General features: G+C 43.4%; 1 protein-coding gene across 1 annotated transcript; it reads left to right on the forward strand.

Moving 5' to 3' along the window:
- The first annotated feature begins 2,525 nt into the window (after positions 1 to 2,525).
- Positions 2,526 to 28,840, forward strand: SLC16A5 (solute carrier family 16 member 5). The gene is made up of 5 exons (XM_063425419.1): positions 2,526 to 2,956; positions 13,233 to 13,450; positions 15,287 to 15,430; positions 17,353 to 18,165; positions 26,828 to 28,840. Exons 2-5 carry the CDS (start codon positions 13,264 to 13,266, stop codon positions 27,037 to 27,039), a joined length of 1,356 nt encoding a protein of 451 aa, XP_063281489.1. The 5' UTR covers positions 2,526 to 2,956; positions 13,233 to 13,263; the 3' UTR covers positions 27,040 to 28,840.
- Positions 28,841 to 72,089: the final 43,249 nt, after the last annotated feature.

The raw sequence follows: 72,089 nt of genomic DNA on the forward strand, positions 1-72,089 counted from the left end.
AACTACTTAAGCCGTGCGTCTCCCTGAAAATAATGCACACCTTAGAACGTTCGTCAACCAATCAGATTGAAGCATTCAACGTCCCTGTAGTATAAATGGATATAATATTAATAGGTGTATTTAACATTTCACAAGTTACAGCTGGAAGGGATACAATGATTGCAGAGGTTTTGTAGACATTAGAGAATGTAAAACATGTCTTTATTTGAGGATACTCCTGCCTTTTAGAGTTTTCGATCTGAGTGTGAATTTGAGGTATACACCCTCAGCAAGGAATGGAAAGCACACAGGTTTTCACAGGTATTATACTTATAAACTAATCTGGAGAAAAACATGGTTTAAATGATTTAAGATCATGCAAACCAATTAGCAAGGTGAGGCAGCTGGTGAGGCAGAAATGATTTAGGTATGAGGAAGATGCTGTAAGCAGCATCCAGGCTTTAAAAAACAAACAAAAAAACAACACTCTAAGAACAATAACGACTACAGTGTAGTAGTTATGGTACCAGTAGTGTCCTGGTGCCTCCCTCTCCCATTTAGAAACAGTTTCACTTAATACCTGAGGCCCATCTGATGCTGCTCCCTGCCTCCTCACAGACTCCAGGACAGCCAGAAGCTCCTGCTTGGAGCTTCCGTTAGCTCTTCTGGCTAAGCCCTGTGGTGCAGGGCCAGCTTATTCACTGATAGCATCAACTGATCACACTCAGACGATGAGTTAAATTCTGCATCACCAGGTTGAGTTTAGCTAGAGCTTCTGGCTCTCTTGGATGGCACGAATGGGTGCCTGGTGAAACCCGGGTAAGAAATCAAACTGTTCTAAAACAGTTTCATTACGTACTTTGGCTGCGCACCAGGGCACTTCTGATTGGAGTGTTCTTTTACAGTTTTGGCACCATAACAACTTCATTAGAATGAAGTTGTTATTGTGCCAGGAGATCCCTGACGCTGGCTTACTTTACGGGGTTAAAGCATTTGAGAACAGTTTAACCCCAAAGTCGAATCTCCCAGCCTCTCTTCCCTTTCCATTTTCTAAAAATCTCTAAACCAAAAGGCATCCAGACGGACAGCGAATGTTAACCCTTCATATTTCGGGGGAGACACCTCTAACTGATATACCTTTACCTTTCGTGAGTGCAATTTTGATGCGGGTTATAGTGGTTAAAATTATATTACACTATTGCATATTTCTCTTCTGTTTATAGTTGTCTCCCCATACTACTGGTTTATATATAGCATTTAAAGGAAACTACTGGGAGGTTTCCTGGAGAAGCTATTTAGACACAAAAAGTACAAGTTAAGGTTATGTGTGTGACACTATATTTGTGTACATATGTATTAAAGGGAAACTATAGGGCCAGGAAAAAAAAAGTTGTCAGCCGGAGGGGAAGACCTAATGTGCATACGCAGCAATGGCCGCACTCTCATTATATTTCCCCAATAGGAAAGCATGTATAATGTTTTCCTATGGGGCTTACATGACTCTGGATGTCCTCTTGCACAGCGTGAGGATATCCTCAGTTAGGCGACCAAAATTCGCCGAACCACACGCAAGTCCCTCTAGTTGCTGTCTGGTAGATAGCCACCTGAGGGGGAGTTAACCCTCAAAAGTAATTATTGCAGTTTCGGAAAAAACTGCAATAATTACAATTGCAGGGTTAAAGGACCTGAGACTATGCACCCAGACAACTTCAATGAGTGTCCCTTTAGGCTTTAGCTGACCAGGAAGATATGTTAAATGAAAACTTCAAGCACCATAACCACTACAGATTGCTGTAGTGGTTATGGTGCCAGGATTGTCTGGCGTCCGCTCATTGTAAGGAGGCAAAACATTTTTGAATGGTTTGACTTCTTACCTGGGTTGCGACGGCGCTGCTCCTTGGCTCCACTACTATAAACCCTACGATGCTGAGTGCGATCAGGGCGTAGCTCGGGAAATAAAACAGAAGTTCCTGATTAGGAAGTGTCAATGGTATTAGAGTTGGGTAGAGTAGAGTAGAGTAGAGGTAAGAAATCAAACTGTAAAAAAAAGGGCTTGACTTCTTTATTTTTTTTTGTCTTGTATGACTCACAACAGCCTTTAAAGGAGGAAGCAGCGAGAGATTTGATAGTAATTTTCACTGACTGCTGCATGGTGTGTTAATTCAGTAAGAAAGGTCGATGCAAGTGATATTTAACCAGTGACAGTGCCCTAAGCTGTGTAGTAATGAATCAGCACTTCTTGTAGTTTCCACAGATAGCAAGTTCCCAGATAAGGGCATCATTATTATTAGGCTTGCTGTTGGTGTGGCTTCACTTGCATAACTGCTCTGTAATGTTTGTTTGGGTTAACATGACACAATCACTATGAGACTCCTGCCACTAGCAGGATGGTATGTGCAAGATGAAATACAGTCTCTCACTAGCTCCTGCCATGCATATTTTGTTTCCACTTCCCTAAATCTGCCCTGACCACATCCAGTGTTAGTTTTTCTTCATTGAGATCTGCTCAGAACCCTGTATTCATCCCCAAGAGTTCCATTGAATATTATGACACCTATGTAACATTAATTTGGGTAATCACAGGCAAAAACAAACTACTAGATGATCTCTGGAAGTCATCACCTGCGTGTACCAGCAGAGAGATAAAATCCACGTTGCGACAGTATCTAGAGATGCTCTCTCCAAAAGGAAGATTGGGTGAAAGGTCTCATGACCTGTTAGTACAGCCATATCTGATGCCATTCACTCCATCCCCTGGCATGGAGTGTTGCTGTGTCACTGTTACCCAGATCAAGGCATAATGCAGGTGAAAGGGGAGGGATTGGTTGAACACCTGCAGGCGTGTCCTGGGGAGGGTGGAGAAGACTTTCCACTACACAGGCAGGTAGACCGAGAGAGGAAACAGCCAGCAGTATCTGCCCAGCTCTGTGCCCAGGAGATGCAACGACGACAAGGAAACGAATTAGTATAACAATTGGTAAGTACTTGGGAGGGAGAGTGGGACAGACTGTTACGGAGTGATTGCACTCCTGACGCTAGGTGATCATTAACTGTTTTAGAAGATTATGTTTCTGGGATTAAATATGCGATCTATACCTATCAGAAGGTAGCCAGAGACTTGTTATGACTCTGCCTTGGGGATTATTCACTAAACATCGAGTTGTGAGTGAATGGAAAACTTTATCCACACTATTTGGTTTTAAATAGCTACAAAAATGTCTGTGATATCATTTTTTAAGTGTGACTTGCAGTGTGAGTAATATAACAATAGTCATGTTTTCTGGCATAATATGTCTGACAACATACATCTATACCTATGTGCACACACAAACACATACCATGATAATTTAATGTTAGATAATGGGATCTATTGTTTCATATATTATTTTAGAGTGAACACTGTGTCTGTCTAAATGTGTATTCCTCATACAAAGTATAAAATGTAATGATCAATAATCAATGAAGTGCACCTGATAATAAATTCTGTTTATATTTTGCCATGCTTATCTGTAACTCCTGATGAAGCTCATTTAGAGCTGAAACATTGGATGTAGAATTAACGTATTTGTTTTGTTGTTGTTGTTATTGACCACTTCTTCATTGGATTGTGTCTGTTGGTCACATTTGTTCCGTTCCATGACAAATAAAGGAAGGAGGGTTACAAGGATAAAAGCCTGGGGATTAGGTGAGGAGGAGGGAGAAAACAGAAAAGATTTTGTGACAAGGGAATTAAGAGGAGGGAGAGAGGAGAAGAAAGGTGTAAAAAGAAGGCAGTGTTAAAAGAAATTGTGAGAAAAGGCGAAAGATTGAGATGGAAAGAACAAGAGACAAGGACACAAATAAAGGACTGCTGGGGAACAGTGTGAAGTGTGGGGGGGATGTCATTGAGAACAGGAATCAGAGGGGAGTTAAAGAGACCAAGGTTTCACTTAGGGAATGTGTCAGAGTGCAAAGTTATTGGGCCACAGAGACCAAGTGACAGAGGGTGAGGGAATGTTTTGAAATATCCTTCTTATGATAGTAATAATGAATGAATGATTTGGGAATGAAAGGATTGTCCAGAAGAGAAAATAACAGAATTTTGTACTAGAGCTGTCAGGAATTCAAAGTGAATATCAAATGTGTGTGTTGTCTCTGTATTGTGTATATGTGCTATTTAGGGTATGATGCGTGTATGTGGGCTGCCTGTGATGTTAAGTGTGTGTATGTGGGTTGTTTGTAGTATTGGGTGTGTGGTAGAGTCTGTGATGCTTTGTGTGTGGGAGAATGTTTGTGGAGTTGTGTGTGTAAATATTTGGGATGTCTGTGGGGTTGTGTATGAGAGCTGTCTGTAGTGTCTATATGTTTATTGTGTGTGTGTGTGTGTGGGGGGGGGGGTGTTTGCAGGGGCGTTGTTGGGTTGGGGCTCTTTACTAAAATAAACTTTTTAGAAACATATTTTTGGACATGGAGTGGGACAGGAATACTTATTAATCCTTTGTGGTTTGGTGGTGGAACTCACAATCTTCAGTTCACTATTGATGGGTGCCGACCACTTCTGGCTCTCACTCTGATTTGGCGCTTTGCAAGTGAGTCAGAGCGTTGCCATGGTATCCAGGCATGCTATAGGTTGCCAAACTTTATTAAATATTTATACATATATATACAGTAGGGATCGACCAATATTGATTTTTTTTTTTAGGTCCAATACCGATATTCGGTGACCTTTCAGGCCGATAACCGATAACTGTTACCAATATTCTTCCCCCCTCTCTGCCTTTTACCTGTGGCCACGGAGGGGGACATTACACTCCCTGTTGGTCCAGTGGATTTTTATTCCCCCTTCCTGCCTTTTACCTGTGGCCAGGGAGGGATACGCTACACTCCCTGGTGGTCCAGTTTTTTTTTTAATCCACTCTCCCTGCCCTATACTTGTGGCCAGGGAGGGATATTCAATGCTCCCTGGTGGAAACAAAAGATAGTGTGCACAGGGTCCCGGCCGCCGCAGGCATTATCGGCAATATTGGTATCATTATAGGCCCATCTACAATGTGAGTACTACACAATTAACTAATAATACAGACAGGGCAGCATACACACATCCACTGGATAGGCTGTGTGTACGCTGCCCTGTCTGTAATATTAGTTAATTGTGTAGTACTCACATTGTAGATGGGCCTATAATGATACCAATATTGCCAATAATGCCTGCGGCAGCCGGGACCCTGTGCACACTATCTTTTGTTTCCATCAGGACTTCTCTCCAACTCTCAAAAGCCTGGTGTGCAACTCTTGAGAGTAGGAGAGAGGAGCTGAAGAAGCATGCACCAAATATCGCCAAATATCAGTATCATTATCGGCAGTTACCGATATTGCTTAAAATGGTGAATATTGCCCGATAATATTGTCCAGACCAGTAATCTGTCGATCCCTAATATACAGTGCTGGAGTCGCGATTGTAGCTGCATTAGTCCAGTGATTCAGATGTAAAATAACAGTTGAAATTAGTATCTCATAATACCCTTTGTATTGGACTAACAGCATTTGAGAATGACAGGATATTTTTCGAGAGATCCTCAATTTCTCAAGTACGTCTGCGCAAAAATAACACAAAGAACTAAAGGTTAAGTTGTGGTACAGGGCGTAAAGCCTCATGAGTGCAGATAACACCAGTCTGATAGAAAAAAACAAACAACCCCCCTCTCCCTCCTCCCCTCCAAAAAAAAAAAAACGTTCCGGAGATAGTACTAGAATGGTGAGAGTTTTAAAAAAAAAATTATACAGATTAAGAATGCATGTACTCACATTCAAGAATCCAGAATATGCATGAAGGTATATGTAAAACCTGCACATACATATACAAACAAACAAACAAACAAACATATATTCATCCCTACATACATATACATATGCACGCATATATTCATACATACTCATATACACACATATATATACACGCACATTTGGGCATACACCCATACATAAACACCTATACATATACATTGCAGAGAGATAATTGTAGGACAAAACATGAAAAATATTATTTTGTGAAAATATTCAATAATATGAATACATTTATAATTGTAATAATATTAAAAATCTTAATTAATTTTAATATGGATATTAATGTGGCAATATTGGTTATAGAAACATGCATACATTTTTTATATAAAGAGATACCTTCTATTTTGTCTCTGATCCTAAATTCTTGTAGTTCTATCTAATTTTTAATTCAATACAATATAACGTACAATAACTATATTATTTAAAATATAATTTATTGTGACAACAACAATCTATACGATAGTAACATAATCAGTGATCATACAATGCTTAACAAAGAAAATTGCTTCAAGGATGCTAGAATATAATTTCCAGAGTAGAAAATGAAATTTGGATAATGGGCAATTTAGTTACTGGCTCAAAGAATGTATCACCAACCAATGCAATAACTCAATATAATATGTTGCATTAACATTTATTATTCTTGACCATGAACTGAAATGGTATAACATTACAATATCTCATGCAATAAAGAAGCATAAATCACATTTGCTGCTTCTACAAAATATAATTGACTTGTTTAGACAATCTCTAATAACCAACTATTTCCACAAATGTATGCAAACCAAATTAACTGGGCAACTAAACTACTAAACTTTATAGTTTGCCAGCATCAACAAAATCTGTTTGTTTACCGTCTTAGTTAAAGTGGTCGAAGTGTTTCGAAGTTGTAAATTGAATTTGGCCATTATCTAATAAGGCATTTGGGTGTCAATGAACAATTTGTCTTCTCAACTTTTCTCAATGTCAGATTTTTTTCCCCCACTGTTTGGTTTTAAATAGCTACAAAAATGTCTGTGATATAATTTTTGTAATTGTGACCTGCAGTGTGAGTAATAGAACGATATTCATATTTTCTGGCATAATGTGTCTGACAACATACTATACCTATGTGCACATACAAACACATATGCTTACATATAAATATGCTCACGTATATACATATATATATATATATATACATGTACAGTAAGGGTGGTGGGGTAGGGGTTTTTGCTTTAACCAAACTGCCCCTTCAAACCTCTAGCCACCCCATCGCTTTCTTTCTCTTCATTTGAAGTTCACTCGATTCACCTTTTGGACCCCACCTTTGCATACAGTGGTGCATTGTCACCACTCCCTTAAACATACTACTGTCGCACCCATCCTTAAAAAGCCACCTCTTGACCCGTCTTTACTTTCTAACTACCATTCCATTTCTATACTCGTAATCCTTTCTCCTCAAAAGCTTCTAGAACGACTTGTCTTCAAACGTTTAACATGCATTCTCAACCTCAACGCTTTCCCTGACCCCTTCAAATTTTGCTTCTGCCCTCCTCATCTACGGAGACTACTCTGATTAAATTACCTAATAATTTAACTAATGAGGCTAAATTCTCAATACTAATTTGTCTAGACTTCTGCTCTCCTGTCTGTTGATTATGCTCTCCTTCTGCAAATTCTACACTCCCTCGATCTCTGTGACACTGTCCTTTCGTGGTTCCTGTCCTATCTCTCCCTTTTGGTTTCTCTTGACACTGCTTTTCTTGGAAAACGTATTAATTCCTTTGGATTCTGCTACCACCTGTATGCCGATGAACCCAAGTTATATTTGTTCTCCCCTGCTGGTCTAGAATGTGTCACCAGTTGCATCTGTGATTGGATGCCCTCACACTTTCTAAAACTCAATCTCTCTAACACTGAGCCTCTTATCTTTTCTCCTCATAATACTGCTACTCCTTTTTGACTCTCTCCTCAAGTTGATGGTATGTGCTGTGGCAATGGCTTAGACATGAATGGCTGAGTGTTATTTTGAGGAGACCGCAAATTTGCACTGTTATACAGGCTGTACACTTACTACTTTACATTGTAGCAGAGTGTCATTTCTTCAGTGTTGTCACATGAAAAGATATAATAAAATATTTAGAAAAATGTGAGGTGTGTACTCACTTTTGTGAGATACTGTATATATTCAACTTTGAATTCGTTGTGTCGTCTTTGCTCAGAAATGCTTTAGACTTGAGAAAGGGAGCTTCCCCTGAAAGCTTGTCATTCCAAAATTCTGTTAGTCCAGTAAAAAAGGTATTAAAAGACAACAATTTTATTTGTTTTTTGCATCTGCATCACTGGACTAATACGGCTACAATCTCTACATATATATATATATATATATATATATATATATATATATATATATATATATATATATTACTGGTATTTATATAGCGCCAGCATAGTCTGCAGCGCTTTACAATATTATCAAAGGGGGAGATTTAACAATAAATGAGACAATTACAAAAACTTACAGGAACAATAGGTTGAAGAGGGCCCTGCTCAAATGAGCTTACAGTCTATAGGATATATATATATATATATATATACCTACATAAACATATACCTACATATATAGATAGGGCCACACACACAGAGGCCTGCACGCATTTGAGTATGTCTATACATTACTATATTTGCACTCTGTGATCCTACACAGAATATTTATGACCCACTGTAAGAATGGTATCTGTTTTCTATCAGATATGTGTATTATCTGCACTCGCTTTAAGCCCATATAATAACTCAACTATGAGATCTATGTGCTGTTTTTGCTCAGAAATGCTCTTCTAAAAGCATGGCCACGGGGCAGAGGATAGAGTAAATCTGTTCCTGTATGTGTATATATACATATAATCTATACACACACACATACTTTTAGATTTAGAGTCAGCATTAACTTTTGTACATTTATTTAACTTGTAACCTGTCAGTAAATGCTTCAGGGACATTATTCTGTAATGAAGGAAGACAGAGCAGTCACCAACTGTTGACAGCTCCACTTTAACAAGACAGACACCTGCATTTATAGGCAAGCATGAGAGAAAGCTGTTACACGGCAGGTGCATTATTGTTAGCGTTGGAAATGTATAATGGTTTTACGTCTGTTTGTAATCTAGTTTGAAAAAAGACTTGCACAAACATTCACACCTCTCTTTTCCAGCTATTGAAGTCAAAACAACGTATTTCTCGATAATCCTGGAAACTGTAAAATTCTAATATTTAGGTGTATTCATATAAAAAAAACTTTCCCATCTATATGAAGTAAACATCTTTGCTCTTTTAGTCAATTTATCAAGACGTTGACTGTTGGAATATTTCCTCTGTCATTCATAGTTGGACACATCCATATAAATTTATCCGATTTCCTAAACTCTTGTATACCCTGAAGATTTAGTTTTTTTGTTTTGTTTTATTTTGTTATCAATGTTTGATGAAAAAACTTTCCAAAAACTTATGTTCACCTCAGCCTGACTAAACTTTTCCAAAGTAAGCATCTATGGTTCTAAATATACTTGATGTTATGGACTACAATGAAGCAGCCGAAACAACTGACTGGGCCACGTCATGATGCACTGCCTACACTACTGTTTGGTTGTTAGTCATTACTGGAGACTGCCAATAAGCTCTTACTTCCCTTCTCCATAACAGCCCATCAATTGCCCAGCCTAAGACTTGGAGCCCCAAGATTATCATAGAGGACCATTGGGAACATACTGAACATGAGCAACAATTGCCATGGTCATCCAATCGCATACTGCTCATAGAGAAACAATCAACCCAACACTGTAGTGACTTTAATTTATTTAAAGACTTCATAAGGCACTGCCTGTGGTGGCTATCTGATTGACAGACACCAAAGGCTGACAAACCGGGTCTAAGCACCAAAGCTAGAACAATTAAGATGCAGTGGTTTTGGCTTTAAAACTCTTCCACTGGAATCCCTGAAAGGACCAGACATAAACAACAGTTCCAAAGAAACTTTGAGTTAAATTCTTTATTTTTTTTAACAGTAACTAGCCTATAAGAGCTTTGTATTTATAGAAAACAACACAAGAAAATATAACTGTCACAAGAAAAAAGAGTTAGAGGAACAAAGATTAAAAAAAAGCAAAGTACCATTACCACAATATGCAAATATACCTCCATTACCACAATATGCAAATATAACCACTTCTCACAGCGCACATAATTGTGAAATGAAACATTCCGTCGACAGATAACTCCTCTCTTACGACCTCAGGTGTAGGTTAATGAGGGAGTTTCTCAGTTATTCCCAATAACATAAAAGAAGAGGTGAATTTATAAAAGTGCTGATTTCTGCAACTTCACAAAAGAAACCTGCAGAGACATGCAGTTAACCTCTAAAGCGGGGTTCTCCAAACCCTGCCTCTCCTCCAGAAGTTGCTGAACTACAACTTCCATTATTCTTTGAATGAAATAGATAGCAGAGAATCATGGGAGTTGTAGTTCAGCAACGTCTGGCTGACCAGAGTTTGGAGAACCCTGCTCTACACTGTACATATACCTCTGCCTACACTGCTCCTCATGTCGCATACAAGAAAATGGCCTGTAAAAGCTCTGCATTATTCGTTTTACTCACCAATAACCATTCTTATTAGCCATATGTTTTTATTAAGCGTTCCAAACCCACTTTGCTTTAGCAGGCTGAAATGTCCCTTTAATGAGGGAGGGCACCACTGAGCAGTGGCCAGGAAGGCTGTTTGTTTTTATCTTGGAGCCCTGCAGCAAGTTAGCAGCAAGGTTGCCTTGGTGTGGTGATTAGAGCTGGCAACATGAGGTTTGCACCTCTGGTGGGTGCAGACCTCATTAATGGCTCTCTTGTTGTCCGGTACTCTCTATAAGTCAGAGCGCAGATGCTGGATGTTTCAAACTTGTGCTCTGACTTGCTGAGGGAGTGATTACTAAAGTGTCCATCTGCTGCTTCATCATGGACTCGCTAGTCCAACAAGCAAAGCTAGTCCCTGCTGGATCGCCACGGAGTATTTCACACCTAATACATTGAATGAAATCTGCCATTTGAGTGCCCAGTCCTCCAATATATCTAATCCCTCTGCTGTGAGTAATGGCCTGCTCACAGTATGTTACTTTTCTGTGTTTTGTGTCATCTGCAAACACTGAAACATGGCTTTTAATTCCTATTTCAAGATCATATATAAATATGTTAAACAGAAGCGGTCCCAGAACAAAACCCAGAGGGACACTACTTACCACTTTTGTCCAGCTTGAAAATGTACCATTAATGACAACTCTCTGTAGCCAATGTTCCACCCAAGAACAAGAATTTTAATCTAGACCAATTTCTTTTAGTTTGAACTAAATCCAAGTAGATCACTTCTACTTCAACACTCTATACTTCTACTTACATCTTTGCATTTAAGTTTGCTTGACATGTCCTATGTTTCATAAAACCTTGCTAAATTTTTGCTAATAACATTGCTCTCACCAATAATATCCCTTCAAGTATTTTCCCAGCCACAGATGTTAAGCTCACAGGTCTATAAGTTTGAAACCTTTTTGAACATAGAAACCACAGCTGCCTTCATTCAATCCTTTATCAGAAACCACATCTAGATTCATCACTTATTTCCACACTTAGCTTATTAAGCACTCATGGGTGAATACCGTCAGGCCCTGGAGTTTGTTTACATTAGCTTTTTTTATTTGCTTTTTTTTTTAGCTTTTTTTATTTGCACCTTGTCTAAAAGATGGGTGCAAATGTATGAAGAGTGAGGGGTGCAATTTCAGTGCTTACCATAAGAGCTATTTTCAGTACATATACCTCTGCCTACACTGCTCCTCATGTCGCATACAAGAAAATGGCCTGTAAAAGCTCTGCATTATTCGTTTTACTCACCAATAACCATTCTTATTAGCCATATGTTTTTATTAAGCGTTCCAAACCCACTTTGCCGTTTTAAACAAGTAGGTACAAGCCCTGGTGGATCATGCAGTATGTGATGCAAGAAAAGTCAAAAATAAATGAAAAAAAGAGGCTATAAATATGCCAGTGTTGTAGTACAGGTTTAAAGAAAATAGAACTGAGTATGTGGGTAATAAACAAAAGATAAAAATAAATCGGCAGCAACCCACACTGAGTAATACAAAACCAAGGTAGTAACTGCAAAAAGGGTGCGCCAAATTACTCACAATAATATCAGGCTGTATTGTAAAACTATATTCTAACTTTTAATTATAACTCTCATTAATATGACACGAAATACAGTTGTGCGTTTGCTTTTATTAATGAGAATTGCCCTTTTATGTGTGTCATATTAATGAGTTATAATTAAACGTTTGGATATATTTTCACAGTACAGCTTAATATTTTTGTGAGCAATTTGGCACACCCTTTTTTTTTAGCTACTCCCTTGGTATTTTAAAGAAAACAGACCTTAAAACATAGCAAATTACATTTCTATCTGTAATAATCTGGTGTGTTTTCTCTATCAAGCACAATAAAGTTATCTATAAAACTAAATTAAGACAAGGGTTATGCTACAAAAGATCTTATGACAGGCAGTCTTCTTCAGTCATTATAGCAGTTGAAAGACAGTCTGAGTCCCTTAAAAAAGTTGCCAGAGTCAACTATCATGGAGAAAGTGCCTATAAACTGAACTGTAATGGAACCACCTAGGAACTGCTTTTCATAAATCTTGGGCTTTCAGAATTTTCATTTTCACAGCCATATACTGCCTCTCCAAGAGCACCTCAAAAGATTAGTCTTAAAAAATAGAATTCAGAGAAAGTCACTCCACAGGCTGCCACAATAGGAGGGTGCTTCTAAGTGGAGGTTTGTTCTTGCGCTGTTGGGGTAAACCAGAATATTTTTTCAGATACTCCTCGTATTAGCATGTCACAGCATCTGTGTTGAGACTACAAGGAATGAACAGACAGAGTCAGCCATTTTCCCTGTACTTGTAATGTTGTCGTAGGATGTCACCATGGTTATGGAGCAAAATTGCTCCTTTTACATAGATTTAGTAAAACATGAAATTCTGTTTTAACCACTACTTTTAATACATGATAACAATAGACTAGTCATTGTAGCTGCAGACTGACATTGTACACTGTTGACAAGTCCATTGTCTATAAGTATATCTGGATCTTTCTAATTTAATGATTTTTCTTACAAAATTACATTATATATAGATTTGCCCGTTTATTTTCTTCCCAAAAGTATCAAGATTTGATCTATATCTAAACACATCCGTCACTTGTTTGAGCAGTCTTACAGATTACCCTACCTATTTTTTTTTTGTCAAATCCAAACTAATGTAGTTACTAATGTCCCCTGCAAGATTATTAATTAATAAATTAAAGAGAAGGTAAAGTCATGATCTGTTTAATTAACCTTAACATATCTACTTCCTGTGCAGGGTATAAACTAGATCAATAAAAGCTGGAACTATGGAAACTGCTGATGGGAAGTGGTCATGGGTGGTGCTTGCTGCTGTTATGATGACGCATGGGATGACACTGGGATTTCCTTCCTGCATCGGAGTGTACTATACGGACCTCCAGACCTCCTTCCAGGCCTCGAACACAGAGACTTCCTGGTTCCCATCCATTATTATGGCCGTTCTACATGCAGGAGGTTAGTATCTTCTTCGTTTGTCTTGCACTCGGTGTAACCTGGCCCCATTACCAATGGGCATTATATTTAAATGAAAATCAGTCATTAGTTTTGTTAAAGGGACACTCCAAATGCCATAACCACTACAGCACTATGCTGTAGTGGTTATGGTGCCAGAAATGCCCAGCCTTCCTGCACCCCAAATGTAAGCAGCCAAACCTTCCAGTAACATTTTGAGCTTAGCTGATTGGTTGAGAGTGATCAGCTAATGTGCTAAACCAATTAGATTACACAGCATGACAGGAGAGCTAAAACAAGCTCCTAGCAGGAGTTTCCGGCTCTCCCAGAGAGGAGGTGGGGAGTGGCGACTGATGGACCCTAGGTTAAACGTTAGACAGTTACTAAACCTTTGACTATTTACATTTGGCGCAGGAATGTAGTGGGTATGGTGCTGAGAGTGTCCTTTATTAAAAATATAATGAGTATTTTTTTTTTTAATATTGTTGTAATCTATATATAGTTTCACTTTAGATCTCAGGCCTATTACTTCTGTATCGTGTTTTTCATAATAGCAAGTGAATTTAACCTGATTTGCTTAACTTTGTATTTAAAATGGTCTACTGTACTGTCATAGCCAATGCTAGCCCACATTTTACATATTAATAAAAATAATTTTTAAAAACCACACAGATTAGCTGTGTACTAAAGCTTGCCCATTTTCTAAAACTTAGGCAAAAAAATCAGCCAAAGAGGTTTGCCCTCATATACACGTAATGCATTTTATGGTCAGATTATAGCTACTCGATGTTTAATTAGCTTTTATGTAAATATTTCCTTATTTTTGAATTCACTTCTATCCTTTACTAAAGCTATATTGTACATAGTTCTTAGAGGTCTGTTAGAACAGTAGAGATTTACACTGAACAAAATTATAAACGCAACACTTTTGTTTTTGCCCACATTTTTCATGAGCTGAACTCAAAGATCTAAGACTTTTTTCTATGTACACAAAAGGCCTATTTCTCTTAAATATTGTTAACAAATCTGTCTAAACCTGTGTTAGTGAGCACTTCTCCTTTGCCGAGATAATCCATCCACCTCACAGGTGTGGCATATCAAGATGCTGATTAGACAGCATGATTATTGCAATGGGGTGCCTTAGGCTGGCCACAATAAAAGGCCACTCTAAAATGTGCAATTATACTGTATCGGGGGGTCTGAAAACCAGTCAGTATCTGGTGTGACCACCATTTGCCTCATGCAGTGCAACACATCTCCTTCGCATAGAGTTGATCAGGTTGTTGATTGTGGCCTGTGGAATGTGGGTCCAGTCCTCTTCAATAGCTGTACGAAGTTGCTGGATATTGGCAGGACCTGGAACACGCTGTCGTATACGCCGATCCAGAGCTTCCCAAACATGCTCAATGGGTGACATGTCCGGTGAGTATGCTGGCCATGCAAGAATTGGGATGTTTTCAGCTTCCAGGAATTGTGTACAGATCCTTGCAACATGGGGCCGTTCATTATCATGCTGCAACATGAGGTGATGGTCTTGGATGGATTATCTCAACAAAGGAGAAGTGCTCACTAACACAGATTTAGACAGATTTGTGAACAATATTTGAGAGATATAGGCCTTTTGTGTACATAGAAAAAGTCTTGGATCTTTTGAGTTCAGCTCATGAAAAATGTGGGCAAAAACAAAAGTGTTGCGTTTATAATTTTGTTCAGTGTATGAGTAAACGTTTATATTAATTGTAGATGTCTTCTTTTCTACCCTACCACCCATTTCAACCAACATTTAGTAGTTATCTATCTTATTACAGTAATACACGTATTTCTTGTCTCCCTCTGCAGGTCCACTGTGCAGTGTAATGGTGGAAAGATTAGGATGCAGAATAACAGTGATGATTGGGGGTCTCTTGTGTGGATTAGGAATGGTTGCTAGTTCCTTCTCACAGACCATAATTCATCTCTACTTGAGTGCTGGACTTGTGGGAGGTGAGTGTCCACGTTTTGAGATCTAGACTTAAAGGATTACTCCGTGCACCATGACCACTTCAAGTGTTTTGAAGTGGTCATGGTGCAATACTCTGTATGTGCAGTGTTTTAGTATGAAACGATATTTTTATGAGATATTTTGTATTTCTGCCCGAGACTGGCTTATGTTAATTCTGTGCATGTTAAATGGACAGAGATTAATTCATTGGCTGAGAACATTGGGCTGATCCTTCCAGCTAATGAATGAACGGCTGTATCAGTATACGATCAGCTCTGCAGAAGCCAGGTGCCAGTCAACCAGCATTGCAGGTAAGAGGCAAACCGTTGAAGTACTATGACAAACACTACAACAGATAATACCTTCAAAACGGATATCTGAACATATACACACTGCAGCTCTGCATGCAATATTTGTCACTGCTTTGTGAGTCATTGTCATTTAGGCTGTACTGTTATACTGGCTGTTACGCTGAGACAGGTTTTCAGTCTTCTTAAATATTTAGGTATAATTTTTTCCAGTTATGGTAATATTGGTAACAAAACCTACATGTCTAATTCCTTTTACGCATGGTGAATAGTTCACAACTTTTATGCATTCCTCTTTCGACACAACACAAACTTCAGTAACATACCATTTTTTCATAGTAACTCCCATCACACACAATCACCCCCATCTGGGACAGCTGGCTGTCAGGGTTAATCATTAAAGTATGAATAATGCAAAGTGAATTTTAATATTTTAGCTCACAAATTGCCAAAATAAACCTTAGCTGACTTATTTAAGTGAGACTTCAAGGTGAATTTACACGTTATTCTAAATTTAAGTCCAGAGTAGCCAAACTGAAAGCACAGCTCACTTGGAGAATTTTTCCAGTTTGGCTATTTTGACTTTAAATCTGAAATTCATTTTCAAATCACCTTGAATTCTCTCTTTAGTGAGTAGCCCTTTTAAAGTTGTTTTCTAATCCAGTCTAAAATTCTAAATTTGTTTTCAATTCACTTTGACTTCTTGATAGTTCACACTATAGAGAATATCCCTCTGTGTGCGATATACTGTGCATTTTCTTTATCATGCATAGATAAGTAGTAATAAAGGGAATGCTATCAATATTGAACAATATCTAGTAAGAAGTTGTGCCTCCAAAAAGCCTTTCGGCTCAAATTTAAGATTTTCACAAAGTTTACTTTTTTGAGCCAAAAATTTAGTTAGGGTTTGCATGATACAATACTTGTAAAAAATATATAACACACAAAAATAATTCTATGCTACATTTAAAAATAACTGTGTTATAGTGGATTGTGACATTGTGTGTTGTGTAAATAACATTCACATTATTGTGTCTGTGATCTCTCTTAGCCCCCAAGACTCACGTAATTGGTGCACACAAATTTAGCTACAGGGGTTTTGTTACTGGATGTGCTGAACTGTGAGGTCAATGTACTCTGAAGACAACATCGTTGTCCATTTTAGAGAGTCATAATTCACAAACACTGGCGTTATAATTTTAGATTCCTCACTTTGCTTGGAGAGATGTCAAATGTTAGCAATATGATACAGAGCTCTTGTAAGTGCGGTTTGTTAGTAGTGAAAATAATAATAATGCCAAGTGTTAAATAGACATGGCAAATTAAATATGCTCAATTATTAAATAAGTAAAGTCCATGAGAGAGTACATTAGCCGAAAAGCATTCTGAATTGTAAATGTATTCTCATGTCATGTTTAGGCAGTTTGCACTAATATAAAATGCTTGAAGTTAGTTCATTGAAGTAATCGGTTTAATGACAATTGCTTTCGGTATTGTGAGAAACTGCAGTACTTACCCAATCATTGACTCATATAATTGATTAATATGATGTAATACTAAAATAGTTATTCATTGTAGACTGTGTTATTCACTGTTCTTTCTCAATTTGCAATTAGGTCTGGGGCTCTGCTTCTGTTTCCAGGCAGGTGTTACAGTACTGGGTTACTACTTCATCAAACGCCGGACTTTGGCCAATGCTCTGGCTTCCACAGGGGCCTCTATTGGAATGGCTCTATGGCCGTTGGCTTCTCAACACCTGCTGGAGTCACTAGGATGGAGGGGTTCCTTCCTTATCTTTGGTGGAGTTTTGCTTAATTGCTGTGTGTGTGGAGCCATTATGAGACCAGTAAGATCACCAAACCCAATATCGAAGAAGGATGCTCTTCTAAACTCACCCAATGGTAAATCCAATGAAAGCGAGGAGATGGAACGTGGTAAAGGAATTCAGAGGTATATGGCTTTTGACCTTCTGCTTCGGCATCGCCGTTACCAGATCTTCACTATTGGTGTCACGTGGATGGTTCTTGGTTTTGTTTTACCACTCTTCTACTTGGTTCCTTATGCTACCAGCAAAGGGGTGGAGGAATCAACAGCTGCTTTACTATTGTCCCTCATTGGATTTATCAATATCTTTGTACGACCAATAGCTGGCCTTATATCTCAGCAGAAGATATTCTCTGGTCGACTGATGTACCTATTTAGTTTCGCAGTGACTTTGAATGGCCTCAGTAATCTTGTATGTGCGTCCTGGGTTTCCTTCACAGCTTTTGTAATTTATTGCATTTTATACAGTGTCTCCATGAGCTTCATTGGAGCGTTAGTTTTCCAAGTGCTGATGGACACTGTTGGGATGAAGAGGTTTCCCGGAGCATTTGGACTTTTCACCATTCTGGAAAGCATCACTATTTTGGTTGGACCACCATTAGCAGGTTTGTGAAAAGGAGAAATGACATGCCTATTCAATAAATTATGCTACATAGTAAGGGGAAAATACAACAATATTAATACACTGGTTGCAAATTGTATTTCTAAATTTATAAGCTAGAACAGTTATGTAACGGACCGTTTCAGCATATGAGGGGTTAAATCCGTTTAGGCGATAATCCCCTTTTCTAGAGACAGGCACAGCTACTGCAGAACACCAAACTCCCGATCTGGATACGAAATAACACTCCGAACTGGAACAGCTGAACAAGAAAAGCATACAATCCGCTTACACTCTTGGCAGTCAGCTTACAATCCAATTCCCCCCAAGAACGAGACGACACTTCATTTTGAGGGTTAAGCAGGAACTCTAGACTGGGACACCCAGTCTGGCTTTTATTTCCAACTCACACATACAGGCCACACCCAGGGGGAGGCATAAAAGAACCAATGACATAGATGTTACCTCCCACACATCCCCTCCCCTTAGTGTGACACATAATCCCATTATGCATACAGTGTAAAATATACTTTTACACAACTTTCATAACTTTAAAACCATACATCACATTCACATAAAAATACATATCCACAATCAATCCATTCAGGGGAACAACATATTAAAAAATGGCATGAATCCGACCAGGGGTTTAAAAGTTACTAAAAGTATATTTTGTTCCTTTCTGGCTGGCAGAAAAACATCCCCACAATGCACCCTGGTTTCCTCCCTTCTGCCCTGGAGTTAATTGGAGAAGTAATCCAATTACCCAGGACTAAAGGCAGACTCCATTAACCACATGGTTGCAAAACAACATAAAACACTTTAAAATACATAAAGTCACATTTACACATAACACACAGACATTTCACCTATCCCCAGATAGCTGGGATCTGCACGCACAAAACTACCGAATAGCGCGCAGATCCTACTCACACAGTACAATTGCCATGGAGCTAAAGTCTTTCCCATAGTCTTTCATTATATGAATAGGCTCCATGGTATGGCTATCTGGGGTATCACATTCCCATAAAGTCTGGTCCATAGTCCAAAGGCAAGAGGCGGGCAATCAGCCCCCTCCAAGGACACGTGGCGAGGTCGGTTTCGCCACACTTCTCCCCTTTACCCCCCAGACTAACAGGGTACTTGACCTCCTGCCGGTCAGTGCCCTTGTTAGTCCAGCAGCCCACCCACAAGACAGAAACAGCAGAGCAGCGCACCCACAATAAACAGTTACTACACCTGGGTGAGGGAGAATCTTGTCCAGGTTCAGGTGCCTCACCACGGCTGTGTGGGGGGCTGATAGGCTGCCTTGGTGGGTTGCTGAGGGGGCAGAGACCAGCGGTACTCTGTCCTGTTGCCAGCACTACCACGGGGTTAGTCCGGTTGGAGCCTGGTTGCTGGAGACCGATTGTCTCCCCTTTGGATATATCGCTCTGTGGCTGGGGAACAGGACCGACCGTCCCTACCCCTGGTGCTGTAAGTGCAGGGACTACGGTCCCATCTGCACAGCTGTGGGGCTTAACATCTCCCCTTGGTGGGTTAGGCTGCCGCTGGAGAGAGGGTGTAACAAGCTCCTCTCTCTGGATGGTAAACTGCCGCTGGGGAGAGGGGTTAGCAGGCTCCTCTCCCTGGCACTCTCTCTGCTGGTGGAAAGGGGAACCCGCTGTCTCCCCTTTCATTCTCTTGTCCGGCTGCTGGGGTGCGAGACTGACTGTCTCTGCTCCCTGCAGGACACACTGCCGCTGGGGAGGATGTACGACACCATCAGCTCCCTGGGGTACACACTGCCGCTGGGGAGGGAGGACGCTGCTCTCCTCTCCCTTCACTTCACACTGCCTTCTTGGCATATCACTTTGCTGCTGGGGGGCAGGAACAACTACCTCTGTCCCCTGTAACTCAGCCTGCCGCTGGGGAGAAAGGACTGCACCTTCGGCTCCCTGGGACACACACGGCCGCTGGGGAGGATGGACGACACCATCAGCTCCCTGGGGTACACACTGCCGCTGGGGAGGGAGGACGCTGCTCTCCTCTCCCTTCAGTTCACACTGCCTTCTTGGCATATCACTTGGCTGCTGGGGGGCAGGAACAACTACCTCTGCCCCCTGTAACTCAGCCTGCCGCTGGGGAGGAAGGACTGCACCTTCGGCTCCCTGGGACACACACACGGCCGCTGGGGAGGATGGACGACACCATCAGCTCCCTGGGGTACACACTGCCGCTGGGGAGGGAGGACGCTGCTCTCCTCTCCCTTCACTTCACACTGCCTTCCTGGCATATCACTTTGCTGCTGGGGGGCAGGAACAACAACCTCTGCCCCCTGTAACTCAGCCTGCTGCTGGGGAGGAAGGACTGCACCTTCGGCTCCCTGGGACACACACGGCCGCTGGGGAGGGAGGACTGCACCTTCTGCTCCCTGGGGCACACACTGCCGCTGGGGAGGATGGACGACACCATCAGCTCCCTGGGGTACACACTGCCGCTGGGGAGGATGGATGACACCATCAGCTCCCTGGGGTACACACTGCCGCTGGGGATCTGGGCCGGAATTTAATAGTTCTACATAGTCCATCTCCAGCCCTTGTTCCATGGCAGCGAAACGGCGGAGGTCTTGTCCCAGTTCAATAGATCTCGGGCCCTGTAACATCTCAGTCCGGTAATGCATGATAGCCCAGTACCGTGACTCTGCTGGACTGCCGAAGTCGACGTCTTCTGTTAGGGCCTTCCACAACAGGCCAGGGCTAGTGTAGTGATCCCCCTCCGGCTGGATGCCCTCTGCCCTCCACGTCTCTGGCTGGACAGTGCACCACCACAGTGCCCGGTATGAGACGTCCAGGCTCAGTTCCCTTTCCACGAGGTACTCAAGTTGTCTTACCCGCTCCCCTCCGGGTTGGTCCCCCAGAAGCGGCATCCGCCAGGCCATTTGTTCCTCCAACAGGTATGCGGTACCAGGAAAGCGCTGCTGCCGTTGATACTGGACTTCTTCCCGGGCATCATACCATAATCTTATCCGGACATTATCTCTCCATTCTAATTCACTCTCTTCCTCAGGTGTGTGTGTTGCCCAGGTGTGCGTGTTGCCCATTTTCCCGAAATCCTTCGTAGATAGGGGCGCTGTACGGGTACTGGCGTTGCCCTCACTTTGTAATCCAGGAATGGATGTTGTCTGTAGCTGTCCCTCTGGTTGTAGGAACGATCCCGCCGCTTGCCACCAATTGTAACGGACCGTTTCAGCATATGAGGGGTTAAATCCGTTTAGGCGATAATCCCCTTTTCTAGAGACAGGCACAGCTACTGCAGAACACCAAACTCCCGATCTGGATACGAAATAACACTCCGAACTGGAACAGCTGAACAAGAAAAGCATACAATCCGCTTACACTCTTGGCAGTCAGCTTACAATCCAATTCCCCCCAAGAACGAGACGACACTTCATTTTGAGGGTTAAGCAGGAACTCTAGACTGGGACACCCAGTCTGGCTTTTATTTCCAACTCACACATACAGGCCACACCCAGGGGGAGGCATAAAAGAACCAATGACATAGATGTTACCTCCCACACATCCCCTCCCCTTAGTGTGACACATAATCCCATTATGCATACAGTGTAAAATATACTTTTACACAACTTTCATAACTTTAAAACCATACATCACATTCACATAAAAATACATATCCACAATCAATCCATTCAGGGGAACAACATATTAAAAAATGGCATGAATCCGACCAGGGGTTTAAAAGTTACTAAAAGTATATTTTGTTCCTTTCTGGCTGGCAGAAAAACATCCCCACAATGCACCCTGGTTTCCTCCCTTCTGCCCTGGAGTTAATTGGAGAAGTAATCCAATTACCCAGGACTAAAGGCAGACTCCATTAACCACATGGTTGCAAAACAACATAAAACACTTTAAAATACATAAAGTCACATTTACACATAACACACAGACATTTCACCTATCCCCAGATAGCTGGGATCTGCACGCACAAAACTACCGAATAGCGCGCAGATCCTACTCACACAGTACAATTGCCATGGAGCTAAAGTCTTTCCCATAGTCTTTCATTATATGAATAGGCTCCATGGTATGGCTATCTGGGGTATCACATTCCCATAAAGTCTGGTCCATAGTCCAAAGGCAAGAGGCGGGCAATCAGCCCCCTCCAAGGACACGTGGCGAGGTCGGTTTCGCCATACTTCTCCCCTTTACCCCCCAGACTAACAGGGTACTTGACCTCCTGCCGGTCAGTGCCCTTGTTAGTCCAGCAGCCCACCCACAAGACAGAAACAGCAGAGCAGCCCACCCACAATAAACAGTTACTACACCTGGGTGAGGGAGAATCTTGTCCAGGTTCAGGTGCCTCACCACGGCTGTGTGGGGGGCTGATAGGCTGCCTTGGTGGGTTGCTGAGGGGGCAGAGACCAGCGGTACTCTGTCCTGTTGCCAGCACTACCACGGGGTTAGTCCGGTTGGAGCCTGGTTGCTGGAGACCGATTGTCTCCCCTTTGGATATATCGCTCTGTGGCTGGGGAACAGGACCGACCGTCCCTACCCCTGGTGCTGTAAGTGCAGGGACTACGGTCCCATCTGCACAGCTGTGGGGCTTAACATCTCCCCTTGGTGGGTTAGGCTGCCGCTGGAGAGAGGGTGTAACAAGCTCCTCTCTCTGGATGGTAAACTGCCGCTGGGGAGAGGGGTTAGCAGGCTCCTCTCCCTGGCACTCTCTCTGCTGGTGGAAAGGGGAACCCGCTGTCTCCCCTTTCATTCTCTTGTCCGGCTGCTGGGGTGCGAGACTGACTGTCTCTGCTCCCTGCAGGACACACTGCCGCTGGGGAGGATGTACGACACCATCAGCTCCCTGGGGTACACACTGCCGCTGGGGAGGGAGGACGCTGCTCTCCTCTCCCTTCACACTGCCTTCTTGGCATATCACTTTGCTGCTGGGGGGCAGGAACAACTACCTCTGTCCCCTGTAACTCAGCCTGCCGCTGGGGAGAAAGGACTGCACCTTCGGCTCCCTGGGACACACACGGCCGCTGGGGAGGATGGACGACACCATCAGCTCCCTGGGGTACACACTGCCGCTGGGGAGGGAGGACGCTGCTCTCCTCTCCCTTCAGTTCACACTGCCTTCTTGGCATATCACTTGGCTGCTGGGGGGCAGGAACAACTACCTCTGCCCCCTGTAACTCAGCCTGCCGCTGGGGAGGAAGGACTGCACCTTCGGCTCCCTGGGACACACACACGGCCGCTGGGGAGGATGGACGACACCATCAGCTCCCTGGGGTACACACTGCCGCTGGGGAGGGAGGACGCTGCTCTCCTCTCCCTTCACTTCACACTGCCTTCCTGGCATATCACTTTGCTGCTGGGGGGCAGGAACAACAACCTATGCCCCCTGTAACTCAGCCTGCTGCTGGGGAGGAAGGACTGCACCTTCGGCTCCCTGGGACACACACGGCCGCTGGGGAGGGAGGACTGCACCTTCTGCTCCCTGGGGCACACACTGCCGCTGGGGAGGATGGACGACACCATCAGCTCCCTGGGGTACACACTGCCGCTGGGGAGGATGGATGACACCATCAGCTCCCTGGGGTACACACTGCCGCTGGGGATCTGGGCCGGAATTTAATAGTTCTACATAGTCCATCTCCAGCCCTTGTTCCATGGCAGCGAAACGGCGGAGGTCTTGTCCCAGTCCAATAGATCTCGGGCCCTGTAACATCTCACTCCGGTAATGCATGATAGCCCAGTACCGTGACTCTGCTGGACTGCCGAAGTCGACGTCTTCTGTTAGGGCCTTCCACAACAGGCCAGGGCTAGTGTAGTGATCCCCCTCCGGCTGGATGCCCTCTGCCCTCCACGTCTCTGGCTGGACAGTGCACCACCACAGTGCCCGGTATGAGACGTCCAGGCTCAGTTCCCTTTCCACGAGGTACTCAAGTTGTCTTACCCGCTCCCCTCCGGGTTGGTCCCCCAGAAGCGGCATCCGCCAGGCCATTTGTTCCTCCAACAGGTATGCGGTACCAGGAAAGCGCTGCTGCCGTTGATACTGGACTTCTTCCCGGGCATCATACCATAATCTTATCCGGACATTATCTCTCCATTCTAATTCACTCTCTTCCTCAGGTGTGTGTGTTGCCCAGGTGTGCGTGTTGCCCATTTTCCCAAAATCCTTCGTAGATAGGGGCGCTGTACGGGTACTGGCGTTGCCCTCACTTTGTAATCCAGGAATGGATGTTGTCTGTAGCTGTCCCTCTGGTTGTAGGAACGATCCCGCCGCTTGCCACCAATTGTAACGGACCGTTTCAGCATATGAGGGGTTAAATCCGTTTAGGCGATAATCCCCTTTTCTAGAGACAGGCACAGCTACTGCAGAACACCAAACTCCCGATCTGGATACGAAATAACACTCCGAACTGGAACAGCTGAACAAGAAAAGCATACAATCCGCTTACACTCTTGGCAGTCAGCTTACAATCCAATTCCCCCCAAGAACGAGACGACACTTCATTTTGAGGGTTAAGCAGGAACTCTAGACTGGGACACCCAGTCTGGCTTTTATTTCCAACTCACACATACAGGCCACACCCAGGGGGAGGCATAAAAGAACCAATGACATAGATGTTACCTCCCACACATCCCCTCCCCTTAGTGTGACACATAATCCCATTATGCATACAGTGTAAAATATACTTTTACACAACTTTCATAACTTTAAAACCATACATCACATTCACATAAAAATACATATCCACAATCAATCCATTCAGGGGAACAACATATTAAAAAATGGCATGAATCCGACCAGGGGTTTAAAAGTTACTAAAAGTATATTTTGTTCCTTTCTGGCTGGCAGAAAAACATCCCCACAATGCACCCTGGTTTCCTCCCTTCTGCCCTGGAGTTAATTGGAGAAGTAATCCAATTACCCAGGACTAAAGGCAGACTCCATTAACCACATGGTTGCAAAACAACATAAAACACTTTAAAATACATAAAGTCACATTTACACATAACACACAGACATTTCACCTATCCCCAGATAGCTGGGATCTGCACGCACAAAACTACCGAATAGCGCGCAGATCCTACTCACACAGTACAATTGCCATGGAGCTAAAGTCTTTCCCATAGTCTTTCATTATATGAATAGGCTCCATGGTATGGCTATCTGGGGTATCACATTCCCATAAAGTCTGGTCCATAGTCCAAAGGCAAGAGGCGGGCAATCAGCCCCCTCCAAGGACACGTGGCGAGGTCGGTTTCGCCACAAGTTACTTCATTATTACCTATTTTCATGACTTTGTGTAAAACTTTAGTCTCACGAGTACATATTTATAGGCAAAGGGGAAAAAAATTTCTACGTGGGAACGTTGACACTGGTCAGATGTAATAGACTGATATAGACTAAGAAAAATGCACTGCATGCCTATAAAAATGCATTACACATGCTGCACTGTGATCATGAAAAAAAGTCTTATAAAATGCTTTGCCTATGCAAATAAATTATTCACAATGTTGTACACGTAAACTTTTATCAAATGCACTGAGCTGAAAGAGTGCAAAAGGTGACCACATTTTTTTATTCTGCTGAAACAGACTGATCATATTTTGCATATGTTTGAACACTTGTTACATTTCACACACAATGACGTATGAAAAAAATGACTATTTGGCATATTCTACGGGGATAGAAAGAATTCAGACGTAGAAATGCCCACAATAAATATAAGAACAGAGCACATATTGTACTCTGCATAGATTAATATACGTAATCAAAAGTATTTTTATATGAATAAGCTCATTGGAAACATACAATTCTGTAAGTGACTTTAAGCAGAATGGAAATACAGTGATCTGCACAAACACACCAACTGATTATATAACATTTTGTCGTTGAATGTTTGATTCCTGACCATATGCTGTGCCCCGAATGAATATAAAATGTATCCCATACAGTACTTTCCTCGAATATCAAATTCTATTTTATAAAATACTTGCATAAAATTTTAACTTGCATGAAAACAGAGGCAGATCTAAAAAAAGACTCATTACATACAATTCTGTGTGTTATTGCAGAGACCACATAGGTGTTGTGCACAAATGTAAAACCAGTTGGTTTACAAGGATCTAGATTAATATAGGCTACTTTTGCAAAATCTAGAAATAGTTGAAATTCAGTGTTCTATAGGAATGTAATTATCCAGTTGTCCCTTCCATCACTGTCAGACTTCCTTCTCCATAGTCCATCTATTTCTTCCATCCCGTGCTTCCTCCTCTTGAGACTTATTCTCTTTCTTACCCACCCTACTTACCTATCCATCCAAAACTGTATCCTTTATTACCTCTCTTCCTTCTACACCAGGGGTTCTCAACCCAGTCCTCAAGGACCCCCTACCAGTCCAGGATTTAGGGATTACCTGGGTGTGTCTAAGGTGTTTTTTTTTTTTTTTTTTAAACACCTTTGACACACCCAGGTAATCCCTAAATCCTGGACTGGTAGGGGGTCCTTGAGGACTGGGTTGAGAACCCATGTTCTACACCTTCTCTTACCTATTAGCCAATTTCTCCCCGACCATCCCCTTTCCTTCTTCATCTCATGTTATCCCCTTCCATCAAGCTTTCAGATGTTTTAGTCAAGCCTTCTGTTTTCTTTTATTTCAGGTTTACTGGTGGATTATACTGATCAATACGGCTTGATTTTCTATGCCACCTGTATTGCTGTGACCTCATCTGGAATCTTCATGGGATTGGCCTCATACATAGTTAACCGAAATGATGCAAAAAGGAAACAGAAACAAACCACAACAGATGCCACATGGAATAATGAGACTCTAGACATCAAACCGTCTTCTGCACACCAAGATGTGCTTTAAATGACTATCCTAGGAATCAATATTATTCAACTCTACACTTGCGGACCTTTTCTGGGCATTATCAAGGCTATACTTCCTTATCCTTTAAGGATTTGTGGAAGTACAATTTATTCCCATCTCTGCTTGAAAAAAAACAAAAACAACACAGCTCAGTGGGTGATGTATGTGATTAGAAGGGAGAATTCTCTCTGGATGTTAACATCAGTTTCTTTGTGAGGATGAGAGATCTCTGCAGAATTAAAAATACAACACCAAGGTGGTGCGCCGTGCGAGATTCCTATGGGCAAACCTTTGTAAATGAGTGTATCTGTGACAGGAAAAAATGATGCACGCCAGCTCTTCCTGAGCTGTCGAGGAAGGGCTACCAGGTTTATGTCTTTCTTAATAGATGTCTGAAGGAGAACACCATCTCAACTTAAAAAGAAAAAGAAAAAAAGGTCCAAAAGTTAGAATATATTGTAGTTAATTTATTCAAAATAAAATATTTGAAGACACAGTACAGTCCATTGAGAAGTAAGGCATGTATACATTACAAACTAAATTATTAGTAATATATATATATATCACACCTTAGAAAATTGTGCCTAAATGTATGTTCCATTACCCTCTTTAAAAAGGGTGAACTCCCTAGACGAAAGACTCTTGGGACTTCAGGGATACCCAGGACATCCAAACTCATTAATGCATTTCTTACAATAGTAGTGATGATGACAACTACTTGTTACATTTCAAACAGTTGTTGATCTGTTTATTGATAGCTTTTTTTTTTTTTTTTTTTTTAACTCTGACAGAATAAATATTAATACTTTGAGAGAGCCATCCATAGTTTTCAGGAAGAAAGGTAAAATGTGTTCAATGTTTAACACTTTCTTTTCATATCTCAGGGAACTGTTGAAGGAAACTACCTCTCTGGTCATTTGCACAAAATGGACTTAGCTTTTTTTAAGATAGGAACTCTTATATGAAATATCACACTTAGGTCTTGCTATGCAATATTTATTATAGTATATTAATGTGCCTTTTTTTTTCCTGACAGTGCAAATATATATTCTATTCGCTGCACAGAACTGCAATAATTTTCATTTGCAGGTTTTACTCAGAGAAGCATTAAGAACCCACGTCTAGGCGACCATTTTGGGGCCTCCCTCTTTTTTTAAACATAGCGGTGGTTAATGGGGCCAAGCAAATTCATGATTTTGGAGCCCCTGTCTAATCCCTGGGACCTAGTCGGACACTTAGGGTTTCCTTATGGTTAATCCTGCTCAGGTTAAATGAAATTATGAGGACAGACCAAATATCCTCTAGAATGTAAGCTCATTGAGCAGGGCCCTCCACCTCTCTGCTCCTGTACGTCCAGTTGTCTGGTTCCAATTACATGTCTGTTAGTCCACCCATTGTACAGCGCTACGGAATTTGATGGCGCTATATAAAAAATTAAATAATAAAAATAATAACTAGAGAGAACACAGACTTTTCAATAGAGCAAGGAAATGCGTGAAGAGGGAGCTAAATTGAAATGAGCTGAACTATATAAAGGTAAAATAAAAAGATAAATTAAAAAAGAATTATATCAGCAGAGGAGGAAAAATAGACTGATTGCACGACCGTTCGCTCAGAGCAACTTGGGGCAATAATGCCGCCAACACAAGGGCTTGTTGCGGAGGTTCCCACTTCCCCCATCACCCCTCATTAAAGAATCAATAGTATTTGCGAAGTAAGAGGATTGAGAAACTGTCACTTTTAGAAGAACTGCCAGTTCCTTTTTTACGAACAATTGAGAATTTATTATGAAATAATGGAACCTGACAATATTTTTACACAAAACTGAATTTTGTTGTTGTTTTACATAGATGATAGAGACTTGGTGTCTTGCCTAGATACCAAATCTGGTATGTTACAAAAGGTATCACACTGTTGGGTACAAAGAAAGGAAATATTGGAGTAAATACACAAATATTTTTTTACAAAGCCTTTTAAACACAAAACCAAAGAATAATGTACTGTGTTTCACTCTCAGTTTTCACCTCTTACTATATCTACCCAACCATTATTTAGGAAATACGCAAAATAGTAGTTCGTTTTATTACTAGTGTTGTTAAAAAAAACGCTGTTCACTCTATGTAATGTGTAAATATTTAATATTATTTATTTCTATAGTTTTGTAATTTCGAAACAGCATTGAATCCATCAAACTGATTTTTCATACTTCTATGTATGTTTATTTGAAAGAAAAAAAAAAAGTACATTCTTGACTCCCAAATAACATATACAATTCTCTCTGGAGCAAGATGCAGTTACTATTAATTATTTTTATAATTATTTTGTATTAATTATCATATCGTATTTGCTTTAAAAATGGATTTTCTTTACTACCATAATTTAAAAAAAAAAGTGTGTTATTTATAATGGTCTTTCTTCTTCTTCTTTTTTTTTTTTTTTTACACATCTTAAATATCAAATGAACCTTTGACCTTTCTACGATCCTGGTTATGATCAGGTTCAAAAACCTTTTTTTTTTTTGCATTTACCCCTTATATTTCTGTATAATGCTATCAGACATTCATATGCCATTTCTCCGGGATGAATAAATTCCAATATTCTAGCCTTTCTTCTAAGATCTAATTATTCATTCATTCATTCATTCAGCTAACTTTGTAACTTCCTCCATTCTTTTTCTAGTTACAGAACATATTTCTCTAGAGAACTTGTGTCTGAAATTCCACTCTCTTGCCATTGAGTCATACAGTAGCAATCCGATCTTATAAGAGACAGTGTCACTTCTTATACAATTTAAAATGTTACACATTTAATAAAATATAAAACAATGCCACCTTGTTTTCTGAGTGAAGTCGAGACTTATTTGTTTGTATTCCAAAATGCATAACTTTGAATTTATCTATGTTAACTGTCATATGGCACCGGCCCACCGGCAAAATTCTTTGCAAAACTGATAACAACTTTGTATCCCTTTCAAGACCTTAGATATAGCTTTCATCAAGGTTAACCCTGGACGAGGTCTAGAATGTTCTGCTTGCCATATATCAACACTTTAGAATTTTACATAAAAAAAAAAATCTCTGCATATGACATTTTTGCCATTTTCATATGAAGGTGTTTTATTTACTAAATATGTTAGAGGTGTTCAAATGTGGTCTCCCAAAAATAAACACTAACAGGGTTATTCGCTAAAGTAAGAATTCAAAGTGAATTCAAATAGAATTTCAAATTTAAAGGATTACTATAGCAGTGTTTCCCAACCCAGTCCTCAAGGCACACCTACCAGTCCAGGATTTAGGGGTGACCCAGTTGTGTCTAAGGGTAATCCTTAAATCCTGGACTGGTAGGTGTGCCTTGAGGACTGGGTTGGGAACTACTGTACTATAGTGTCAGGAAAACAAACTTGAGCGTTGCAGAAGCGCCTCTAGCAGCTGTCAGAAAGACAGTTACTAGAGACTGGATTAACCCTGCAATGTAAGCATAGCAGTTTCCCTGAAACTGCTATGTTTACATCTGAAGGGTTAAAACCTGGGGGACATGGCACCCAGACCACTTCATTGAGCTGAAGTGGTCTGGGTGACTATAGTGGTCCTTTAAGGTCATAATAGCCGAAATTGAAAAAGTCAACTGTGCTTTCAGTTCGGCTACTCTGGCCTTAAATTTGAAATTCTCTTTGCAGAATTATTCACTGAAGTGAGAATTTAAATATTTCACATCATATTTATTGATGGCATATTCATGACAGGTGTATAGTCGCCATTTTGGGCAGTCGGAATCCAGGACAAACCAAACCCATATCCTAACCCAATAACACACAGACACTAATGAATATGGGGAAATTTGTCCACAGCTTTATTAACCAATAATAATAATAATATTAATAATAATAATAATAATAACGATAATAAATTAACAGATAAACATGGGTCATTGCCCCCCATACTCCGCCCCCTCGCATCCTGTTCCTTCGGCTACCATACAAAAGGCAATGACCCCCATATAATAACACATATACATATTTATAACATACACCAACATTATTCCAATCCACCAATTGTAAAAGTGCCAACCATCCATTAACCACGGCAGGGGTATACCCGGATACCCCTGCCCCACCAGGTTCTGAGCCACCTCCAGGACTCGAAACCTCTCAACCACTGATGACCACAATTTGTTTATTCCACCTCACGTTCATCCTGGGGAGCCTATTTCCTCTCCTTCAGCTCCCCGTCCCGCCGCTGTGAAAGAAACGGGTAAATAAACACATAACAAACAAAGGGAGGGTGGGTGGGACAAACTCAACCAGGTAGAAAGTTAGAATGACTCACCTAAAATGGCTGCTCATTTAAATAGGCAATCCTACTTACCCATAATTCCAACCCTTGCTTACTTCCTCCTAAGCCCGCCTCCTAACCCCTGTCAAGGCCTTTTTCCGCTTAGCTGCGCTCTAGCTACATGGGGCTACATGACAGGTGTATAGTCGCCATTTTGGGCAGTCGGAATCCAGGACAAACCAAACCCATATCCTAACCCAATAACACACAGACACTAATGAATATGGGGAAATTTGTCCACAGCTTTATTAACCAATAATAATAATAATATTATTAATAATAATAATAATAATAATAACGATAATAAATTAACAGATAAACATGGGTCATTGCCCCCCATACTCCGCCCCCTCGCATCCTGTTCCTTCGGCTACCATACAAAAGGCAATGACCCCCATATAATAACACATATACATATTTATAACATACACCAACATTATTCCAATCCACCAATTGTAAAAGTGCCAACCATCCATTAACCACGGCAGGGGTATACCCGGATACCCCTGCCCCACCAGGTTCTGAGCCACCTCCAGGACTCGAAACCTCTCAACCACCGATGACCACAATTTGTTTATTCCACCTCACGTTCATCCTGGGGAGCCTATTTCCTCTCCTTCAGCTCCCCGTCCCGCCACAAGCTCAGACCTTGACCCCTTAAGCTGTCTGAGCTCCGCCACCCCGAAGAAACAGTGCCATCCGTATACCATCCTGCCAACCCAAGTTGAGCAGGTCCAAACCCACATCCAAGAGATGAACACCATCCGAGCGGTAGTATCCTGGCAACCCTTCCTCCAGCTCAAGGTGCCTCACCACCACACCCCCCACCTTCCGGACAAAGCTTGCCATCAAGCTGTTCACTTTCTTCCAGTACCTATCCATAGCCACCTGATCCCGTGCGTGCCGCCACCGGCGCCGCGGGACAATTTCCGACCAAACTAACATGACCCCCGGAAGCAGGCCTCTCAACTTGTTAATGTCCTGCTTCATCCACTTCACCAGCCGGCGTTGCGGCGTAAGGCCCAGGTCATTACCCCCCACATGTAGGACCAGCAAGTCCGGCGCGAACCCCGCCGCCAGCATCCTAAACAGTGCACCACAAACATCCCCCCCAGCAAAACCCCCGATACCCAAACCAACGAACTGCCAACTGGCCTCTCGGAAAACCCAGCTGCTGGCCTTGTGCTCGAGCTGCGGCCCTCCTCTCGGCCCAGAAGACAAACGAATGGCCCACGATCCATGCCACACGCCCTGGGGAGGAGAAAACAAATGGTGAGGGAAGTCTAACAGAGACCCCCACCCCAGCCCAAAACATTGAAGTGTTCCATTTCAATTTATGCAGTTATCCTTTGTTTTATTTTTTATTTTTGTTTTTTTTATACATACAGTCCCCAAGTCCATCACTCCAACAAACCCAACCGGACATAGGAACGGAATCTTACCGATTCCCACCTCCCTATCCGCTTCACCACCTCGTCCCCCAATCCCAACCGTGCTGCCTCCGTGGCCGCCCCAATACGGAACGAGTGCGTTCCAAATCGTTGAGCCCGAAGCCCCAACTTACCTAGGCCCGACCGAAAAACTTTCGTGAACTGGAACCGAGAAAGGGACGACCCGTCAGCATGTACCAACAAGGAACCCCCTATCGCCGGCCTCCGCGCCAGGTACTCCGCCGTAGCAGCCAACGGGCACAAAGCCGAGCCCGGCAAGGCCCACAGTGTCACGCCAAGGTGCACTACTACCTTCCTATCCAAAACACGAACCCCCGAAAATTGCAGACCCCCCTGCGCCATCTTATTAGCACTCACCAATTCCCCTATTCGGAATGCCCCAAAAAACGCCAAAATAAACGCCACCTTGAACAGCGAAGCCTCGAACCCATCGAAACAGACCTCAGGCAATAGACCCACCAAATCCCCCAATAGCTTAACCGACACCGGGCGCCTGGTATCTGGCGACCTGCGTCCCTTGCGATAACCCTTCAGGGCTTGCCTGATGACGAAGGTCTTGGTAAAGTCCTCCTTCCCATGCCACCTAAACCAAAACGCCATCGCCGCCATGGACCTGTCCACCACGGCAGGGGACGGCCCTTTCGCCAGCAACTGACAGGTGTACCACAGGAAAGCATCCCGCAGGGCATCCCCGCCGTCCAAGGCCAACCCGTCCAGCGACCGCTCCCACAAGCCCCAAACCTTACTGTACGAGGCCCAAGTGGCCGGTGCCAGAGAAGCCTTCACAAGTCCTCCAAGCAGGATGCTCCCAGCTGCCAAATCTCGTCCGGGCAAGCCTGCCCTTCCTTCGATGCCCCCGGTGCCGCCAGCCAGAATCGGGACCACTGAAAACGAGACAGAGCATCAGCCACCTCATTCAAATAGCCTGGAACATGGCGCACGCGAAAAACAACATTCCGAGACATACACAGCAATACAAGTCGCCTAAGCAGCTTAACCACCGGCTTCGAGGCCGCAGACTGACGATTCACCGCGTGTACCACTGCCATGTTGTCCGAGAAAAAGACCACCTTCCGATCGCGCAGCCCGTCGCCCCACAGTGCCATTGCAAGGACCAACGGGAACAACTCAAGGAAAGCCAAGTTGCGCATAAGAGGGCTCGATCCCCAAGGGTCCGGCCACCTCTCCGCGCACCAGCTACCACCAAAATACGCCCCAAAGCCCACACTGCCCGATGCATCCGTGAAAAGCTCCAGCTCGGCCGACGACTGGCCCTCCTGCCGGAACAACACCGTCCCATTAAAATCCCGCAAGAAGGCATCCCAGATGCCCAAGTCCGCTCTCATGGCCGCCGACACCCGGATGAAATGGTGCGGGGACCGAACCCCCGCGGTAGCAGCCGACAAACTGCGACTGAAGACCCTCCCCATTGGTATGACCCGGCACGCAAAATTGAGCAGCCCAATCAAAGACTGCAGCTGCCGCAGGGTAACCTTGCGCGCCCCAGCCACAGCAGCCACTGCCCCTCGAAGCCTGTCCAGCTTATCCCGGGGCAGCCGACATTCGCCCAGCCCTGAGTCTATCTCCAGTCCCAGGAAACTCAAACACGTGGTCGGGCCTTCCGTTTTATCCGCCGCCAGCGGAACCCCGAAGTGGCCCGCCACCCACTCAACCGTCCGCAGCAGGCGCAGGCATTCCAAGGAATTCCAAGGAATCAGCCGGCCCTACACACAGAAAATCATCCAAATAATGCACAATAGAACGATTCCCCGCCTCCTCCCGTACCACCCATTCGAGAAAAGTGCTAAATTTCTCAAAATAGGAGCACGAAATGGAACAACCCATGGGCAGGCACAAGTCCACGAAGTAGGCCCCTTCGAAGAAACACCCTAGTAGGTGATGACAGTCCGGGTGGACCGGCAGCAGCCGAAACGCCGCTTCAATGTCCACTTTAGCCATCAGAGCCCCATGCCCGGCCCGCCTGACCAGTTCGACCGCCAGGTCGAAAGATGCATACGACACCGAGCATAAGTCCTTACTAATACCGTCATTCACCGACTCCCCTTTCGGGTATGAGAGATGGTGAATGAGTCTAAATTTACCCGGCTCCTTCTTGGGAACCACCCCAAGTGGGGAAATCCGCAGGCCCTCCATCGGAGGCACTGCGAACGGGCCCGCCATGCGGCCCAGCCCGACTTCTTTGCCCAGCTTCTCCCTCACCACGTCCGGGAAGTCAGCAACAGACTTCAGGTTGCGCAGCCTCCCCGATCCCCCCTCCCGCTCCTGAAACGGAATAAAAAACCCTGTTGCAAAACCCGCCAGGAGCACAGCAGCATCCGCCCTGTTACCGTAGCTGCTTAGCCACGGCTCCATCGCGCTTAGCCTCACTGGGGTTAAGCCCCGGGGAAGCGGATGCACCCCCTCCCCCGGCCGCGACAGCCGCACCGGCGCCTCCGGACTTACCCTTCTTGAAGCAGCGGTTGAGCCCATGAGCGCCCCCGCAGCCGGAGCACTCGTGCTTGAAACGACAGGTGGCCCCCCATTTGCATTGGCCCTCATTATAGAGCCAGCATAAGCCCTTTTGTAAGGTGGCCGATGAGGCGGACTGCCCCCTTGCGCCGGCCGAGTTCTGAAAGGGCTGCGCCTTCTGCGCCATCATCAGCTTCATCCAGAGCGGCAGGTCCATCTGATCCCACCTCATACCTGGATTAGCCGCCAGCCGTTGCCTAAACTGCTCGTCATACCGCCACCACGCCAACCCCCCGTAAGTACGGTACGCTTCCCAAATGCCATCCAGATAGCAAAACAGAGACGAGCATAACCCCGGCGATTTCTCGCCGAGCACGCTAGCCAGCACGCAAAAGGCCCTCAACCAATTACCAAAGGATTTCGGAATCTTGCGATACCGCTTCCTCTTTTCCTCCTCCTCCTTTTTCTCATCCTTCTTATCCTCCTCTTTGAGGTCAATAAAGTCCTCTAATGGGAGGAGGGAGAAAATCTCACAGAACTCACCCTTCCATATCTTATCCTTTACGTCCTGTTTCAAGTGAACCCCCAGCGGGCCCGCAAAAGATACATACGCGTGCTGCCTAGCCGCGTCGGGGATACCCCCAGTCAACTCAGCCCGCTCACTCCCAGCCTCCCCTACTTCCTGCGGCACCACCATGTCCCCGCCCGAACTAGGCCCTGTGGAATTCCCGACCCGAGAGCCCGTAGCCACAGCTCCCGGAGCCCACACCTGACCAATGCCGCTAGTGTCACCCCCCACCCCCAATGAGTGGAGTAGTGCCTGAAGTGTCGTAACTAAAGCGCTGGAGTGTAGTGACCCACTGGACTCACCGGCCAAGCCCCCCGACACCTGAACGGTGGGGGCTGCAGTGCTGATCGCCCGACGTCCAGGAAGAGGAACTTCCGCCGCTGTCTCGCCGACCGGGGAGCCCACCCGGTGTCCTGCCTGCGAGGAGGCGGAACGGCTCCGAGACCTAGGACAAGGAGAAGAAGTCCTGGGTAGGGTGTAACGAACATCACTTCCCCTCCCGTCACGACCCCGGGAGCACCTGCTCTGTACCGAAGCCTCCCGCTGAGCTCTACTACCACGCGGCACCTGGGAACCCCTGGAGCTACGACTCCTCCCGTGTCTACCAGTAGGCCGCCCCCGCCGACCATACCTAGGGGCTTCCACACCATCCCCTGCCGAGCTGTCCGAGGGGGAGCAGTGCCGACCTGACCTCCCCCGAGTATCCCGGGACCCCGGAGATCTAACTGGCGAGGGGCTGCCACTACTACTCCCAGAACCCGGGCCCCCCCGAAGGCCACAGCCCCCCCGCCGCCCACCCACTACAGAGGATCCCAATCCCCCGCCTACCCCACTTCTCTGCCTATCTACCTCCGGGACCTCCTTCCCCGCACCAACTGCCACAGCCCCTTTACCCTTCCCCCCATGCTTACCAGACCCTGCCAGCCCAGACCTACCATCCACCCCCTCGGGGGACCCGCTCACTGACCTGGCCGCACCCCGGGAACCCCCACCGCCCTTGGAACTCACCCCTTTTAAACCACACTTTCTCTTAGGGGCCCCAGGACCCTCCCCCCTTATGACTAGGGCCCGGGCGCCCTCTACTGGCCTACTCCTGCCCCCCCCCTGTGGCAGAGCTCCCCCTAGCGTCCTTCCCGCCAAGAGGGCCCCGGCCGGAGCCCTCTGCACTTGCCTGTTGCCTCCCAGGCCGGCCATGCGGTCTCCCGGATCCAGACTCATCATCATCATCACTCTCCGATGGGGGGGAAGCCCTCCTGGACCTCCCCTCCGTGGTTCCCGAACCACCAGGGGGCCGCCCGGACACCTCCGTCCCGAAAGCAGCAGCGCCCCCGTCCACGATATCCTTCCGCCTCCGAGTGCTCATCCGAGGCTCCGGCCGCACGCGGGGAGGCTAGGCCTCGACCACGCAGCTACCGGGCCTGCTGCCGGCCGCAACCGAAACTCCACTGCCTCCGGGGATAACTTCACCGGGCCCCGCACCCGGGCTTAGCCTCCTCGGGGGCCTCCGGGCCCGAACCGGTCTACCGCCATCGCCGTCCCGATCCGCCGCCTCTGCCAGGGCAGGGCCTAGCTGGTCCCGTAGCCAGTCCGCACCCTGATGCCGTGCTGCCGACCTGATCCCCTCCAGCAAACGCTCCACGTCGTCCATTGGCCCTGCAGAGGAGACAAAAGAAATCCGACCAAGCAAAGTCCGCGCACACCGAGGTGAACACAAACTCAACCAGGTAGAAAGTTAGAATGACTCACCTAAAATGGCTGCTCATTTAAATAGCCAATCCTACTTACCCATAATTCCAACCCTTGCTTACTTCCTCCTAAGCCCGCCTCCTAACCCCTGTCAAGGCCTTTTTCCGCTTAGCTGCGCTCTAGCTACATGGGGCTACATTATGTATCACTTTCAGGTTTTGTTTGCAGAAAGTGAGTTGATTGTATGCTCTGTGGGTCACATGAATTATGTGTATCTCTACAGCAAGAACAACTATTATGGATGTTTTTAGTTTACTCACTATGCAGTACTGTGAGTCAAAATATAGCACAAAGGTAATTCTAAAAATGAAAAGAGGAAAACATTTTTATATAGCAAGCATTTACCAATGTTGCAGCTGACAGATTAAATTGTATTGTGATAAAATGTTTTATTTTGTTGCTTTTATACTGTCTAAGTTATATGCTTCAGGTAATAAACTTAAGACTACATGTATTTTTACACATCCTCAGAATAGCAGCACTCGTATGGGATCTCTGCTGATCTAGGAAATACCAGCATCAGATAGTAGTTATGGTGCCAGGTGTGACCCCCCTCCCCTTCTTCCCCCAACCCTTTGTGTAAGTGGACGAACAAACCATTCCATTTTCAAATAGTTTAACTTCTTATCTGGGGTTCACAAATTTCCACTCAATGAGAGCCCTAAGCATGCTCAGGAATTTTTACTACAGTGTGTATTTCCATAAATTCTAAGTAAACTCTTATTATTGACATTTATATAGTACCAACATATTTTACAGAGCTTTACAATTTAAATGTGTGGATATACAAAGTTAATTTAAAGTTTTAGGCATTTTATACATGAGGTGACGGAAGAGGAGGGAAACGTATTTTATTCATTTAAAAAAAAAAAAAGAATTATGTTAAGTCATTTACAAGAAAAATTTTGTAGTAAATACAGAAAAAAAACATGCAAATGGAAATGTCCAAATTTGCTCGCGAACGGAGGCCCTGGAAGGCAAAACAGATGACCTATGTACAGCCAACAACGAGCTGGTGGCAAATTAAAAAAAATGGAGGACAATTATAAAACCATGAAGAATAAAATGGCGGATTTGGAAGACCGCTCACGGAGGAACAACCTCTGAGTGAGAGGGGTACCGGAATCTATCACACAAGATGAAATCCCAAAGTTCCTGCAGACATACTTCAAGCAACTGAATCCCACGGCCACTGACCCAGAATTAATAGTGGACAGAGCACATAGGGTACCAAAGCCACCCAACCCGGCTGCAGACGTATCCAGAGACATAGTAGTGAGACTACACTACTACAAGAGCAAAGAGGCGCTGCTACAGGCACACAGACACCAACTAGAACTGCCGCCCAATCTGAAGAATATATCACTATTTGTGGATCTGTCATCTACCACCATGGGGAAGAGGAGGGAGTTTATTGACACCACTAAAATCCTCCAGAACCATAATATAACCCCAGAGCTACTCATCAGAAACAAAGGAGTTCTCACCATAGTGAATAGCCCTGAAGATGGTATCAAAAAGATGAAGCAATGGGGTCTCAACCAACCCTCAACCAGCGAATTGCGAAGAATGCAAACAGAGTGGAATAAAGTATAAAGAAAACCATAAAGAGACATTACAGCACAAGAAATAACTGTTCCTTATTCCGGGACTTTAACACACATCCAAATAAGCCACGTGGCAAGGACACTCCTACGGGAAAAACACCACTGAGCAGTGCTGCACTGATGGTTACTGATAAATACCTAGATTTGTTTTTATTGTTCAGTAATCGCATTAATAGAGGTATATAAGTTAGAGATACGCACCTTTTAAAGATTAAGGGTAAATCTGCACCATATACTGAGATATAGAACACATGCAGATACAGACACGGAGGGATGCCTAACACTGCACCCCACTATTATCCATAACCCATGTTGGGCTCTAAGCATGAGGGGCCAACCAGACACATTCCCCAAGGGGCAATGTAGGGGACCACGGATGGGCATTGAATTAATTAACCGTCAGGCACTCACCCCCCCCCCCCTCACTCCCCCTGAACCAAAGGCACAAAACAGGAGGGGGTACATGGCCCAGTGGCTAATGCCAGAGATGGATCAAAAGTATAGTACTCTTTAAGACGTGGAGGGTCAATACTCTCTGGGAAGCAAAAGCAATATAAGAGGGGGTAAAATATTTGGCCCCTAAGTGCCCCCCCACGAAGGTGCATACTGGTACACATGCAAGGCACAAATATGTTGCCAGGGCCACACCCCAGTACCCAAATGTTAAGTCCGTTGAAACAGGCCAAGGCCAGGACGGAAATGGATAGGTCCAGTTCTAACCCCCCCCCCCCCCAATTATTGGGCTAGATCGCAGTGAAACACCACTGCACCATATACATTAACAGATGAGTGCCTTCTTGATACTTACCCTCAAAGTTAACGGCCTAAATACCTCACACAAACAAAGGGTAGCGCTTAACCACCTTAAGACCCAGAATGTAGCAATAGCGTGCCTGCAAGAAACACACCTCTCAGTTAACCTCAAGGTATTTCCCACAGGTGTACCATGCACGCGCCCCCAATAAAACCAGGGGTGTCAGTTTCCTCTTTCATAAAGATTGGGATTTCCAGTGCGAGGTGGAGTACTCACCCTCAGGGAAGGTAGGACACTTATTTTAGTGGGTTCCCTGAACGAAACCCCTATCACAATTGCCAATCTATATGTTCCAAACTCTAACCAGATACATTTTATAAAGAAAATGCTATATAAGATCCACAAAAAGAAAAAAGGGCAACTCTATATATGCAGGGATTTCAACTGCACATCAGAACCCGAGTTGGATACTAACACGGACAGCCATTACAAGCGAGGAAACATCACTTAAGTACACAATTAAGCTCACTACTAGCCAAATACGACCTATTTGACACATGAGGCACATTATATCCTAAGGCCAAAGAATACACTCACTTTGCCTGACAGACAGAACCAACTTACATAACGTAAAGGAGGTGACCATACACCCAATCACATGGTCGGACCACGCCCCGATAACCACTCATGTCCATACACTACACCCTGCGAGGGGCAGAGGAGTATGGAGACTCAATGACTCACTATTGCTGTCAATGAGACAGACATACATAACCTCGGCAAAGCCATGACACATTATTTCATAGACATCTCGCGTAGCACCGCCCCTCTAGCAACAAAATGGGTAGTCATCAAGGCAGTCATGCAAGGGCTAATGATACAACTGGGGGCCAACAAAAAGAAAAAGCAGGCATCGGAGCTGAGCAGACTGACGCTAACCCTAGCAAAGGTAGAAGTGCAGAACAAAGCTAACCCATCCAAAAAACTGGGCAAAACATTAAACAAGATACACAGCGAAATACACCACAACAAGTACACATGACAGCACGTTACATGCTGAAACTCAAACAGCATCAGTATCAACAGGGCGGGTAAACTGCTGGCAGCTAAAAGTAAACAAAGATACGCTCAAACCAAAATTACCTCAGTGGTCAACCCACAGGAGGATAAACTCACAAACTCAACCAGTATACTAGATGCATTCGCAGAATATTATGAAAAACTATATAACCTCACCGGGGATAACACAGTGCCACAACCCACCAGTACTGATATACAAAGGTTCCTAGAGCAGGTGCAGCTGCCCGGGGGGAGGGGGAAGCTCAGAACAGAGGAGGTATGTAATATTGATAATTCACAAAAAATACAAATGACTCATGGTAATATTAAATGTATGCTTACTAATGCAATGAGCCTATATAACAAAATGGGGGAACTAGAGGCAATAGCATACACTAAACAATACGATATAATAGGCATAACAGAAACATGGTGGGATGAAACACATAACTGGGCAGTTAACTTAAATGGGTTGTCAGGATATTTATATCAGCAGACATTTTGTGCTAAAATAGAAATTAAAAGTGTATATTGCCTGAGTCACTCAGAACAGAGCAGACTCCATTTTGGGTTTCAGGCTAACAAAGACACATAATTGCCTTCTGTAACACTAACCACTGAGCCTGAGCTAAGGAATGCATTATATAAACAAGCCAAGTGATAAGCAATGAAGCAGGGGGATGGAAGGCTCTGTCTAAATGTTAATGGAATAGAAATAATTCTAAACACAGACATTAGTGACAGAGAAGACAAGTAATTAATATTACTTTCTAAATTTTACAAGGTCCCATTGTAATTAAGGGGTGAAATTGAGTTTACAACTGTCAATTTTAGAAATTACAACAGGAATTGTCGACGCACTGTCTGGAGAAAATCCAAAGAAACGCTTTGAACTGACAAGTAAATTTAAGTTATGGCAGTCATATAGATAAGCCAAATGACGTCAAAATCGTCATCAGGAAAAGTTAACTGTTTCCTTGATAGGAAGGTTTAGTGAGACGAGACTGCCCTCTATGGACCAAATACTTAAATTGCAATCTGCAGGTTGACCACACCTTCAGTTTCCTATTGGTCTTATCAACTAATGACGTGCAGAGTGTCTGGCCCTTTAAAAGTTAGGACAAAGGGAAGAGAGAGTTAGAGTTGGAGGAAGTTTTGGGCTTTCAGATTCGGACATGCAGAGAGATCCATGACAGATATTCACTCTTGGACCCAACTCAAGAAACACTCCTGGACACTTAGAACTTTCTAAGCAACACTATTTTTTTTACTATTACTTACATACCTCCATACAACCAATCATACACGCATTCAAGTTCCTGGGACTACCTAAGATCATCTGATGAGAACATCTACTTAACTGGTAATTATGCTGGTTTTATTTAATTAATCTAAATTAATTAAAAATCTAATAGCATGATATATGACTGGATAAATCACGGTCAGATTTCAATATTTAGAAATTTTAGTTAACTAAAGAATATATAGTTATAAACATTCTATTCTTCAGGTGGAATTAAGAATAATTATATATTAATGTGATTATCATCACGTGTTAGCATACCGTTGTTTTTCTCCAGGTGTATTGATTTGCTCTAAATAAGATAAGATATCTTTTTAGGCAAATTAAAATTCGGCTTATAGAACCTGGTAGATTATTCTTATTGGATGGTTCCAGGAAATGATTAATGAGCTGGTTTGAATGTTATATTATTTGACAATTACATGAGAATAGGATATTATATGCCTAGGAGGGTCTAGTCAGCATTGAAAGGGTTACTCAGTTAACTTTTAGCCAAGTGTAGCGGAGGGCAGTATTAGAATCCACGATCTCCGCTGGTTTCACAGGTAAATCCACAGTCAGCGCTGAAAAGTAAGGCAAGTCCCCAAATCCTCCCAATAACCGGACGAAACACAGTTTGGGAGTCAACTAACTGGCTTTATTCACAAGCTGGCATATTTAAGCAGTTCCCCATGCAAGGGGTTTCCTTACAGACAATTAAGGGGATTTCTCCCATCAGGCATTGTAATTCTCCCAACAGGCATTGCTGCACGAGAGGGATACTCCCACTAAAATGGACGATTAAGTGGATCATCCCCTCGTGCAGCAGAACCGACAATTTACTTTAAAATACATATTTTATACAATATTCGGTACATTGAGACAACCGAACGTTCGGTAGATAGCTGGGGTCTGGGCGCACCTTTTGTGAGAATACCGCTCAGATCCCAGCTGAAATGACCGAACGCCGCAACAAATACTGTTCTGTATAGAAGTTCCCCTCAATCTGTCGATTGTATTTAGGGGAACGATTCTACCGAAAACCAGGCTCCCGAACGGCCTGGAAGTGCAGCGGTGTTCGTATCATCGAGTAGCCGATTTTAGTTCCAGGCGCTCGATGACCAAACACCGCTGCAAAATAGACGAACCAAGATGGCCGACCGCCGCATGGTCGGTAGTCGAACGACGGCCACCCAGTATAGTCTATAATTACCGATTGCAACATTGTTGCAATCGGTTAACAAGCGCCACACGACCCTAAACGTGTGATCTATCAGGGGGGCCTGTATTTGTTTGGCGAACAGCCCAGATAGCCGCTGTTCGCCGAACGAAGTACTGCCAGCATGCTGCCAGCATGCGAATTACTATAGCACAATACACACATAGCAAATTATACATAGCACACAGTACAGCCTACAGACAACCTTCCCATATTATAGTCCAGAAGTGGCTAGGTTTGCCACACCAAGGTTTTATGGCTTTTTGCTGGAGCTTTCTGTCTGTGAAGTACCCCCATAAATCTAAAGTCTTGACAGTTGATGCTGTTATCCATTGGAACATGTTTTAACATTGCCATTGTATTGCATACTCATGTTATACTAAATATTCACTGATTATTATCATGCATGCTGCCTAATATTATTATTATTTTATTTGTCACAATAAATGATATCTATTTTTATAACAAATTGTGATTTTATTTGTATGGAATACATTTCACGTACATGATAACGATCTCTAAGATCTAAGAGAATTGAAATAGTGGTCAATTCTCGACTGTTTAATATTATCATCCCATAAATATCCCCACAGGGTACACGTTATTTAGGAAGGATAGAAAAAAAAGAAGGGTGGTGGGGCATGTTTGCATGTCAGCCATGAGTTAAAGTCAAATCTTAGGCATGTGGAGTGCGATGAGGAAAATGTGGAAGCTTTATGGGTAGATATCTGCTTGGGGCAAACAAAGGGAAATACGTTATTGGTTGGGATATGTTATAAACCACCAAATGTAAATATTAATGAGGAAGAACTGCTGTTAGAGCAAATTGGTAAAGCTGCAAATCGGGGTAACACGTTAATTATTGGAGATTTTAATTACCCGGACATAAATTGGGATAGAGGGACTAGTACTTCAGCTAGGGAAATCCGTTTTTTGAATGTGTTAAATGACACCTTTATGTCACAACTGGTACAAGCACCAACTAGAAAGGATGCTTGTCTCGAACTCGTTATAACAAACAATGTTAATCTTTTAACCAACATTCAAGTAGGGGAGCATTTGGGAAATAGTGATCACAATATGGTCACTTTTGTTTTGAATATGTTTATTAGAGTCGCAATAAAGCGTAGGCAGACATTTTATGAATCGGTAAAAATAACATATGGTTGCCTGCGCAGAGGCATATAAGTCAGAACAAACAAGCAATATAGAAAATTGGATGAACATATAGACTTTGCAAGATTTGATACATCAAGTGCATTCAATCGGCATTTTAACGCATTATGCAGGCTGTTTAGTCGTCTAGGCCATACATATGTCTAACTATGCGTGCGATGGCGCTATCCGCATGGGTAGTCTTATACTTAGTTAAATAAACATGTATTTAAGTAAATTAAGTGTACATAAACTTTGTGAAATTTAGAGTCGCAAAAAAAGCGTAGGCAGACATTTTATGAATTGCTAGAAATAACATATGGTTGCCTGCGCAGAGGCATATCAGTCAGAAGAAACAAGCAATAAAGTAAATTGGATGTACATAGACTTTGCGAGATTAGATATATCAAGGGCATTTAACAGGCATATTAACGCATTATGCAGCCTGTTTAGTCATCTGAGCCATACCTATGTCTAACTATGCGTGCGATGGCGCTTTCCGCATGGGTAGCCTTATACGTATTTAAATAAACATGCAGTTAAGTAAATTAAGTGTACATAAACTTTGCGAGATTTGTTTTTGCTTTAGATAAATCCTAAAAAACTAGATCAATAGAACGGATAAAAGGGAAGCTTAATTATGATTAGAAAGTTGTGCACGTTATATGTGGGTGCTAAGTGTAAGATGGTCAAGAAGTGCCGTACTTGCTTAAATGCGCGACTAAAAGGGAGCGCATATATCTTATTGAGTCACAGTTATGTTCGGGTCTGTGAGCATTAAGCGGGCTCTTCTCGAGCCAGGTGCATGCGCTAGGTGCTTTGAACGGAGCTTGACCCCTAATCACTGGGGGTGCGAGTGGCATGTGGCTGCCTGTCTCCCGGCAAAGCTATATATGGCAATATGGCATGTGTTATGGCAGAGGGTATTGTATTTATGTGCCTTTTATTGAATACCCTATGGCTAAGCAGGTGAATACCAGCTGCGCAAAAATGATATAGACTGGTTAATTGACAACAATCTTCGAACGCGTATTAGTAACACTAACAATAATCTATATGTTCTTAGTATGACAGCGTATAGAAAAGCATTAACTGTATATTAAACTGTAGTTTGCATTTTAATAAGAGCCGTCAGCTGTATTGCTGCAAGGTCGAGTGCTCATCTATCAGTGGTACCTTGCAAATTTATAACGAACATATATACAGCAATTAGCAACTTTTACTGCAGAGTGTGCAGCATTGTGTCCAGAGCTAGAGGCCTCGTGGCCTCGCATGTCTGTGTATCCTGGCTGGCTAAATGAGGGTAGTGTCAGGTTCGGCCCTTTCTTCTTATTCCTTAAGTGGTGTCTTGAGTGTCAGACCTGTGAGCCCAGTGAATTCGCATGAAGGGTCGAGTCCCACTAGGTTTGTGAGGCATTGGGTTTTTCCATATAGGCTGAGGGGCACTCAGTGTTGCAAGGCCTCCCCGGGTGTTCGGCCCCCGGCCGTACCCACAGTTCCGCCCAGGCCGCCCCCCGTAAGCACCGTGGATCAGTGGGCACTCGGGGACAGCATGGGCTCCTGCGGCCCCCCACCCAAGAGTTCGCTGGCCCTGCATCCCCTGCACCTCCCCTGATCCCCCGCTGGTACATGGGGTGCCCTGAATGTCTCACCCACTACCGGCCACTTCTTCAGGACAGTGGGCGCCCGGCCCCTCAGCCACTGGTCCACCGGAGGCACGCGCCGCCCAAACCCACCGGGCTCGCAGCAGTGGGGACAATCTCCTCTGGGTGCCCACCTCACCCTGAGGTCAGGCAGCCATGATGTCGGCTCGTGAGCAGTCCAGGGAGTCCGCCCGTGGTCCCATCCACCTCGGGATTAAAGGTATGTGCCGAAGTGTCACTCAGCGTACTGGTCTGCGTCTCCTCGGTCCTGTTGTCGGGCGGGTCTCATTTTGGCAGCCATTGCCAGTGTAGGGGATCGGCGTAGACCCAGGTCAGGGGCTTCCGACTCGGTGTACATTGTCCCCATGTGGCCAGGATTACCCCCACCGGCCGGGGGGGGGGGGAGCGGGGCTGCTTCTCTCGTCCTAGTGGCCCTTTACTGAGGCTAATGTTGCTGGAATACTTCCCTCTCCGGGTTTGTTGCCGGCTGCTGAGTCTGGGTCATATGCTGTCGATGTGCCAGCTTGCGAAGGCAAGTAGGCCGGGTGCCTCAGCTTCGGTGCTTCCGACATGTTGTTGGCCTTTGTCTGGTATTAGATTGGAGCTGAGGTGATTCTCCATTGCAGCATATCTGAGTATTTGACTCCAGAACCATGTATGTGCGGATTTAGTGCCGTTATTGGTGCCTCGGGCCCGGAGCCATGTTGATCTACAATATGGTAACTTTTAAAATAAACTCAAAAAAGCAAAAGCACTTGGGGTATATTAAAACGTATAATTTTAAAAAAGCCAATTTTAATATGATTAGGGCAGCTCTACAACATATCGACTGGCATAAACTCCTTAAAAACACTGAGGAAAAATGGAAACTATTCAAACAAATATTAGAAAGGTACATTTCACAGTATGTACCATTGGGTAATAAATATAAAAGAAACAAATTAAAACCAATGTGGCTTAGTAGAGAAGTAAAACAAGAGATTAAAATAAGAAAAGGGATTTTAAAGCATTTAAATCGGACAAATCAGAGGCATCCTATATAAGATATAAGGATGCCAATAATACTTGCAAAAAGGCAATTAAAGTGGCTAAACTAGAAAATTAGAAATTGATAGCCAAAGAATGCAAAACCAACCCCAAATTTTTTTTCAAGTACATTAATTCTACATTAAAATGAAAGTGTAGGTACACTAAAAACAGAGATGGGTCTGTTAGTCAATGAAGACCAGGAAAAGGCAGACATTTTAAATAACTATTTTTCTTCAGTATATATTAATGAAGATCCTATGGCAAGAGATATGCAAATGATTGCTGCAAAAAACTTGCAGATAACTTGTGATTGGATAACTCGAGACAAGGTGCTACAGCTATTAAAGAAAATTAATGTAAATAAAGCTCCGGGGCCTGACGGTATCCACCCACGAGTACTTAAGGAGCTAAGTGGGGAAATAAGTGAACCTCTGTATTTAATTTTTCAATATTCTTTTGTTTCAGGTATTGTACCAGAGAATTGGAGGAAGGCAGATGTTGTTCCTATATTTAAAAAGGGTTCAAAATCCTTGCCTGGAAATTATAGACCTGTGAGCTTACCTTCTGTGACTGGGAAATTATTTGAACGGCTATTAAGGGATAATATTCAGGAATTCATTGGGAAGAACTGTGTTATTAGCAATAATCAGCATGGTTTTATGAAACATAGGTCACGCCAAACTAACCTAATTGCATTCTACGAAGAAGTAAGTAGAAATATAGATCAGGGTGTTGCAGTGGATGTGATCTACTTGGATTTTGCCAAGGCATTTGATACGGTTCCTCACAATAGGTTACTCTTCAAACTAAAAGAAATTGGTCTAGATGAATATTCTTGTTCTTGGGTAGAACATCTTAGGATAGAGTACAGGATAGAGTACAGTGAGTTGTCATAAATGATAAATTTTCAAGCTGGACAAAAGTGGTAAGTGGTGTCCCTCAGGGTTTTGTTTTGGGACCGCTTCTATTTAACATATTTATAAATGATCTTGAAATGGGCATCGAAAGCCATGTATCAGTATTTGCAGATGACACAAAACTTTGTAAAGTAATAAAATGTGAGCAGGATATTGCCTTGCTGCAGAGGGATTTGGATAGATTGGGGCACTGGGCACTAAAATGGCAGATTAAATTTAATGTAGAAAAATGCAAAGTTATGCACTTCGGTGTTAAGAATGCACAAGCAATTTACACCCTAAATGGTAGTGAACTAGGGATAACCACAATAACCACAATTTGGGGATTGTTATAGACAACAAATTAGATAGCAATATGCAATGTCAATCTGCCGTTGCTAAGGCCAGTAAGCTTTTGTCATGTATAAATAGGGACATACATTCTCGAGATGAAAATATAATTTTGCCTCTTTATAAATCGCTGGTAAAACCACACCTTGAATATGCTGTGCAATTTTTGGCACCTGTTCTAAAGAAAGATATCATGGCACTAGAAAAAGTGCAGAGACGAGCTACAAAATTGATAAAAGGAATGGAGCATTTTAGTTATGAAGAAAGGTTAAAAAATTTAAATCTCTTTAGTTTGGAAAAACGCGCCTGAGAGGGGATATGATAACATTATACAAATATATTCGGGGCCAGTACAAACCATTATCTGGAAATCTATTCATAAACAGGGCTATACACGAGGTCACACATTTAAGCTTGAAGAAAGGAGATTTCATCTAAGGCAAAGAAAAGTAGTTTTTTTTTACAGTAAGAGCAATAAGGATATGGAATTCTTTGCCTGAAGAGGTGGTTTTGTCAGAGTCTATACAGATGTTTAAACTGCAATTGGATAAATACTTGCAAAAACATAACATACAGGGATCTAATTTCTAATTAGTGGGGTAATAGCTGCTTGATCCAATGAGACATCTGACTGCTATTTTTGGGTCAAGAAGGAATTTTTTCCTAGTTTGTTGCAAAATTGGAAGCGCTTCAGACTGGGTTTTTTGCCTTCTTTTGGATCAACAGCAAAAGCATATGTGAGGAAGGCCGAACTTGATGGACGCAAGTCTCTTTTCAGCTATGTAACTATGTAACTATGTAACTATGTTTAACGCTAGAGGAGGAGGAGAAATTAGATGCCCACTTCACACAAGATGAGGTACGTAGGGCATTAATGTCCCTGCCAAAGCACAAAGCGCCGGGGCCGGACGGTTTTACTAATATGTACTACATCACATTTGCAGACATACTGACACCTCACCTGACGGATCTTTTCAATCATATAATGGAAACAGGGATGGTGCCCCTGGAAATGCTGGAGGCAAACATTCTAACACTCCCTAAACTGATAAAATCCCCAATAAATGAAAGAATTTCAGGCCCATTTCTCTGCTCAATGCGGACACAAAACTTTTTGCCAAAACCATTGCTAACTGCATAAAGCCAATGCTGCTCGAACTAGTTTCCCGAGAACAGGCAGGGTTTGTACCAGGCCGACAGGCGGGAGACTACACAAAAAGGTTCATGGACCTTGTGGAAATAATGAAAAGAGAACAAAGGTCGTGGGCTTTTGCTGGCATTAGATGCTGAAAAGGCCATCGACCGGTTACATTGGGGGTACATGATAGAGGTCCTTAAAAAATACGGGTTCCCAGCTAACTTCTTAAGAGCCATAATGGCACTATACATGGCACCATCAGCCAAAATACTAAATACCGGCTTTTTATAAAAAATATTTTCATTATTATTATTTTTATTATTTATGTAGCGCCATCAGATTCCGTAGCACTGTACAATGGGTTGACTAACAGACATGTAATTGTAACCAGAAAACTGGAGTTATAGGAACAGAGGGGTGGAGGGCCCTGCTCAATGAGCTTACATGCTAGGGGGAGTGGGGCAGAGTGGCACAAAGGGTAAAAGTAGAGGTATGAAGTAGGTTGTTAGAAAAGTATTCACTGAGGGCTTAGTAGGTAATTTTTGACAGTTGCAGGAGAGGAGTCATGGGGTTGGGTGATAAAAAACGGTTTATTGGGTGATATAAAACAGTATAATTGATATGTTTTCTTGAAGAAGTGAGTTTTCAATTATTTTTTAAAAGAGTGGAGACTGGGTGAAAGTCTTATAGAGAAGGGAAGGGAGTTCCACAAAGAGGTGCAGCCCTGGTGAAATCTTGGAGGTGCGACCTATAATTTTTATTCTCTTGACTTGTAAGCAAGCACCAGAATTTTAAATTGAGCCCTATATCTAACTGGAAGCCAAAGCAGGGACTGACAGAGCGGGGAGGCGTGGGAGGTGCGAGCGGACAAGAAAATGAGCCTTGCTGCCGCATTCATTATAGATTGCAGCAGTGTAATCTGGGAATACGTAAGACCACTGAGAAGGGGATTGCAGTAGTCAAGGCGAGAGAGAACAACAGCATGGACCAGCACCTTAGCCGCATCCGGCGTTAAATAGAGGCGAATGCGCGCTATGTTTTTGAGATGAAAGCGACAGGATTTGGGTAAGGATTGGACATGAGGGGTGAAGGAGAGATTGGAGTCAAAAACAACACCCAGGCAGCGAGCCTGTGAGGTAGAGGTGATGGTAGCGCCGTTGACTTGGAGGAAGACAGACTCGGGAGTAACAACACTTGAGGGAGGAAAGACCAGAAGTTCTGTCTTGGGCAGCTTAAGTTTAAGGAAATGAGCAGCCATCCAGTTGGAAATCGCAGAGAGGCAGTCAGAAACACAAGTCAAGATGGGCGGAGAGAGATCAGGAGAGGACAGGTAGATTTGCGTGTCATCTGCACAGAAATAATAAAGGAAGCCAAAGGAGCTGATGAGTTTACGAAGGGAGGCAGTATAGATAGAGAACAGTAGGGGACCAAGGACAGAACCTTGGGGTATGCCAACAGATAGTGGTTGGGGGAAAAGGCAGAGTCAGAGAAAGAAATACTGAAAGAGCGCTGAGAGAGGTAGGAGGAGCACCAGGAGAGAGCAGTATCCCGTAGACCAAAATTACAGAGAATGCAAAGAAGCTGTTGATGATCAACAGTGTCAAAAGCAGCAGAAAGATCAAGGAGAATTAGGATAGAGTAATGGCCGCGAGATTTAGCAGCAATTAAATCGTTGGATACTTTGGTCACAGCTGTTTTGACAGAATGACCATCACAGAATCCAGACTGAAGGGGGTCAAACAGAGAGTTGGATTTGAGAAAGTCAGTGAATCTGGTGTACACAACTCTCTCGAGGATCTTGGAGGCAAATGGCAGAAGCGATATAGGGCGGAAGTTGGATGGAGAGTTGGGGGTCAAGGCTGAGCTTTTTCAGACTCGGGGTTATGGTTGCATGTTTGAAGGGTGAGTGAAATGTGCCAGAGGAAAGGGAGAGATTGACAATTTTAGTGAGAGGAAGAGCAAGAGAGGGAGATAAGGTGCAGATGAGATATGAGGGAATAGGATCGAGGAACAGGTTGTGGGGCGAGAGGACCGAAGCAGAACAGAAACCTCTTCTGCTGTAGCAGGTATGAATGAGTGTAGAATGGTGGAGGCAGTGGAGTTGGGTGATGTATTGGTAGGGGAAGGAGAGAAATTAGAGATCTCTTCTCTGATTGTAGAGATCTTCTCAGTGAAGTGAGATGCAAAGTTTGTGGCGGACAAGGTGGTAGAAGGAGGAGGAGTAAAAGGGCAAAGAAGAGCATCAAAAGTGTGAAACAGGTGTTTGGGTTGATAGGACAGTGTACTTTTGGGTTGATAGGACAGTGTACTTATGAGGGTGTTAAAGTAATTTACTTTTGCAGCGGAAATAGCCAGGCTGTAGGAGTGCAGCATAAATTTATAGTGGAGGAAGTCAGATGCAAAGCGAGACTTTCTCCAGCAGCGTTCAGCAGTTCTGGAACATTTTTGGAGATAACGGGTCAGCTTGGTTTAATTGGGGGCGCTTGCTGCATTTAATTGTAGGAGGTGCCATGATGTTGAGTTGAGAGGAGAGAGCTGAGTTGTAGAGTTATGGCAAGTTAGATTTGAGATGGATAAAAGGAGAGTTTGGTGGAGAAATGCTGGAGCTCCAGGCAATTGAGGATTCTGCAAGAATCGAGAGTTGAGGGTGGTTAAATTTGGGTATGGGGTATGCTGATGTCAAATGTTAGAATATGGTGGTCAGACAAAGGAAATGGAACAGTGGAGAGATTAGAGGTGGTACAGAGATTGGTGAAGATGCGGTCGAGAGTGTTTCCGGCTGCATGAGTTGCTGAAGTAGACAACTGCGAGAGGCCAAAAGAGGAGGTCACAGAGAGCAGACGGGAGGCATCAGGGCAATTGAGGTTGTTGATTGGGATGTTAAAGTCCCCAAGTATGAGGGAGTGCTAGAGGAGAGAAAGTGGGGTAGCCAGGAAGAAAAGTGTTCAATGAATAGTCTAGGATGACCGGAGGGGCGATACATAATGGCAATTCTTAAAGGAGTGGGCTTAAAAAGGCAGACAATACAACCAGAGTATATGAAAACATGTCCTATTCACTGACTAATACTAGTAAGACTAGCGAAAAAACATGGGAACACTGGGACGCAGTCTGGGACACATATGGGGAAAAAGGGCAACCTAGGCAACCATGAAAGGTCTAACCGGGGCAACGAAGGGAGGGGTACCACCCAGTTGGGCTGCAGGGGAGTACGGACACAAAAAACTGCTGAGTATAGGATGGGGTGCAAAGGGTTGATGGAGGGGGCTACCTGGAGAGAGCAGACGCAGTCTCAATGTTTTGATGCAAAAGAGCAGAGCCAACTATCTTCCTGGAGTTCCAGGCTTATTTTCTTTTTAGTTAGGTTTTCAATTATTCCTTCTAAGTTACTTCCAATATGTTGACAAGCTGATGTCCGAGGCCACACTATGCGCATGTATGTTAACGCACAGAACTAAACTCGCCATGATTGCTATAGTAATAATGTAAGACCACTGGACCGAGAGGGCAGGCACAATGTGCTATTGAATGTAAACGGTTAATTACTGTATTGCCACATGTATTGCCGCACAATAAGGTCTACAACAAGAATGATGTGGTACCACCGAACCCACTTGTTATACCCTAGCCATGGCAAATGTCGACAAAATATGATGTTGATGCGTAACAGTTGTTGTTGGACATTGGATATCTGTAATGTTTAACAAAAAAAAAAATTGATTCAATGAAAAAAAATTAAACAAAATTTGCAATAAAGGAAGTATATACATTACATGACTCTTTACAGGAAGCGTTTAGGAAGGCTGTGTAAGGCACATGCAGGGAGGTGTGTCTAGGGCTGCACAAACAATGATTTGACTCCTGAATGGCAGAGAATTGAGCAGTGAGACAGCAGGGTCATGATCTATATTACAAAACAGATTATTTTTTGGTAAAGCTGTTTTGGTGACTATAGTGTCCCTTTGACACCCAAAATACCCAAGCAGTGCTCTGTAGTGGTTATGGTGCCAGTGGTGCCCTAGTTATCTCCCACTGTTAGTAGTCAAATTGTTTTGACTTCTTAGTTGAGATCCGCCTGGTTCCCTGCTTCCTGTCTGTATCCCAAAGAGCTGGGAGTGCCTGCGAGGAAACTTCTATTAGCACTCCTGAGCTAAGACCTACAGAGAGCATGGCTAGCTCATTTGTTGTAATTGTCAGCTAAAAGCCATTGAGATATCCCTGCACTGCTAAGCTTAGCTCAGACAAACAGCTAGTCTTACGTTTCATAAATGGTCTGACTCGTGCTGTAGTGGTTATGGTGCGTGACATGTTTATTTAATGAGTACCGTATATACTCGAGTATAAGCCGAGTTTTTCAGCACATTTTTTGTGCTGAAAAACCCCAACTCGGCTTATACTCGAGTCATAGTCTGTATTATGGCAATTTGCATTGCCATAATACAGACAGGGGGGAGAGGGGGGCTGGCAGAGCTGTACTTACCTTTCCTGCAGCTCCTGTCAGCTCTTTCCTCCTCCGCGCCGTCCGTTCAGCACCTCGGTCAGCTCCCAGTGTAAGTCTCGCGAGAGCCGCGGCTCTCGCGAGACTTACACTGGGAGCTGACAGAGGGAGCTGCACAGACCGCGCGGAGGAGGAGGGAGCTGACAGGAGCTGCAGGAAAGGTAAGTACAGCTCTGCCAACCCCCCTCTCCCCCCCCCCTGAACTACCAATGACACTGGACCACCAGGGAAGGCCTCCCTGTATCAAGCAGGGAGGGGGGACGAATTTTTTTTTTTAAATATAATAAAAAATAATAATAATAATAATAATTAAATAATAAATAATACAAAAAAAATAATAATATAAAAAAAAATAAAAAATAATAATTAAATAAATAACAATATAAAAAAAATAATAATATAAAAAAAATTAAAAAAAATAATAATTAATAATATATGAAATGCCCACCCCCACCAACACATACACAAACACACACTGCATCACACACACTCACACTTCATTCATATACACACACTGCACTCACACACACTGCATCACACACACTGCATCACACACACTCACACTCATTCATATACACACACTGCACTCACACACACTGCATCACACACACTCACACTTCATTCATATACACACACTGCACTCACACACACTGCACTCACACACACTGCATTCATACACACACTGCACTCACACACACACTGCACTCACACACACACTGCACTCACACACACTGCACTCATACACACTGCACTCATACACACTGCACTCATACACACACACACTGCATTCATTATATACACACACTGGAAATAAATATTCAATTAATATATACGCACACACACTGCACTCATGCACGCACTGCACTCATACACGCACTGCACTCATACACGCACTGCACTCATACGCACACACTGCATTCATTATATACACACACTGTAAATAAATATTCAATTAATATAATTTTTTTAGGATCTAATTTTATTTAGAAATTTACCAGTAGCTGCTGCATTTCCCACCCTAGTCTTATACTCGAGTCAATAAGTTTTCCCAGTTTTTTGGGGTAAAATTAGGGGCCTCGGCTTATATTCGGGTCGGCTTATACTCGAGTATATACGGTATATCTTTTTATTAGCTGTCATTTTATTACTGTTTAATCGTTTTCTCTATTTATTTTAAATGAATATTCGCTTATTCTACGCCTTATATCATATATGTGGTGTGCCTTATATCAGTTTTTATTACAAAAAAAAACGATGATATGTACTCTTTCTGTGAGAATGGTGATCTATAAGAAAGCATTCTTTTAAGTAACAGGAGATTATTGCTTTGTATTTGCTTTTGGCTTATTTTCACGCTAAGAAGCAGGTGCACTTCTAATTGGAGAAGAATTAGGATCAACAATTACCCACGAAATCATATTACATATCTATATAAAAGCAGATTAAACTTCTGGATAATGGTAAGGAAAGTCTCTCTCTTTCTCTTATCACTTCCTCAAACTTTCAGCAGGAGGGAGGGGGGCATTGAAACTAGGCCAGAGATGAGGTGGTCTGGGTGCTTAGAGAGAGGCCCTTTAAATTCACTTTTAATTATCAACAATTCATACTTTGAATATCCCCTTGAATATAAGTTTGCAAAAGCGAGGCCCTTAAGCCTTCCGTGCCAGTATACAATTTATGTATCTTTCAGTGTATATAATGTTTCCTGTCTGTTGACTGCTTTATCACAGCTAGGGTATGTTTTCTGCCCTACTGTGTCTTTATTAACATTGCTAATTAGCACAATGTTCAAAACAACAGTGCACAACATCAATTTCTGTATATTGTAACTAACAAAAGTGCGTCTTGCTCTCTACAACAATGTAGTAAAAATTCCATGGAGTGGGTTTATCTAAATTATATCAGGAAAAAATTAACAGGTTAAGATTCCAGCTTTCAATGTGTCAATCTCTCTGTTGACATTGCGTCCACACCAATCTATTGTGCAAGTTGGAAATGGGTGGCGAAAACCAGTTTGCTGAGGTAATTATATAGAAAGAGTGACGCCCAGGGGATGGTACTCATTATTCCCAATGACACAATCAAGGACAGACTGGCACAACAAAAATGCCCTCCCTCTCAGGTTCCTATTAAGACTCCTGAAAAATGCAGAGGGATAAAGGTCTAAAAGGAATAGTTTGTCATTTAAATGATTTCAACATGTTCTGCATTCAGTAACAATTTGTTTTATTTCCATCCACATCTCACTGCTGTAAATACTTTGCTACTGCCACACTCCAATGAACGCACAGTGAAATCTATAGTATATAGTAGTTGTAAACGTGGTGATGTGTTTGGGATTGCTTCCCAAAAAAGACCTTACTTGTTGATGCATTCAGTTCGACATATGGAACGTGTCTGCTGTTTCCACTCATATCCATGACGATTACCCACTTTTAGTGGTTTAGCCCACTTTTCAGAATAGAAGATTTTGATAAATATTCCTCATTGAGTTTTGCATTTTACAGTATGTGGGGGTTTCCTATGTTTAATCTCTTTTATGTATAGTCTGTAGACATGTATAGTTTCATAGTGTATAGTTACACGAAAACAAATTGATACAGAACAAATTCATTCATTCCGGATCTATTCACTTTCAAATGGCTGGCTAAAGGGTAGATAAATAGGTAGCATTTCTAATAATAATTAGTAATGTACAGTGCTTTGTAAAAGTGTCACCCCCATTGCCCTTTTACCTATTTTGTTACATTACAGCCTTAAGTTCAATGTTTTATTAATCTGAATTTTATGTGATGGATCAGAACACTATAGTCTAAGTTGGTGAAGTGAGATGAGAAATATAAATATATATAAAACTGTTTTTTAGAAATAGAAAACAGAAAATTGGCATGTGCGTATGTATTCACTCCCTTTGTTATGAAGCCCATAAAAAGCTCTGGTGCAACTAATTACCTTCAGAAGTCACAAGAGGCACCATTAACCAAACACTGTCATGAAGACCAAGGAACTCTCCAAACTAGTAAGGGACAATGTTGTTGAGAAGTACAAGTAAGGGTTAGGTTATGAAAAAATATCCAAATCTTTGATGATACCCAGGAGCACCATCAAATCTATCATAACCAAATGGAAAGAAAATGGCACAACAGCAAACGGTCGCCCACCAAAACTCACGTACAGGGCAAGGAGGGCATTAATCAAAGAGGCAGCACAGAGACCTAAGGTAACCCTGGAGGAGCTGCAGAGTTACACAGCAGAGACTGGAGTATCTGTACATAGGACGACAATAAGCCGTACGCTCCATAGATTTGGGCTTTACGGCAGAGTGGCAAGAAGAAAGCAATTACTTTCAGCAAAAAACAAAATGGCCTGTTTTGAGTTTGCGAAAAGGCACGTGGGAGACTCCCAAAATGTAGGGAGGAAGGTGCTCTGGTCTGATGAGACTAAAATTTTACTTTTCGGCCATCAAAGAAAACGCCATGTCTGGCGCAAACCCAACACATCACATCACCCAAAGAACTCCATCCTCACAGTGAAACATGGTGGTGGCAGCATCATGCTGTGGGGATGGTTTTTAGCAGCCTGGACCTTAAAACTGGTCAGAGTTGAGGGAATGATTGATGGTGCTAAATACAGGGATATTCTTGAACAAAACCTGTACCACTCTGTGCGTGATTTGAGGCTAGGACGGAGTTTCACCTTCCAGCAGCACAATGACCCCAAACACACTGCTAAAGCAACACTTGAGTGGTTTAAGGGGAAACATGTAAATGTGTTGGAATGGCCTAGCCAAAGCCCAGACCTCAATCCAATAAAAAATCTATGGTCAGACTTAAGGATTGCTGTTCACAAGTGCAAACCATCCAACTTGAAGGAGCTGGAGCCGTTATGCAAGGAGGAATGGGCAAAAATCCCAGTGGTAAGATGTGGCAAGCTCATAGAGACTTATCCAAAGTGACTTGGAGCTGTGATTGCCGCAAAAGGTGTCTCTACAAAGTATTGACTTTAGGGGGTGAATAGTTATGCACATTGACTTTTTCTGTTATTTTGTCCTATTTGTTGTTTGTTTCACAATAAAAAAAAAACATCTTCAAAGTTGTGGGCATGTTTTGTAAATTAAATGATGCAAATCCTCGAACAATCCATGTTAATTCCAGGGTGTTAGGCAACAAAACATGAAAAATGCCACGGGGGGGGTGAATACTTTTGCAAGGCACTGTAATTATTAAATATGTTTTAATATTTCCAAATTGCAGAAAGGAGTATAATGAATAATAAATAATGAATTAAAAAGTGCCGTATGTGTGTATTATTGCAGGAAAAATTACAAATTAAAGGAACACTACAGGGTCAGGAATAGTGATGTTGCAAACATAAAATATTCGGTTCGCGAACCGCGAACGCGAACTTCTGCAAATGTTCGCGAACCGTCATAGACATCAGTAGGCAGGCGAATTTTAAAACCCACAGGGACTCTATCTGGCCACAATAGTGATTGAAGGGGGGGAGGAGACCTACTCTGAGCAGTGGGTGGGGGCCCTAAAATTAACAATAAGGGGGGGACCTACTGTCCCCCACGGCCCCCACCCCTGAGCGGTGGGTGGGGGCCCTAAATACAAAGGGGGGGACCCTAGTCACCCCTCCCCCCCCCAAAAAAAAATAATCTCCCTACCTACCCCCCTCACCATAAAAATAATGAGGGAGGGACCTTTAACTAAAAACCTGTAAAAAAAAATATTTAGATAAAAACAACTTACCATTCGATGTTTTCTTTCTTGAAAATTGAACTTTCCCACGCTGTGTAAAATGACACAGAGCACTGTGATCCAATCACAGTGCTCTATGTCATTTTACACAGCGTGGGAAAATTGAACTTTTCAAGCCATCCAATCACACTGCTCTGTGTCATTTTACACAGCGTGGGAAAGTTATTTGGAATTTTCCCACGCTGTGTAAAATGACAAAGAGCACTTTGATTGGCTTAAACCAGCCAATCAGAGTGTTCTTAGCCTAATTGCAGGGCGTGGCAAGGCTTTATAAACCTTCCCCCGCCCTGCAGAGCTCAGTCTGCACGGAGCCCTCCATGGGTGAACATGGATTTTTTTTTTTTTTATTGCGTCGGTTATTATGGTATTTTATTTGGCCTTTTTTGGGGCTGAAAAAAGAAGATTGTAGAAGAAAGAAAACATCAAATGGCAAGTTGTTTTTATCTAATTTATTTTTTACAGGTTTTTAGTTAAAGGTCCCCCCTCATTATTTTTAGGGTGAGGGGGGTAGGTAGGGAGATAATTTTTTTGGGGGGGAGGAGGGGTGCCTAGGGTCCCCCCCTTTGTATTTAGGGCCCCCACCCACCGCTCAGGGGTGGGGGCCGGGGGGGACAATAGGTCCCCCCCTTTATTGTTAATTTTAGGGCCCCCACCCACCGCTCAGGGGTGGGGGCCGGGGGGGACAATAGGTCCCCCCTTTATTGTTAATTTTAGGGCCCCCACCCACCGCTCAGGGGTGGGAGCCGGGGGGACAGTAGATCCCCCTTATTGTTATTTCTAGGGCCCCCACCCACTGCTCAGGGGTGGGGGCCTGGGGGGAGGACAATAGGTCCCCCCCTATTGGTATTTAGGGCCCCCACCCGCCGCTCAGGTGTGGGGGCCGGGGGGAGGACAATAGGGGACCCTTTTTTTTTTTTAACTGTGAGCAGCCCGTACTTGCGGTATTGCGAGTAGGGACACAATTTACTAATACTAAGTAATTTTTACTTATTAGTAAAATTAGTAAATTTGGCCACAAAAAAAAAAATAAAAAAATAGGGGGCGGACCGAACATCGCATATGTTCGCCATCCGTGGCGAACGCGAACACGCTATGTTCGCCAGGAACTATTCGCCAGCGAACCGTTCGGGACATCACTAGTCAGGAACAAAAACATGTATTCCTGACCCTATAGTGTTAAAACCATGGCCCCCCTTGCCTCCCTAAATATAATAAACTCTTACTTGTATTCAAGTCTTCAGCTGATAGCCCTGCCCATGTCTGCCTCTGACCTGCCTGGCCAATCAGCATCTCCTCATAGAGAGGAATTGAATCAATGCTTCTCTATGAGGAAAGTTCAGTGTCTGCATGCAGAGAGTGGAGACACTGAATGGCAGTGCTGCTCACTGTATAGCACTGCCCCAGGAAGCGCCTTTAGCTGCATTTTCTCACAATGTTTAGTGCAAAAAGCCTGAAGGGTATGATTCTACTCACTAGAACAAATGCAATAAGCTCTAGTTGTTCTGGTGACTATGGTGTTCCTTTAACCCCTTAACGACCTAGGACGGTTCAGGACCGGTGACGGTCCTGAACCATCCTAATGGTCAGATGTACTTACCCAATCGCCGTCGTTCCCCTGGCGGCGATCGGCGGTGCTCCCGTTGTGGGGAGACTGCCTGCAGCCCAGACAGTCTCCCCATGGCGGATTAGGACCCCTGGGGCCATGTGATCGCTCAACAGTCTCCCTGCTAGTGTAAAATAAAAAAAAAATACATGTTAATGTTAATAAAAAAATAATAATAATTATTATATATGTGTGTATATATATATATATATATATAATATATATACATATTAAATCGATATAATATATGTCTATATATCATATATATAATGTCATACTAAGTGTTTTTTTATATTAATATCTACTTATATTAATATAAAAATACACTTAGAATGAAATTATATATATATTTATGTATATATAAATAAATTAAAATAATACAAAATATACATATGTCCATATTCAAAATTACATAAATAATTATATAAATATACTCGTAGACTTAAAATATATAAAAATGCATATATATTTAAATTCTATGTATTTATGTAATATTTTTACATAATTAAGTAATTTTATTAATTGCAATTTGAGGGACCTACCTGCCAACCCAGGCCAAAAGTCCAGAGAATTTAATTTGGTAGCACTGTATTTTACCCTGTAACTTTCTATGACACCTTAAAACCTGTACATGGGGGGTACCGTTTTACTCGGGAGACTTTGCTGAACACAAATATTAGACTAGGTGGCTACTAAAAAAGACTGGACATACCCCATATTGAATACCCTGGGTTGTCTACTTTAAAAAAAAATATGTACATGTGGGGTGTTATTCAGAGATTTATGACAGATAATAGTGTTACAATGTCACTATTGATAAATTTGAAAAAATGTATGTTTTGAAACCGCAATATCCTACTTGTACCTATAGCCCTATAACTTGCAAAAAAAAGCAAAAAAAGCATGTAAACACTGGGTATTTTGGCTCACTGCGGAGCTGCAGACCGGAAATGATGGCCACCGGACCACCAGGAAGCCCCCACTGGACTACCAGGGATTTAAGAGACCTGGGAGTGGCTTGTGTTTAACAAAGAGGAACTCAAGGACGCAGACACACACACAGACACAGACATGAAGGGGAACAATATAATCGCAGTGTTTCTCGCTCTCTTGCTGAGCTGCCAGATTGCTCATACTCTGGACTGCTATACATGTGAGTATGGCATTTGCTTTCTCCCCATCAAGAAAACATGTGGCACGTTCGAGGTTTGTGTGACAGAAACATCAAAACTTGGTGGTGTGGTTAACATGAAGTCGAAAGGCTGCATGAACCCCTTTAACTGCATGACGGACTCGTCTGTGTCGATAGGTGGCATAACTATGACTACCAGCCCATCCTGCTGCTTCTCTAGCCTCTGCAACGCAGCCGTCACACCCAGGGTGTCTATTATTAGTGCGATGGCAGCCATATTGTCTCTGTGGATATGTAGAATGTTCTAAGCCAGCACTAAGTGTCTCATCTTTGCTGCTCTTTCACTGCCAACTGATCGTTTTGCCATTGCCTTATACAATGTTACCCGTTCCTGTCCTTCAAAGGCTCAAGGGCAGGACTCGTCCTTCACACCGAATATTTCATACAACTAACTCTATCAGATGCCTCATCACTAACATGCCTCATCACTAAAATACCCATTTTAGACTTCCTCCGCACTACCAGATGGCGCAATATACTATGCAGGGATTTCCCCTCCACTAGCGGCAGCCCCAACGCTATTCCATCTTTTTTGTTTATTTAGTGAGAAGATGGCACCCTCCACATGCCTGCTACATCACATGTTACGTTATAGGCAATGCATTGCAACATAAATACTACTTTGCTCGTGTTTGTAGATAAGAATTATGATACACTTTCAGGCCACTGGCTTGTTTCTGGTACTAACTAAATATTCATGCTGGCAGCCATATTGTAACCACGAGTCACTCATTTGCTGTTGAATTTATGTCCCTGTATCGATGCTGTAACATAGCTTCTCATGCAAGGCTTTCTCACTTCCTTTGGATGATTTAGTTGCAATTAGTTATTAAACTTATGTTTTCCAAAAAATAAAAAATAAACACTGGGTATTTTAAAACTCAGGACAACATTTTGAATGTATTTAGCAGTTTTTTTCATTTGCTATTGTAGATGAGTAAAATATTTTTCAAGTAAAAGTAAAAAAACATAAATTTCAATTTTTCATCATATTTTTTTATTTTTTTTAAATTAAATTACATGAGATTATATAAATAATGGTATGCAAAGAAAGCCCTTTGTGTCCTGAAAAAAACAATATATAATTTGTATGGGAACAGTAAATGAGAGAGCAGAAAATTACAGCTAAACACAAACACCACAAAAGTGTAAAAAGAGGCCTGGTCGCAAATGTACAACATCGCAAAAACAGTCCGGTCCTTAAGGGGTTAATGCATGTAATATATGTGTACCGTAATTCTTCTTACACTAACACACACACACACTGAAACTGCTAAATTCATTATTTAGTAAACATAAAACTTTATGTAATTTTCAAAAATTAAAGCATATTTAATAGTGACATTATTAATATTAGGTATTACCTAATATATATTATTACTATTAGTGTGGTGTTTATCGTCTCATTTAGGAGTTGACGCCAACCTTGTGGATTAATTATTTCCTCATATAGAATAATAATAATAATGGCCATCCAAATTTTTGAAATTAACAAGCAAGTTTGGCTTTAAATGTGTGGAGTGAAATGTAAATCTCTATTTTTGCTATCAATTTATTTTTCAATAAAGATTCCAGTCTGTCACTTAAGTCACACTACCAAGTGATGCCAAGAACATGCTAGTTCTTACTGACCTTTTCCTAGAAAATAACTTATTCAGAATAATTTACAGAATGGATGGACCTACAAGTAGATAACTTCAGTTAAAAGAGTCCAGTTGCAACAAAATCTGATTAACCTTTTGGGTAGGTGCATCCATGATAAAACAGTGAATGGAGATGCCAAGGTTTAGTTTGTGATTTTGAGCCATTCCCATATTTAATTTTTTTCTTGGAGGCCCAAAAGTTCATTTAATAAACAGGAGAGTTTCTAGGTTAAAAAAATACCCAGATGTTAAGCCAGAAACAACATTTAATGACCACGTCCTAAAGCTCTATTCCTGGATCCTCCCAAACTCCACCTTAACATTACCACAAATACGCCTTGATACAGTCATGGATACGTACATTAGGGCACAGGCTGAGAGATATTCTTAGACTCTCATGACCACATAGATACACACAGTTGCACGTATACACATACTATTAAAATAAAATTTGGAGTCCCAGCTCCTTACCTGTACCACATGCCATAGGGTAACTATTGCTGGACTGCCAAACACAGAATGAGAAGGATTAGGCAGCAAGGTGCCATCACTGCATTTTTTCCTGGGCTGCAGCCCTTTAGCCCCCTATATCTTGTCCAGGAGGGTGCATGTGGAGCCCAGAATCCCTTTGGTGCTTCCGGTGCCATGCTGCTCTCCTTACATGGTTGCCTCATTGAGTGTTGACCAGGAGCCCAAGTGCTCACATCAGTCCCTTTTCTTCCATATATTAGGATGTAGTCCCTAAACTAGAAATTGTGAAGCACTGACAAGGAATTGAGAATTGTTGACTTAAATAGCCAAACCGAGAACTTGGCTATATTGCACCTTGGCCATGTTCACATAAAATTTGCAATTCCGTTGACTTTCACCACAATTCTCTGATATCATGAGGAAAGTTTTGCTTTTCCTGTCTTACACCTCTTCTTTGGTACTTGTGTGTACAAAATTATAGACTGTATCTACAAAAGTAGGGCATCTAAATAACTGACAAAGGGGGGGCGTGGCCAAGCGACTGAACTGAATGGCCGCATGATCTCGGAGCTCCGAGACACAGCTAGACATTTTGCAATCCTACCAAGGCAAAACCCGACCGAAATACCCAAAGAGGCAGGAGCGAGACCCGTACCACACAATGGGTCGGAAGAACAAAAAAATAAAACCGGACAAACCTCACCTCAGCCAGGACATAGGCGCACTCCTCCGGCAGGCGCATCAGGCCACCAGGCCCAATATGGCCGACTACTCCGGGGCCTACTCAGACCTGTCCGACGACCTGTCCCTGGATGATGAGGTGGATGCAACACCGGCGAGACCACCGTCGGATGCAAAACCGCTCAGCCCGGACAAGGAACCGGTAACAACAGCGGTACTTAAGGACCTGCTGGCGGGCCTACAAAACACCATACTGGCAGACATGGCGAACCTGCGAGCAGACCTTCGGGGCCTGACGGGCCGGCTGGGTGCAGTGGAAACTACTGCTGGGGAACATGCACAGCAAATAGCCTCCATGCAGCAAACAATACAGGGGCTCACGAAGCAAAACGAAAGTTATGACGCCAGATTTGCGACGTTAGAAGATATGAGACGAAAAAACAACTTGAAAATTAGGGGAGTCCCGGAAACTGTACTAACAGAGGAACTACCCCACATGATGAGACGTCTCGCAGCGGCGCTGTTACCCCCAAGACAGGCCAAATCCCTATCTCTCGACGAATGCTTTCGCATCCCAAAAGCACCCAAGGCCCCAGCGGCAGCACCAAGGGACTTAATAGTCCACCTACACAGCGGGCGGGACAAAGCGGCACTGCTCGCAGCTCTCAAGAACAAAGACCCTTATGATTTTGAGGGAATGCGGCTCACCTTTTACCCGGACTTATCTGGAGGTACCTTGGCGTGGCGGAGAACCCTGAGGCCATTCACCACTACCCTCAGACAGAACGGCATCCAATACCGCTGGCGGCACACGAGGACCCTATTGATCCTTCAAGGAGAAGCACGACACATAATCCGCGACATCACCGAAGCAACGGCCATGATGCATACACTGGGACTACCTTTAAACTCACTGCCGTCAGCTGCACCTCAAAGGGTAGAAACTGCAAAGCAACGATGGGATCCGGCAAAAGTAACCGCATTCGTCCCTCGACAACCACCGACGGTCCGACTTGCAGAAGGGACTACTTGAACTCTCACTAATGCCGAACCATGTCTACAGACATGTAACAATACTAAGTTGCCCCTTCCAGGCAAACCATGTTACCCTTGTTATAACTTTCCCTAGTTTGTGCACCACAACAACACATGCTCACTACGATAGGCAGATTACCTGACCCCCCCTACCCTCGGTTGTACCCTCAGATGATTGGCACAAGCAGCCCCTACACTAGGCGCTGCGCCCCTAGCTTCCACGACAGAACAAACGCACAGACTTACCACCATACCACAGACCCAAACAACGCATACCGAGGCTCAATAAAGTACAGGTACCACTATCAACAGTCAAGCCACACGAGCCTAGGCACACAGGCCTCACACTAGACGCCCTGTCTGTAACCACGGTCAGAACTTGGCCCACAATCGGAATGACAGACACCTCAGACGACCAACACACACTCAGCATGGACACACATACCTTCTTCTTGTGGGCTATAGGCACACGACTCACACTCCTATCACAAAAATGTGCAGACCCTCCATTTGCCACATTGTATCTATTGTGATAAGGTGAATGGGGTGGTCTGTGAGGGAGTCTATATCTCGTCAAGATTGTTCAGAGAGGCATATGATTTTTAACCCCAGGGGGAGAGTATGATTCTGTGTATATAACCGGAATGATTGTTTAGTTATGGGCCCCTGGGGTGGAGCATTTGGAGAGAAGGGAGGGCCAATGCTCCACTCCGCAGTTTAGCGGTTTTCTTGGAAGACATAGATCCAGGCCAGGGTTTTTGGACCGTCTCCAACCTACTGCCCAGCTGCAGGTAATCGGCTGCAGCAGTGGGAATAAACCCCTCCCTGCTAGGCAGGTAAAGGGAGAATGTTTTGTTTTCTCTCTGAAAGGCTGGGAGCAGCAGGCTGGCTAAAGACTGGAGTGCTGCGAGTGGACAAAGACTCTATGTTGGTGAAACCAATATTGTTTTGTTTAGTTTAACCCCTGAGAGATAGGGAACCTGATATTAGTTAGTGCTCAGACGAGCTAGGTTTTTTGTTTAAAGGGATTTATGTTTTCATTTACTGCTGTCTCCTGTGTGGATTTACAATAAAGTTGCCTGGATTATATAAAAGCCAAAGGACTGTGCCTGTTGTTTACCCTAGAGCAGTGCTCCCCAACCTTTTTATCGCCGCGGACCGGTAAACGTTTGATAATTTTTCCGTGGCCCGCTTGTTTTGATTTAATAAGACAAAAAAAAAAAAAAAAAGAGTCACATATATTAAAAAAAACACACAGACACATACATAGTGAGAAAATCACAAACACAGTCACATAAAGACATAGACTCAAAATTGTTGGTTCAGGGTCCCACACATACTCAGACTGAATGTATATAGCATGTTCATGTGAGAGTTAATAAAAATGGGGTACATATGAGGGTATGTGACAGACAGGATAGGTAGGTAGTGTTACACCAGCAGACTAATGCTGATGTAACACCACCTATACTCAGCAGCTTCTTTCCCAGTCACAGACTGGGGGAGTTTCTGTGGCTGGGAACTCAAGGCTGTATTTCAGTCTCCTACCTACCTTGTCCCAAGCTGCCTCTGCTTCCATGCAGTGCCCCTTCTCTCTGGTGCCCGATCACAAGTCTCCTCTGCCCTTTGTTATGGCGCCAGTAGTGTGTGCATGGGGGCAGTGTTTGTGGGGCAGTGTGTGTAGTGTGTGTATAGGGGCAGTGTTTGTGGGGCAGTGTGTGTAGTGTGTGTATAGGGGCAGTGTTTGTGGGGCAGTGTGTGTAGTGTGTGTATAGGGGCAGTGTTTGTGGGGCAGTGTGTGTAGTGTGTGTATAGGGGCAGTGTTTGTGGGGCAGTGTGTGTAGTGTGTGTATGGGGGCAGTGATTGTGGGGCAATGTGTGTAGTGTGTGCATGGGGGCAGTGATTGTGGGGCAGTGTGTGTAGTGTGTGCATGGGGGCAGTGTTTGTGGGGCAGTGTGTGTATAGGGGCAGTGTGTGTAGTGTGTGTATGGGGGCAGTGATTGTGGGGCAGTGTGTGTATGGGGGCAGTGATTGTGGGGCAGTGTGTGTAGTGTGTGCATGGGGCAGTGTTTGTGGGGCAGTGTGTGTAGTGTGTGCATGGGGGCAGTGTTTGTGGGGCAGTGTGTGTAGTGTGTGCATGGGGGCAGTGTTTGTGGGGCAGTGTGTGTAGTGTGTGCATGGGGGCAGTGTTTGTGGGGCAATGTGTGTAGTGTGTGCATGGGGGCAGTGTTTGTGGGGCAATGTGTGTAGTGTGTGCATGGGGGCAGTGTGTGTATGGGGGGTAAGGAGGGTAGGGAGGCTTTTTTATATTTTTTTTATTTAATTAAAATTAATATATTAATGTCCCCCCTCCCTTCTTACCTTTACTGGGAGGAGGGGGGACATTTCTTAGTCCCTGGTGTTCCGGTGGGGAATCCCTGGTGGTCCCAGCGGTGGTGAGATGAACTCTAGCCCAGTTACAGGGCTAGAGTTCACTCTCGCGAGATTTGGAGTGTTGCCGTGGTTACCGCGGCAACGCTCCAAATCTCGCGAGAGGAGGACCCGGAGGAGCTGCAGGTAAGAGCTCCCGGGTCCTCTCTCACTCCCTCCCCTGCCGGCTGTCAGCACAGTGCCTGCAGACCCGGGAGGGAGATCTCTGATCTCCCCTCCGGTCCGCAGGCACATTGCAGGGCTGGCACTTGGGCAATGCCAGCCCTGCATTAGCCGGCAGACTCGCACACCCCACACCCCTGGGCGGCCCGGTACCGTTTGATCCACGGACCGGTACCGGTCCGCGGCCCAGGGGTTGGGGAACACTGCCCTAGAGGACCGTGCTATCTACAAACAAGGATCACACTATGTATCTGAATGTTTCGCCCTGGAATGCTGTTGTGGCACCATGGGCCCATTTGTTAACATGCGCACCACAAAAATAAAGAATAAAAAAAAAAAAAATAAAAAAAAAATAACTGACAAAGGATTAGCAGATTTATAGATAAATTAACCGCAATAGAATTTTTATTTTTTTATTTTTCTCTTATAGCTATTTTTTTCCAAGTATCTTCATTTAGTTTTATAACCATCCCTGTTTGTTTTTTGTTTTTGTTTTTTTCTTAGTTTTTTAATTATCTTTGTGTTTAATGGTTTGGTGTGACATAAATATATTCCTATTATTATCATGAATATATTCATGAGTTCCTATTCTATAAATCTAAATGTATAATGAACATCCATTATTATCAAGCACAGGTCTACTCGAGTTTTATATTGTTTGATCCATTCAATGTTCTACCTTCTAACAGGCATGTGTGAGCATGACCAAAGCATGCTTACTTTGATCCAGTACCAATCCTGTACCACCTACACAATACACTATAGTTATCACAATGCCTGTTCACAGGATACTATTGTTATTATTATTATTAATTTTATATTGGTAAACTTGTCCAGAAAAAAAATATATAATTGGATTCGCTGAATCGACTAACTGTTGATTTTATTCACAGACCAAGTGAGACGTAACCAATATAGGGATTAAAAAATCTATATTTATATTTTATATATGTATTTAATATATAAATATAGATTTACTTTTCCTCCTTTTTTGTTCTAATGTGGAAGAAAAGAACAAAAATGTCAAATATGTTAATGGTTGTGCCCTTCACATTTAGGTAGAATCTTTTTGAGCAACTGACATTGCATAACAATTAACACGGCAAAGCCTGGCTGGAAGCAAAAACATTGTTTTTTTGTTGGAGAATTGAGGTGTACAAGACCAGTCTGAAGTCAAAATTTGTCCGAAACGATTTACAGCCTGTTATGCCTCAAATATCAATAACCAAAAATGTTTTTAAATTCTTTATGTATACTCAATTCACAGACATTACACGTCAGTATTAGGAATGTAAATATGAAAAAAATAGATATCATCAGTAAGAGGTACTACTAAACTAAAAAAGTGCTACGTGGGCATGGCCTAACCGCTGAGCTGAGCGGACGCAGGCAGCAACAGCTCCTGTGCCAACCAACAATTTAAGCTGCATCTACCTACATAGAAGCTGAAACCGGGCACTTGGAGCCTGACATTGGGCAGAGGAACCTGAGACCTCCAGAACGATACCACAAACGTTGCAGCCTACTCACACGGGCGGCACAGGGGAGATAGCTGCTCTCCCGCCGCCTTCATACTCGACTGATCTTCTGCAGAGCCCACGTTCCACCTCCCCTATGGACCGGCGAGGGTCATCCCGGTTCACACTTCACTGGCTCACAAGCTACCATAAGCTTCTGCGACCTCCTACAACCCACACCTCGTTAATAAGATGGCAGCTCATGACCATGCTCTTGGGCCTACACCTACTCAGCCTTTACATGAGAGGCTGAAAGCTATCTTTCAACGCTTCTGGGAGAAGCTGGAGCTGCGGGCTTCCCAGCCACCCCCTACTCATGGCAGAGAAGCAGAGAGGAGTGGAGCCACGGGGCGGAACTGGCCCATCCCGGGCGAAGCGAAACGCCAAGCACCCACTACCTGAGCCATAAGCCCATCCAGGCCAAAGGTCAGGAGGAAACCCCCTCCGAGGCATCGACCACAATGCCAGAAGGACACACACCGCTGGCGGCGGACGACCACCAGGCCCTTCTGCAGCCCCCAAAAAGGGAGAGACCCGGCCTCTCAGAGACCCCGAGTCTGTGGCCCAAGGATGCCGACCTGGAACAAGGCTTGGAGCTGGGGAGAAACTCCCGCCACCCACGACTCCTACCCATACATCGGTCTGGTGGACTGGCTTCCCAATGTCATGGCAAGATCCCGCTTTGCGGAGGAGGCTGAGGACACTTGTAGACCCTCCAGCTTAGCTCCACACAGATATGTGCCCTACTCCAACTGCCTCCAGTGTTCTTTACTATAATTTGTGTCTGTAGCATGTAATCTACTGTTCTACACATGCCTGCTCCAATAGTGTTTGGACTATCGACCCTGCTGCAGATTCCGAGCGGACTAGACACGTGTATCTATATCGATCACCATGTTAAAAAATGTTCCCGGCTAAAATTAATCTCTAATCTCCCTCATGTCTAGTTTACCGTCTTTGTAGGATATCTCCAGTGAAATGGGCATGTTTTTATAACGGTGTTACCCTGTGAGCGCATATAACTGCGATTGAACATACTTTTGAACCGAAAAAGGGTGCAGTTTAAAGCTTAGCATTTGAACCGAAAAAGGGTGCAGTTTAAAGCTTAGCAAGTTTGATCAATTATTGTTTATTCTCTTCTTCACATGACAAGCACAGTTTACATAATCTTTAATTATCCTCACGTCATAGCTAAAACTAGCCTGTATTACTATGTTCCTATATTATAAAAACGTGTCAGTCTTCTTTAGGAGTATATCCCAAATAATGCTGATACCTTTATTGTGTTCTACCTTGTGATAACTCCTCGTTTTACTCTGTACTCCATGATGCAAATGCCATAATAAAAGAAAGATTGACAAAAAAAAAAGAGTGCTACACTGTTTTATAAACAAAAACACTTTCTAGGTGTTCAGGTCTGCAATTAAACGAACGATTCAATCACCATACCCACTGCAGTTTGTTTCCATACAATGGGGGGGGGGGGGGTTACCATGGCACTCCTGGCATTATTACCAATGAAGCAAGCTGTAGTTATTATGGTGCCTGGTGTTTTCCTTTTAATGCACTCAAACATGGCATTAATTTCTTCATAGACCATTTTAATAATTCTCCTAACACACTGCAGCTCTTTCATCCCTTTACCCATGACCAAATTAATTTCAGAAACATATAACAAAACATCAGGAAAATGCTCTTTTTACCAAATAAACAATTTAACCAGATCTGAGATAGACTGAAATGGCCTAATTAAACTAACCTAGTTACCACAAATATGTAAAAGGATGACTGTCAGGGTACCTTGTGTGTTGGCACAGGCTGTGCCACAAGCTGGCACCAACATGCAGGGGATTGGGGATATACCCAACAGTTTTCTACTTGTTCCCAGCGATACGCACACCGGCCGCGATAGCCACGCCTCTTTATATGACGTTAATGATGTCACGGCCCGCCAACTGTTCAGATTCGAACATTTTGGGAGCGTGACTTCAAATCAAGGAACACAGTACTTAAGGGGAGCTCAGGGAAAGACTCATTGCCCTGTTTTGGTTCTGCATAGTTCCAATAGCGTGTTTTCTTAATATAGTACTCTTGGATTTTGACTTTTTGGCATTGTTTGACTATTCTCCATTCTATATTCCTTTGACCTTGGCTCTTGTATTATTGTTGTTCCTGATTTCTGGTATCCCTGACCTCAGCTCGTTTATTATTACTCTATGTCCTTGTGTCGTTAGTCCAGCCAGTCTAAGGCCCAGTATACATTACTATTCCTTTACACTCTGCGTGTAGGATCCCCTAATATTCCTGACATTACAACAGGGCCTTATGGAATCCAGCAGGTCCATACGATACCCGT

This window comes from Pelobates fuscus, chromosome 6, assembly GCF_036172605.1.
Source record: "Pelobates fuscus isolate aPelFus1 chromosome 6, aPelFus1.pri, whole genome shotgun sequence".
Lineage (NCBI taxonomy): Eukaryota > Metazoa > Chordata > Amphibia > Anura > Pelobatidae > Pelobates > Pelobates fuscus.

Coding starts and splice junctions, on each gene's coding strand:
- SLC16A5 (XM_063425419.1), top strand. CDS start 13,264: ATGGAAACTGCTGATGGGAAGTGGTCATGGGTGGTGCTTGCTGCTGTT. Junction 13,451..15,286: donor GGCCGTTCTACATGCAGGAG/GTTAGTATCTTC, acceptor CTCCCTCTGCAG/GTCCACTGTGCAGTGTAATG. Junction 18,166..26,827: donor GGTTGGACCACCATTAGCAG/GTTTGTGAAAAG, acceptor CTTTTATTTCAG/GTTTACTGGTGGATTATACT.